At 33.4% G+C, this 72,089-nt stretch overlaps 2 protein-coding genes, 2 long non-coding RNA genes and 1 pseudogene across 7 annotated transcripts; 2 read left to right on the top strand and 3 right to left on the bottom strand.

Moving 5' to 3' along the window:
* The first annotated feature begins 25,841 nt into the window (after positions 1-25,841).
* LOC105764151 (nucleolin 2) lies at positions 25,842-28,704 on the top strand. The gene is made up of 9 exons (XM_052624836.1): positions 25,842-26,267; positions 26,361-26,489; positions 26,575-26,655; positions 26,760-26,851; positions 26,926-27,043; positions 27,614-27,702; positions 27,827-27,917; positions 28,014-28,105; positions 28,375-28,704. Exons 1-9 carry the CDS (start codon positions 26,145-26,147, stop codon positions 28,457-28,459), a joined length of 900 nt encoding a protein of 299 aa, XP_052480796.1. The 5' UTR covers positions 25,842-26,144; the 3' UTR covers positions 28,460-28,704.
* Positions 28,705-29,195: 491 nt separating this feature from the next.
* LOC128035351 (uncharacterized) lies at positions 29,196-29,616 on the bottom strand. Its single transcript, XR_008191756.1, has 2 exons — positions 29,550-29,616; positions 29,196-29,452 (listed from the first exon to the last, which is right to left on the bottom strand). It is a non-coding gene; the product is annotated as an uncharacterized LOC128035351 (long non-coding RNA).
* Positions 29,617-37,388: 7,772 nt separating this feature from the next.
* On the bottom strand, positions 37,389-38,886 carry LOC105762177 (zinc transporter 1-like; annotated as a pseudogene).
* Positions 38,887-41,380: 2,494 nt separating this feature from the next.
* LOC128035584 (uncharacterized) lies at positions 41,381-49,790 on the bottom strand. Of its 2 annotated transcripts, XR_008192062.1 has the most exons (4): positions 49,649-49,790; positions 49,096-49,176; positions 47,454-47,515; positions 41,381-41,500 (listed from the first exon to the last, which is right to left on the bottom strand). It is a non-coding gene; the product is annotated as an uncharacterized LOC128035584 (long non-coding RNA). The 2 variants fall into 2 exon arrangements; XR_008192061.1 differs by lacking the exon at positions 41,381-41,500 and having other exon boundaries at positions 47,270-47,515.
* A 1,651-nt stretch (positions 49,791-51,441) lies between these two features.
* Positions 51,442-70,713, top strand: LOC105764150 (uncharacterized). Of its 3 annotated transcripts, XM_012582643.2 has the most exons (13): positions 51,450-52,115; positions 52,216-52,945; positions 54,180-60,166; positions 60,409-61,976; positions 62,410-62,673; positions 63,033-63,253; positions 63,581-63,852; positions 64,124-67,163; positions 67,242-67,374; positions 67,630-68,153; positions 68,258-69,169; positions 69,763-69,939; positions 70,218-70,713. In XM_012582643.2, the coding sequence occupies exons 1-13, from the start codon at positions 51,772-51,774 to the stop codon at positions 70,413-70,415; spliced, it is 14,370 nt and encodes a 4,789-aa protein (XP_012438097.1). In that variant the 5' UTR covers positions 51,450-51,771; the 3' UTR covers positions 70,416-70,713. The 3 variants fall into 3 exon arrangements, with proteins under 3 accessions (XP_012438099.1, XP_012438097.1, XP_052480965.1); XM_052625005.1 differs by lacking the exon at positions 52,216-52,945 and having other exon boundaries at positions 51,985-52,115; XM_012582645.2 differs by lacking the exons at positions 68,258-69,169; positions 69,763-69,939; positions 70,218-70,713 and having other exon boundaries at positions 51,442-52,115; positions 67,577-67,707.
* The last annotated feature ends 1,376 nt before the right edge of the window (positions 70,714-72,089 follow it).

Below are 72,089 nucleotides of genomic sequence, written 5' to 3'. Positions count from 1 at the left end.
TTCGATGGATTTTCAGAGGTACACTTTAGTGTTCAAATTCGGGTCCGTCAATTCATATTCATGTGCGCACATTTCCATTTTAGAGAGCACACTCCTTGAACCTCATCCTTACAGCGGGATTACCGGTCCAAGCTAAATCCAGAATATAAACTCATAGAGTATTGTCGGGATTACCATCAGGCTAAATCCCGCAATGACAATTACTCTAATGAGCTTGGATCTGAATTACCAGTCGAGCTAAATTGAGACCCTAATTGGATTACCCGTCGAGCTAAATCCATTTTCCACATATTCTTCGGAGGGCTATATCGAGATAGGATCACTCGTCCGGCTAGATCCTTTTACCGTCAATTCCTTTTCGAGATCCATCGAATTTTCCTTTCATTCAACTGAGATTTATTTTCTCTTTTCATCAAGAATATCAATACTTCATAAATTATCATACAATAAACATCTAAATTATATTCACATCAAGAAAAATATATTTCAAGCATTTAAGAATATAATTCAAGTTACACGAACTTACCTCGACACTTGTTCGTAACCAAAAATCTACTAATCCTGAACTTTTTCTTTTCCTCGATCTTGCTTTGTATTTGAATTTTCTAGATCTAAATAAATAAATTTAATCATTAATCTAATACTTTTCATGTTCATATGTAACATTCTCTATAATTCCATTGTTATTTGTAGTGCATTCAAAGCTGTCTCACTGAGTCACAGTCACTAAATTATTTATATCTTGAGCTACGGAACTCCAAATTAATATCCGCTAATTTTTCCTGAAACTAGACTCACATATATTCTTACCATAAAATTTTTAGAATTTTTGGTTTAGCCAATAAGTACAGTTTATTCTTTAAAGTTTCCCCTATTTCACTGTTCGACAGTTCCGACCTCTCTTCACTAAAAATTAATTATCAGAATTCGGATGATGTTTCCATTTGTTTCTTCTGAAAATAGACTCATTAAGTATTATAACCATGTAAATTATAACTCATAATCATTTTTGTACAATTTTTAATGATTTTCCAAAGTCAGAACAGGGGAACCCGAATTCATTCTGACCTTGTCTCATAAAATCTATTATATCTCATGATTTACAATTCCATTGCTTACACCGTTTCTTTTATAAGAAATTAGACTCAATAAGTTTTAATTTCATATTTTATTCATCCTCTAATTCTATCTCTACAATTTTTGGTGATTTTTCAAAGTTAGACTACTGCTGCTGTTCAAAATTGTTTTAGTGCATAATGTTAATTACCATTCTTTCCCTAAGCTTTCAATAAATGATAATTCCATCCCTGCTCAATTAACCTCTCAATTGAGCTGATTTTTCTCAACCAAAACTTTATTCTATCACTTTAAAGTACTTTATAACCTTTGGAAATCAGAATTTTAGCACTAGACTTTAATTCCAACTTTTTCACAATTAAGTCCTACAAATCAATTTCTATTGAAATTACCTAATAAAATCATCTCATAAACAAATTAAAGCTTAAATTTCATCCTATTTCATCATAAACTTCCAGCACATATTCATAGAAACTTTCAAATTCATTCATAAAATCAAAAACTAATGAATTTAGTAATAGGACCTAGTTGTAAAAGTCTTAGAAACACAAAAATTACAAGAAAAAGGCAAGGATTAACTCACTTGGTGCAAAAATTATGAAAAACCAGCTTGAAGAAACCATTAGGACATTTTTTGGCTGATGGGAATGCAGTAAAATAAAGAGAATTCTAGATATTCCACTTTAGTCCTAACTTTTAAAGTAAATTTTGCAATATTCCAATTTTACCCTTAATTCTTCAATTCTCCTGATTTTTCTCAGCATATGCCGCCCAAAATATCTTCTTTTGGGCTTATTTGCAATTTATGTCCCTCCTCATTTAACAATTGAGCTATTTAATCCTTCTAGTAACTTTTACACCCTTTTGAATTTAGTCCTTTTCACTTAATTGACTACCCAAACATTAAAATTTTCTAACGAAATTTTAATACCATATTACTAACACTTCATAAATATTTATAAAAATATTTTTGACTTGAATTCTGAGATCGAGGTCTCGATACTTTGTTTTTATCCAATTTCTTCAATAATTTCTTTTTCTAACTAACCACTAAATCGGTAAAATTCTTCTATCTATATTTTCATACGATTTTCCTATCATATCAATATTCATGCAAAAACTATTAAAATAAATTTCTCTTTAAATCGGATTTGTGGTTACGAAACCACTATTCCGATAACCTTGAATTTGGGCCATTACAAATTATTTTGGAACTTTAACTTCAAAGTTAGCATGTCTTGAGAAACTACATGTGTCTCGAGGCAAGGTCCTTTTATGTCTCGAGACCAACCTCCCCTATTTTCCCATTTTTACTTTGATGTTTGAATGTCTCGAGAACTCGAACAAGGCAAAAATCAATTAAGCTTCAATGTTCTTCTGTCTCGAGACAAAGACCACTTGTCTCGAGACCTTAGGCCCTTGAATACAAAATTTAAATGAAATTTGTTCTAGCAATCTTGAGACATGTTCTTTCTGTCTCGAGACTTAGTGACTAAATGGTCAAAATCCTACACTTTTAGGTGTCCAAAGCCTTAACCAAATGAACCTAAACATACCTCAAATGTATCGCAAAACATATTCATACAATTAAACTATCTAAACATGTTCAAATATTGCCAAATTATAACCTTCAATACATCATTACTAAACCAACCAATTTGCACATTCAAACTCACACAATTAAGCATAATTATCTAGTAATCAAAAGATAAAAATTCAACTTATATAACTTTATAGGTCACTTACCAAAAGTGTCAAATTTAACTTAAGCTACAAGCTAACTAGTCTAGGTACATGTCATATGACTTTGAACATATATATACATACAAAATGAGATGTAATGGCTTCCAAGCTGAGCTAAAGAGTTGGGTGCTTGACCACGAATTTTATTTAGCTTTATCCGAGACCTGTGCACGGAAACAAACAAACCTGTATATTGAGTAATGGTTACTTAGTGATGGTAATATAACTAGAATTCAATTACAAACATAACAAGATTTAAACAACATAAGTAACATAATAATCCAAATTAACCAACAAACCCAATTCATGTTAATACCAAAGATATGTATATACCAATAAGTCGTTTATTATTTCAACTGAATCACATCAATGCCTTACTGAACTACTCGATATAGTTTTTAATGCACCCTTAAGGTATTTGTATCTAATTTAACATATCAAATAATGTAACAATTCAACATTTTTATCTCAATTAAGCTACACATGTATACAATAAGAAATATTACATTTTTAACCCCTATTAACAAATTCAGATACAAGAACGAATGCTCGGATCAATTCACCATCACACTAAATACGCATCGAAGTTCTAATTGGACATAAGTCCACCAACCCCACCAACCACACTAGAATGCACTTGTACCCCAGGGTGTTTGAGCTAGTGATACGTTCTTGACCGTCAAGGTATTAGAGAACTATTACGATATGTAACACTCCTAACCCTTATCCGTTGCCGGAACAAGGTTACAGAGCATTAGGACTTTAAGGATTAAATACAAACATTTCACAATATTTAATAAACATATTCGAAACCAATCATAAATTACTCATATTGTCCCTTTTATGAGCCTTTGAGGCCAAAAATATGCATTTGAAATAAATCAGGACTTAACCAGAAACTCAGAAAATTTTTCCCAAATTTTCAAAAATTTTCTTAGGAGCAAGGGACACACGCCCGTGTCGTAGGCTGTGAGGGCATTTAATGTGAAGCACACGACTGTGTCCCAGCCCGTGTCTATACCTATGTAACTCTCTGACTTGGGTCACACGGCCAACCACACCACCATGTGCTAAGCCGTGTGTAAGGTGCAGGGGTCACATGGCCAAGCCACACGCCCGTGTGCTAGACCGCATGCAAAAACCTGGGCATTCTGTTTCGAAATTTTAATATGCAAGGGACACACGGCTAGACCACATGCCTATGTGCTAGGCCGTGTGTCACACACGGCTGAGACAGACACCCGTGTCTCTACCCGTATGGACGAAAATATGTCATTTTATGGCCTCTTTTCTCACCCATTCTTGACTTCAACCTACACACCTCAAATTTCATACATATAGGCCATAACAAGATCTCTAAAACAACCAATTCCTATATGTAATATGATCATATTATCACATATATTCTAACATTCTAATTAGAATATAAAACAATTCACACATGCAACTACCTATATCAACATGTTTTACCAATTTATTCATCACTAAGCCTAGGAACTATCCATCCATTAACCACACTAATACTATACCAAACATGTTAGAACCATTCATATATGAGTTAATTTGAACATAAACAAAATGTAATTCTTGACATTTACATAACCATTTCAACCCCTATACATGCTATATAAACCATAATATGTATTGCAAAATCTACCAGAACAAGTTTGATAGCGTGATTCGATGTTTTGTTCTGGTCTCCCAACTTCTCGAAAATCTACAGAGAACATTAAACAACACAAGTAAGCTTATTGAAGCTTAGTAAGTTCGTTTTAAACATAAAGCTTACCAAACATACTATAACAATTCATTTAAATAAAACATTCAATATACATTTCCTACCAATCACAACTTCAATTGATGAATTCACTTATTTCATATCAATATCAATAATAACTTTAAGTCTTCAAACATTAATTTCATATGTCACTTAACAACCCTTGTCAAATCAGAGAACGTCTTACGGATATGAGTACATTGTATATAGAAGCCGAAGGCTACACAGAAGCACATAAGTGCTAAACGGAAACCTGTAAGGGTTGAACAGAAGCTCATAAGAGCTTAACTGAAAACCAATAGGGTTAAACAGAAACTCATATGAGTTAACTAAAGCTCATGAGAGCTAAACGGAGACTAAACACAAAAGTTCGCAACAAATGTTGAACCTCGGTTTACTTGGGTAATTTTCCGTCAATTCCTCCTTTGCACTAAACGATTGTACTCAATCCCGCATTCCGTTCACTTCAGACATTCAATTCAATTTCATAATTTAATAATAATTTAATTTTCAACAAATGATATGAATTAATACATAATATCATTCATAAACTTAACACATAACATTAAATTTTCACCATACGAACTTACCTAGGTTAAATTGTAGAATTTGTAGTAGTTCAGAGACTATTCTGCTAATTTCCCTTTTCACGATTATCTACAAGCTCTTGATCTAAAATATAAAATTATTCATTCATTAGCATATATTTCAATTCTCATTCACTTCACAATTAATACCCTTTAATTTTTGAAATTACACAATTACTCTAACTTTTACAATTTTTCAATTTAGTCCTTCACCATTTAGTCTATCAAATAAGTTAATTTTTCTTAATTGAAAATTTATCTAATTATTACAAGCTACCACACAGCCTTTGATCAATATAATTTTAGTATTAAACCCTAATATTTAATCTTTTCACAATTTGGTCCTAAAATCAATTTCTATTGAAATCACTTGATAAAATAATCATATAATAAAATTAAAGCTCTAAATCCATGTTAATTCATCATAAACATCCAGCACTCATCAATGGTAACTTTAAAATTACCCATAGAATCAAAAACTAATGAAATAGATAGTTGGACCTAATTGTAAAAGTCTTAAAAACACAAAATGTCAAGAAAAGAGCAAGAATTAGACTTACATGAAGTAAAAATAAATAAAACCATCTTAAAACCTTCTCCTATGGTGTTTTTGGCTGAGAAATTGAGGAATAATAGCCTAGAAATCTTTAGAATTCAATTTATTTAAGTTAATTTCATGAAATTTACAATTTTACCCTTATTTCACTTTATTTTATTAATTCTCTGCTTGTGCCGTTTCACTCTTTTAATTTAGGAATAATTGCTCCATAAGTCCTCCTTTGTTCATTAATTAAACCATTTAATCACTATTTCTTCAATTGTCAAGTTTTACACCTTTTTCAATTTAGTCATTTTTACTTAATTAACCATCAAAACGTTAAAATTTTCTAACGAAACTTTAATACTAACTTAATGACACTCCGTAAATATTTATAAAAATATTCATGGCTCAGTTTATGAAATCGAGGTCTCAATACCTCGTTTTCGAAACCAATTAACCTAATAAATCTTTTAAAACACAATTCACTAATTCAAATGTCTTCCTAAAATCACATTTGGCTCATAAACAATAAATAATAAAATATATGAGCTCACTTGTCGGATTTGGTGCTCTCGAACCACTATTTTTGACATCACTAGAAATCGGGCTATTACACGATATGTACGCATATAGTGTTAAATCTTCCACCTATCAAAATGAACTCTATGGCATGCCAACTATACCCATAACTCTATCCAACAACGTTAATAGGACAAATATCATTACAATTAATCATATTTCATCAATAAGCATATATTCATGTATTCAACCAACCAAATTATTACAACTCACATAATCAAGTAAAAGCATACCTTCTGAATATATCATATTGTTAGATTACTATTTTCGAACATTTAACAAATCAAACATATACATATATTTATTTAACGAACTCGAATCATGAGAGCTAGGGGTGTTCAATTGGTTAACCAACCTGAACTACCTTTAACCGAATTAACCGACCGATTAACCGTTAACCGAATCAAAAAATTTTCAAAAAAAATTAACCGAATCGAACTTTTTCGGTTAATTCGGTCGGTTAACCGAATTAACCGAAATTTATATATTTTTTTATTTTTTGTTAAAATAAGTATAAAACATATAAAAAATAACTTACTTAACTGACCGATTAATTTATATTTCCAAAAAATTAACCAAACCGACCGAATACTTATATATTATAATATTATTTATTAAATTCGGTTAATTCGATTAGCCGAACGATTTCGAATTGAATTAACCGTTAATCAAACTTTCAAAAAATTATTAATCGACCCTCGACCGAATTAATTCGGTTAACCGACCGATTAACTGAATTAATTCGATTTTACCCGAAATTTGCACACCCCTAATGAGAGCACAAACTGGATTAGCTATTTGTCAACAGCTTTGCCTTTCCCTTTGCTTTCTGACGTCCCGACGTCATCTTTAGCCACGTACAATAAATTTAGATATACAAAATTCATTAATCATACAATTCAAACACGATTCAACACATTGTATTCATGAAGGCAATTTATTCAATTTAGTCCCCAAAACTCTAATATCCAGAACACACATAACCCATAATTTACCTGGTCAAATTTAAACTCGACTTAATAAATATAGTACATGGACTTCTTATAACCATTATTTATTATCAAACTTCAAGTTTTCGTTTCTTACAACTAGGTCCTTACTTACGCATAACTTAATTATATAATCTTTACTAATTCTAACCTATTTCAATACTTTTCACCAAAATTTCAACGTAAATAATTATAATCTTAACTACTACTAACATGCATGAATATAAACTATTAACATGAAGAGTTCTTAAATTTTCCCAACAATAAAACTATACCAAAGCTTATTAATTCTTAATTTTATCACTTGGGCTTACATTATCCAATATCAATCATTAATAATTCAATTAAAATTAAAGTTAAAACTCATCTATCTACCCAATTGAAGTTACATCAATGAAGGAATGGAGGAAATGTTTTGTTTTTCTTTCTTTTCTAGTGGACGATGTGAGAAAAGAATATGGTGGAAATGATATTTTCTCTCCCCACTTACTTTATATATATAATAATTAACAAACTAATTAAGTTAATTAGCTACTAATCTAAAGTTTAACTATCTAAATTTTAATTAGTGGAATGTGATGGCTCAACTTTTCATTAATCATTTTCATAACATTAAAATGGCTAAAATTCTTTTATAGCCTCAGGTTAATTTCCTACCTCTTGGTTTTAAATTTAAATCTTAATAATGGTTATCTTTTACAATGCAATCTCTATACTATCTTTAATAACCAGTTTAATTCAATAACACTTATTAGCTCGACCTTTCCAATTTGCACTTAACTCATATTTATTCCATTTTAAATTATTAACTAACTTTACTCAATTAATTCAGTACAAAACTGAATTTTACAACACCGTTGATTGTTATGTAAATTGATTGACTGAAATTGGTCTACCTTTGGAATCTAACAAAAAGACGTATTCGACTTAAGAATGACTTGCAAGATGTATAGGATAACATAACTTCCCAAGACAATTAAGATATGCAACTTAGTATTCTAAAGGAATTATATGCTCTTTTAGAACAAGAACAATTATTCTAGTTCCAAAAATCTTGTTTTAATTGAATTGTTAAAGGGTAACTAAGTTTTTTCATATGACTACGTAAGGAGGCAAGCTTATAAGTCTAAATTATGGTTGAAAACTAAGTCAAGTCAGTAGAGAAGTAGTTGGAGATTTTAACATTAGTGGTTTGACACTTTAAACAAACTTGTAATGCTCCACTAATGAGTGTCGAATCCACCAAAAATAAATTCTTACTCCTAAAACCTTAATTAAATTTGCAGTAAAGGGAGTAGAGTCGATCTCATTAAGACTGGTTTATCCGAATCTGTATTTTTTTTATAATCAAAACATGTTGTTGACAATTTTTGTGCCCACAACTATCATTAACCAATACAAAAAACAAAGGGGCGATTAAATCTAAAAAATAAATAAATAACAAAAACTAAATAGGAATAAAGATGAAGCAGAAATAAATAAAACAAAATTAAAATTGAATAAACCAATAAAATGAAAACTCTAGCTCTAGACTCAATTTTCACTTCGGCTTCGAATTGATCCTGGACAATAAATTTTCTCCTCCAATCAATAAGTAGGTTATAAAGATTAAGCATGAACCTCAAATCTTTTAATTCTTCCATGGTGGTAAATTAATTGTGTGAACAACCCGACAGTTAACTCTTACCAAGTGAACAACCCTAAAATCAACTTCTACGATTTAGCTCATTAACAGCCTTGCTAACTAGAAGAGCTCGACTCAAATCAACGGCCTCAACTGCACATGTCATTTAGACTTGATCTTTAACTCCCTTGACGAATCCAACCCCTCACTCAATTGGCTACATCAATTTGTTCTTTAGTGAACCGAATACAACAATTATAGATCATATGCATTCACCAACTGTATGCTGTCCAACACTGAACGAGAGGCGCCCTTCTCGATTTGATGTTAAAACAACATTGTGAGACGATTGAGTCTATCTCTTAAACCAAATAATTAACGAATACTAAACTTAAGAATATATGTGAAATTTTGAAGCCTTATAGTTGAAACATCAGTTAAAATCGGCCTAAAGTTAGAATAAATCTAACTAATCATAAATTGAAGAACAATAAAATAAAAGAAAAATAATCAAAAGAGAAATTTTATTAAAAAAATAAAATAAAAACTAAACAAAACAATTTTGGTGGCTATTGTACGCTACCAACATTTTTGACTTAACAAATATTGTAGAATAATAAGAAACTTATTTAACATCACACAACAACCTAATTATGGAAAAATGATAATCAATATTTGATCGTATTTAAGATAAGATATTAAATCTTTAAATTAGTACTCCCACTAACTTTTTGTAATAATAGCCCTTACTATTATATGGGGGTCTATTCTAGGTACTTCTAATGGGCTAAGACCCCTTTCAACATGTTAAAACCTTAAGTGGATCAACAAATTGCAACAAGCCTATTTGGGTAGGTAACATAACTTACCTATTGCATCCAATACAACTCCCAAATTAGTTAGGAGGTAACTTCTTATCTAAGCACATCATATGTGCTTTGCCTAACTTTTGACTCTAAAATCACATGGTCAAGTCTTTAAGCATCCGAACAACACGACTTTAATTGAGTAAGACCCATTTTAGCATGACTCACGCCTTAAATAGAAGGGAAGTCTTGAGTGACTCAACAAATCGTGTAGCAATTCTTGCTGCAATTTACCTCGATTTTTCATGCCAATCTTGAACTACCATCTTGCCCATATCATATGTGAATAATTTAGGAATGATTCCTAATTTATTGGTACCAAGAACAACCCAAAACAACCCCAAAAGCGCACAAAACTGTTGCTTTTCAAATTTAGTAGTTTGACTTCAAAAGTTGATTTTGACCCCTAAATTGATCCAAATCGAGCGTCGTTTTTTTTCCATGGTTCAATTAGCGAGTTAAGATTGCAAAAAAATATTTTTTACATAAAAATATTGTATATAAATACATAAAAAAAATCAACTATTACGCAAAATTGAAAAATTGCTATTTTCCAAATTCTGTAGTCTAACTTCAAAATCGGGTTTTGGATGCTAAACGGATCCAAATTGAGCACTATTTTCCTTATTTAATTCAATTAAAGAGTTAAGATTGCAAAAAGAAAAAGAAAAGAAAATTTACTACACAGAAAAATATTGTAGATAAATACAGAAAAATTAGAAATCAACTTATACGCAAAACCAAAACATTTTCATTCCAATCAGTTTAGACAAAAAAATTTCCCAATTATGAAAAGATTTCAATTTCAACAATAAATCAAAAGCAAGACAAATAAAAATATGCCAAACGAAACTCTGATACTATTGTTGGAATCAGATTAGTATGGTTTGATTCTAATACGACTCTCAAATTTGAACATATGCAAAATATGAAAATTTGGCAATGTATTCAATCTTGGTTTGTGTTGAGAATCGACCCGATTAAGCAGCAAACAAGTAAATATAACGGAAGAAATTGAGAAATTGAACATATAAATTTAACGTGGAAAAACCCCTCCAAAGAGGATAAAAAACCACGGGTAAAGATAATTTTACTATAATGATAAAAGAATGAAGAGTACAAAATATGAAGATAAAAACTAAACCCCGAAAATAAAGAACCCTCAAAGCATAAACATAAAATTCTCTAAATGTGTTATGAGTTCTAATCTCTAATGAGTGTATTTTTTAAAGTTTTAAAAGAGCCTATTTATAGGCTAAATTCATAGGTCAAATAGTAACAAAATAATCTAGACTAATCAGAGTTGATTGAAACAAATAAACAGAGTTTAACTGAAAGATTATTTCTCAAATTTGACTGAAATAGGAGTCATACTCAACAAATCTCCACCTTGACTCATATTTCCACAATGCCATCTTTGCCAAAGTCCCGCTATGGGCCTATCTTGAACTATGCGGGGAAGTAATTGAGTCGAATTTGTGCTTAGAAATTGGAAGACTTCTAGCATTCGACTTGTACACTGCTAAATTAAAATTAACCTGAGTCTGATTTTCACGAACACAGTGCCCTAACTTTTCAAAACATGCATCCAAAAAAGAACCTCTCTTCAATGAAACGATCATACATTTTTCCCTCCTATGACCAAGTTGTCTCTGCTCCAAACGAGTTGACTTCGACTTCGACTCCGTAACGGACAAGGAACGTTCGATTTCACCGGTCACTGTAGAATCTTCTAGAATGTAAAGGCTGCCGGTTCTTTTATCTTTTAACAAAACAAGAGCTCCACGAGATACTTTAATGTCGCTCGACTCGATGTTGATTCTGCATCCTTTCAAGTCTAAAATACTCATGGAGATGAGATTCTTTCGTAAATCAGGTACATACCTGACATCTGAGAGTGTCCTAATTGTCCCATCATGTATCCTAATTTTAACAGTACCAATACCAATTACCTTACTAGATGAATCATTTCTCATGCGCACAACTCCACCTTCAACCGAATTGTATGTGGAGAACCATTCTCTATTGGGACACATGTGGAAAGAACATCCTGAATATAGAATCCACTCGGACGTAAGCTTAGAGTTATCGCTCGTTGACACTAATAAGAAATTATCACCGCTTTTATCGGCCAAATTAGCACCAGCTACATCTTCCTCGTTACTTTCAGCAACTCTTTTATTTCGTAATTTATAATAATCTGTTTTGACGTGACCTAACTTTTTTTACAATAGCGACACCTTTTGTCTCGTTTTTTTAATGCTACCAAAACAGAAGCTTGCTTATCTACCTTGCTATCCAAACCAAACTCATTGTCATGTTTGTCTCTACTCAACAAATGACCCTTCACATCTTCGAACGAGAGTTTGTCTCTGTCATAAATCAGAGTCCCCTGAAAGGCTTGCATGAAGGGGTAAAGAGCATAATAATAGCATAGCCTGATCTTCATCGTCAATATGAACCTCAATGTTCTTTAAATCATTTAAAAGAGTAATGAGTTGACTGATGTGATCTCTAAGAAACTCATATTCATTCATATGAAACGTAAATAAACGTTGTTTCAACACTAAACGGTTAGCTAGAGACTTAGTCGCATAAAGAGTTTCTAACCTTTTCCACAAGGCGGATGAGGTCTTCTCCATTAATACCTCCTGCAATACCGTATTTGCGAGGCACAACTGGATTGTAGACAAGGCCTTTTCATTAAGCTATTCCCATTCTGTTTGATTTAGATTCTCGGGTTTTTTCCCGGTAACAACCTTTTTCAAGCCGGTTTGAACTAGAATTGCCATCATATGAACTTGCCACAGATTGAAATTTGTCTCACCATCGAACTTCTCAATTTCAAACCTTGTTGCTGCCATTTCTGAATGGGTTGATCTATGGAAATTGAACTAGCTCTGATACCACTTGTTGGGAATCGACCCGATTAAGCAGCGAACAAGTAAATGAGAAATTGAACACACAAATTTATTGTAGAAAAACCCCTCCAAAGAGGATAAAAAACCACGAGCAATGATAATTTTACTATAATGGCAAAAGAATGAAGAGTACAAAAGATGGAGATAAAAACTAAACCCCAAAAACCCGAAAATAAAGAACCCTCAAAATGTAAACACAAAATTCTTTAAATGTGTTATGAGTTCTAATCTCTAATAGGTGTATTTTCTAAGGTTGTAAAAGAGTCTATTTATAGGTTAAATTCATAGGTCAAATAATAACAAAATAATCTAGACTAATTAGAGTTTGATTGAAACAAATAAACAGAGTTTAACTAAAAGATTATTTCTCAAATTTGACTAAAATAAGAGTCATACTCAACAGTTTGAAACTTTAGATAGCAAGAGTATATGTTTCTGCTAATGAGTTGTTGGTCCATTTGGAAAGCTAAGAATGATATGATCTTCAACAATATAATCCTTAACCTTAATCAAATCATCTGAAGAATAAATCAAATATCTATATCTATCCTGAATGCATTTAGAAGACATGAGAATGATGTAGTTCATGTTGCTAGACCCAGGTTGACCACTATTGAGTCTCACAGTGAGATATTTAGAATGGAATTTTGCTAGATTATTGTATTTGGATTGAAAAAGATGGTGGTGTTGAATTCTGTGGAGTGATACTGATAGCGTAGGACTATAATAGGAACTTGTTTATAGCTTGGTATAACATAGACTGCAACTCTAAACTTCGATGTCGGCTATTATTTTTATGTTCATTATTATTATGGCTTCAACAATTTGCTACAGTGAATTGTGTTTGCAGCGATAACACCAACAAGTGGATTAATGTTCTTATGAGGAAAGTTTTTGTTCACTGGGAATTTCAATCAATCATGTCAGATATTATTTGTATGATATAGGGGTGAAAATGCGTGTTAGAGGCAGCATGATCCAATATAAGGGCGAGTCAATAACTTGGCTAAAATAGTTGTTTCATATAAAATACATTATACTTGACATTCCATTATAAAAAACATAATTTTTTTATAAATTTTATATCGGAGAAAAAATTTCCCTTTAAATAAGGCAGATTGTTATATTCACATTCCTAATACATATATTTACTTTTAATTAAATTGATACTAATTAATTTATGACACAAAGTACTGACTAAATAAAAATATTAAATAAATATTAGATCATATCATATTCACATCAATAATAGTTAATACATATAGTTTATATAAATATTTGGTTTTAAAAGGATGATATTTTTAAAAAATTAGCATGTTCTGATTTTGATCTTTTGAGTAAATTTTTAAAAGATATTATATAACATTAAAAGATAAAATAATCTAAAATATATATTATTAAGATTTGAACTTTAGACTTTTAAAGTATAAAACCTCAACAATTTCTCTAATATAATGTTTGTTTTTGAAGTTATAACACCAATACATTCAATCATTATTAGCACTAAACTAAATATCTAACACACCACTTGAGTTGAATAACTTACTAGCATACAAACTAAGAGAAACCATACATTTTTCACAAGAGTATAAATATACCCATTTTTATTTATGTTTTTCAAAAAAAAAAAAAGTGTCACGATTGAGCATTAACTTAGTTGGCACTGTCGCTATTGCTTTAATTAGGATGACATGAGTTCAAGAGCAACCAAACATGTTTATCCTTCGATTCAAGGGTTGGGGGACTTATTACTAAAAGTAGGCATTCTATAAAAAAAAGATTGTTTTGAATTTGGTTAAAATGTGCTATTAGTCCCTTTACTTGTATAGAATTTGAGATTTGGTATTGTACTTTAAAAATTGAAAATTGAAAATTTCTATTTTTTCAATTTGAAAATATTAGAATAGTCATTAAAATAGTAAGTATTTTTTTGCCAAATTTATTTTTTGTCAATCATATGTCACGTCATACGAGAATAAACTAATAAAAAATTCAAGTTGAAAAATTTAACAAAAATGCTTTTGATTTTAACGACTAGACTAAATTTTTTATATAAAAAAGTAGGACTAAAAATTTAACTTTAAACACAGAGACTAAATATTAAATTTAGTCAAAGTATAACGATTAATAACATATTTTAACTATAGTATTTTATTGGGTATGGGTCCAAGTTTTTAAGGTGTAAACTGGGCCGAGCCTAACCCATGGAGTGGATCATAGGTGAGCTAGTTGAAAACCCCAAATATAATCCCACTAGGCAGTTGTTACACGCGACAAGTGTAATAGAATGTATTTTAGATAAGATTAATAGTAATAATAATGGTAAAATTAATTATTATAATTCACCACAACACAAACAAGGTCTATCTAAGCGTCGCAAAACCCTAAACCCACTGCCTCATTGGCAGCGGGTAAATATCTCTTATAATATTTAATTAATAGATCCAAATATCTCCCCAAAGCCCTACCCAAAAAATATCTAAACTGATATTAGGGTCTAGCAACTCTGGTCTGTTTTTATTTTCCCTATGACATAATCCGTAGATCCTAACTATGGGGACATCAAGCAAGAAATCTATCACTAAAGTACTCTTCTTTCACATCTGTTTTTACTCCTAATTATTCTCTCGGCTTTTTCTTTCGTTTTTTCAATCCATTTATTATTTTAGTCTTGGTTTGATTTTGTGTTTTCCAATTTATCTCTTATAGGTTGAAGCAACTCCTCCTCAGCCGGTATATATTTTATACTTACTGACATTATTAGTTTTGAATTTTTAGTCTTTTTCTTTCTTAAAGTGTGCGATAAAGGTTGAGTATTTTCAGGTTGGTCCACATTGTAGCGTAACTGTTTGTTTAAGGTTTTCACTGTACTTTGTGTGCCTTTTTCTTCAATTTTCTTTTTGTTACTGATTGTATAGGCAAGAGAGAAGCTGAAGAAACTCCTGAAAAACAAGTGGCTGCTAAAAAGCAGAAGCAAAACGATGGAGTAGCACAAGCTATTGTGAAGAAGAAGGTTGAAGAGAAGACCCAGAAGAAGACTAAGAAGAAAGAAGAAACTAGTTGTTCTTCTGATGACTCTTCGGATTCTGAGGATGTATGAACAATGCAACTGTCTCATTTACTTATTATTCTACGTTTGTTGTTGTTTGTATTGATTTATGCAGATAGTTCACTTGTCATTCATGTTCTATTTTGTATCAGTTCATTACATTATGTAACTGCTTTAACTTAGTTATATATGTTTTTTATTGTTTTCTCTTAATTGTCTAGGTAATACATTCATAGAAAAATAAAATGAAGCATATGAAATCATGTATCTGCTTTGCCTTTTTAATGCTATATATTTTTTATTTTTTTATGGTTCAGGAACCTGTGCCCCTGAAGAAACAGGCTGCCATTGCCAAAAATGGGTCTTTACCTGCAAAGAAAGAAAAACAAGCAAGCAGTTCAGTTTCTTCTGAGTCTAGTAGTGAGGAAGATTCATCCTCAGATGAAGTGAGTGTTACGCTCAAGCTTGTAAAAGTTGCATGGTTGCACATGTTCTTTGTATGATTGTTTATGTTGCAATTTTTTTCCCAGGAAGTCCCTGCCAAGAATAAAATACCTGTAGTTGCTAAAAAGGGCTCGGTTCCTGCTGCTAAGACAAAGAAAGCTGATAGCGGTTCTGATTCTTCTTCTGATGATGGCTCTGTTGAAGAAGAGGTAAGTACTGAGGCTAATGATGGACTGAACCAAAAATTTTCCATACCACCTGCTGATTTTTTATCTTCTATTTAATTTTGATATAGGAGCCTGCTGCCAAAACGAAGGTAGCAGTTGTTAAAAATGGCTCTGCACCTGTTAATAAAGGCAAATCTTCTAGCAGTTTGGATTCTTCAGATGAAGATAGCAGCTCAAATGAAGATGAAGTAAGTATTTGATTGTTGAACTGTTGAACGATCTTTGGTTTTGAATTTGTCAATTTGACAGCTCTTCTGATGAAGAGGATGTTGAGTGCCGGGATGCCACTAATGTTACAAAAGAAAAAAAAAATCCCTGGTATATTTATCAAAGCTTTCTAATTATGCGCTTTCAAAAAAAAAAAGAAGCTTTCTAGGCAAACATGTCTTGAAAGCCTGTAAAAATATGGGCTTATGATAGACCAAGATGTCCTTAAAAAACCTATAGTTTTACTGGTATTGAATATGTAACGACCCAAAATTCGTGGGCACCAAAAAAGTGTGTTATCGGGCCTCCGTCTTAGTAAGTCGAGTTAGTAAATAAGTATTAGGAGTAATTAAAATTATGAGTATGATAGTGTGTTTAATTAGATTTTTTTTTATTTAGTGAATTTAGTTTAATTAAAAGTAATTAGGAAAAAGGATCAAATTGAATAAAGAGTGAAAGTCTAATTATAGATTAAAAAAATAAAAGGGCTAAAATGGAAATTAAGCCATTTGGCATAGTTGAGGCGGAATAAAGGAATAAAATCTAAGATTTTATTTGTTTTAATTATATAATTAATGATAATTAAATTATAATGATATTATATTATTAAATAAATCAAAATATGTCAATTGTATGGATATGATAAAATATATGTGTAATATATGTATTTGTACATTTGTACTATAATTGTATATTTTCTTAAATTTTAAGTAAAAGATATTTATTAATTAAATATTATATTAAAAATTTTATTTATTTGATAAATTAGTTAGATTAAGACAAATGTAAGGTTATGATATAGCACAAATGTATTAATTATATTTGTTATTAAAATAGATATTTTATAATTATTAATTAACTTAAATATAAAATAAAGTAAATGAATAAAAAAAGAAAACATAAAAGAAAAGAAACAAAGCTAAAAGTAACAGAGCCATTTCAAAACAGAATAGGAAAGAAAAGGAAAGAAAGAAGAGAGGGAAAATTAGGGTTTTAAAGCTTGAAATTTAATTGGTAAGTTTAATCAAGTCCTTTTCTTATAAATTTGATGTTTTAGAATCCTAGAGAGAAATGCTTTTGGATTTAAGTTGAAATTTTAAAAGTTAATAGATTTTTAGTAAGGTTTATGTTGAAAAAATGATGGAATTGAAGGTTTATTTTATAGAAATTTTGATTGGAATTGAATAAATGATTGAATTATAAACTAAGCTATAAGTTTTGAGTTTTAGGATTAAATTGAAATAAATTCGAAATTATGAAAATATGATAAAAATTAGATAGTTAAATGTGAGTTTGGCAAGAAATTGAGTAGCAAAAGGGTATGAATTGAGAAAGAAAAATATATAGGTTTAGTTAGGATTCAAATTGAAATTAAAGTAAAAGTTAGATAAAAATTTCAACAATTAAATTGTGTTGTGCTAATGATTGTGAAATTATTTTAATTTTTCGTAGCTAATATCGAGCCTGAAGTATCGACCCAAAAAAGGAAAGAAAAGATTGTTAAAGATTAAATCCGAAGAGAATTCTGGTTTGTATCACTACAATTCAAACTTTATCATTATTATGTTTTTAATTTACTAATTATGTATGGCGAGTATTTTAAGGTAAGTGTTTAGTAAAATGAAAATTTATGTTTGGGTATTAAAACTGATACTGAACTGAATTATGAAGTTACTGAATATTGTTATATGTACTGCATTGAACTGTGAAATTACTGAAGTAATGAATTACAGCAATACTGTGAAACTGATTTAATTAAGGAATTATAATTGATACTGAACTAAGATGGAAATTGTACTGAAAAGTGAATTAAATATCCTATTAACTAGTCGGATATAGTTGGCATGCCATAGGATATAGAAGAGTATGGGTTTTTGTCGGTTTACTGATCAGGCATTTATATGTCGACTACTGTTACTGTTACTAATTCGACACTTTGTGAGTTGAGTATTGTTACTGTTACCGTTACTAATTAATGTTTAGGTGCTGTGTATCATTAAGGTACAATGTGTAGTATTGGTGTGTTGGTTGGAATTCGTGTATCCGCCGAGTTCGAGTCAAGTTAATAGGGGCAAATTAAATAAATTTACTGATAAAATTAAATTTGAATGATATGACATATGTTAAAGGTGAGAATTGAAATAAAGAAATAAGAATGATATATATAATCAAATGATAATATAAAAGATTGAATTGTTCATTAAGTAATGATAATTGTAATGTAAAAGTATGTGTATGTGATTTAATGTATTTAAATATAAATTGAATTATAGTGATACCACTGAGTATATGCAAACTCAGCGTACGGTTGTTTTCGTGCGCAGGTTGTAGAAGTCAAGTACTAAACAGGTTTTAATACATATAGGAATTTAATTATTAAATTATACTATGAATGTTATTTTAATTATGAATTATTCGTAAGTTGTCTGATAGGTCCGGTAATGCCTCGTAACTCTGTTCTGGCGACGGTTTGGGGTTAGGGGGTATTATAATTATTGGTATCAGAGCTAAGGTTTAGTCGATTCTCGGACTAAATCAAGCTCGTAAATGAGTTTAGAAGTACATGCCACATTTAAGTTGAAATTGAGTCGGGTTTTTGGATGCTAATATATTTATTTATTTTTGTTTTATAGATAAAATGTCAGATGAAAGAATGTATGAAGTTGAACAGGAAATGCATATTGGAAGTCGAGAACTTGAAGAAACTGAATTTGCTACACCTAGTGTGAATCCGTTAGATAATCAACCTCCTAACGTAGAAAGAGAAAGAGGTGACTCACAACTGTTAAGAACTATAGCCGATGCATTTAAGCGTGTAGCGGGAACTGTACCTGCTACTACACCAGTACCAACTGTTAGACGGGCCCCGATTAAAGAGCTATGAAAATATGGTGACACGGAGTTTTTGGGATTAAGAGGAATTGATCCGTCCGCTACTGAAAATTGGATGCAATCAACAAAAAGAGTTTTGCAACAATTAGATTGCACTCCTCGAGAGAATCTGATATGTGTTGTATCATTGTTACAAGGAGAAGTGTATCTCTGGTGGGAATTTGTGATTAGACATTTGCCGGAAGATCAGGTAACTTGGGACTTATTTCAAAAAGAATTTCAGAAGAAGTATATTGGGGAAATGTACATTGAAGAGAAAAAGCAAGAGTTTTTAGTGCTGAAACAGGGTAATATGTCAGTATTGGATTATGAGCGAGAGTTCTCTAGACTGAGCAGGTATGCTTCAGAATATATTCCAACCGAGGTTGATAGTTGTAAACGATTTCTACGGGGACTGCGAGATGAATTCAAGATTCAATTGGTAGGTCTAAGAATTACTGAACTTGTCGATCTGGTTGAGCGAGCAAAAATGATAGAACAAGTATTGGGCCTGGATAAAAAGTCAGAAATGGGTAAATCAGCTGGGAAACCTATGGAAATTACCAGTTCTAATCCATTACCAAATAGATCTAGAGAATCAATAAATAATTATATAATTAAAACAAATAAAATCTTAGATTTTATTCCCTTTATGCCGCATCAACTATGCTAAATGACTTAATTGTCATTTTAGCCCTTTTTACTTTCTTTTAATCTATAATTAGACTTTCACTCTTTATTCAATTTGATCATTTTTCCTAATTACTTTTAGTTAAACTAAATTCACTAAATAAAAAAATCTAATTAAACACATTATCAGACTAATAATTTTAAGTACTCCTAATACTTATTTACTAACTCGGTTTACTAAGACGGAGGCTCGATAACACACTTTTTTGGTGGCCAAGGATTTTGGGTCGTTACATTTCTTCCCCCTTAAAAAATTTCGTTCTCAAAGTTTTACCTGAAAATAAGTGAGGATACTGTGATCTCATAGTTTCCTCCGGTTCCCATGTTGCTTCTTCCACACTATGGCTTCTCCACAATACTTTTACTAGAGGAACCCGTTTGTTTATTAATTCTTTCACTTCTCGAGCTAGTATTTGAACTGGTTCTTCTTCATATGACAAATCCGGTTTAATCTTAATATTTTCAGTAGAATTAATATGATATGGATCCGATCAATACTTTTGTAACATAGAAACATGAAAAAAATCATAAATTTTCTATAATTTCGGAGGTAAATTCAATCGGTAAGCAACTGGTCCAACTCTCTCCACAATTTCATACGGCCTAACAAAATGTAGACTTAATTTACCCTTTCGGTCAAATCTTAAAACTTTCTTCAAAGGCGATACTTTAAGGAATATTTTATCACCAACAGAATATTTAATGTCTCGCTGTTTCAAGTCTACATATGATTTCTGCCTATCAAAGGCTGCTTTCAATCTGTCTTTAATCTTCTTAATTGTTTTTTTCTGTTTCTTGAATCAGTTCTGGCCGAATCACTTTTCTTTCATTCAATTCTATCCAACATACTGGTGATCGACACCTTCGACCATATAATGCTTCATACGGAGCCATCTGAATACTAGATTGGAAACTATTGTTATAAACAAATTCTGCTAGTGGCAAATATCGTTCCCAACCTGATTCAAAATCGATAATACAAGCCCGAAGCATATCTTCCAGAATTTGAATTACCTGCTCTGATTGTCCATCCGTTTGTGGATGAAAAGTCGTACTAAAATTGAGCCGAGTTCTCAAAAGATTATGTAGTTGCCTCCAAAATCTCAAAATAAACCGCGAATCCCGATCTGAGATTATCGATGTAGGAATGTCATGCAATCTTACAACTTCCCGGATATAAACCTTGGCAAGCTTCTGTAATGACCAATCAGTTTTGACTGCTATGAAATGAGCTGACTTTGTAAGCCGATCAACAATTACCCAAATAACATTCTTTTTGCTTGTTGATAACGGTTGTCCTGTAACGAAATCCATAGTGACACAATCTTATTTCCACTCAGGAATACTAATAGGCTGAAGTAGACTTGTCGGTACCTGATGCTCTGCTTTTACTCGCTGACATGTCAAGCATTTACCAACATATTTGACTATATCTTTCTTCATTCCTGGCCACCAATACAGTTCTCGTAGATCATGATACATATTCGTTCCACCAAGGTGCAAAGCAAAAGTACTATCATGTGCTTATCGGAGAATCAACTCTTTAATCTCAGAAGTAGCTGGGATACAAATCCAATTCCGAAACCTTAAATAATCATGCTCGTCAATACCAAAATTTTCCACTGTACCATGCTGTACCATTTCTCTTTTCTTCATTATCTTCTCATCTCCCATCTTAGCTGCTCTAATTTGAATAAACATCATTGGCTTAACTTTTAATTCAACTAACAAACTTCCATCATCATTGATACTAAGCCGAGCAAACATTGCCCGTAATTCAATCGCTGTCTTTTTGCTCAATGCATCTACTGCCACATTTGCCTTTTCTGGATGATAATCTATAATATAATCATAATCTTTCAGAAGTTCTATCTATCGTCTCTGTCTCAGATTCAACTCCTTTTGTGACAGAAAATATTTAAGACTTTTATGATCACTGTAAATATAACATTTCTCAACATACATGTAATGTCTTTTAATCTTTAATGCAAATATTACAGCAGCTAACTCCAAATCGTGTGTCGGGTAGTTGCGTTCATGTGGCTTCAACTGTTGAGATGCATAAGCTATTACTTTTTCGTCTTGCATTAATACACAGCTCAAACCATTCAGAGAAGCATCACTGTACAATATGAAATCTTTCCTCGATTCTGGTAAAGTTAGAACTGGTTTCCTTGTCAACATTTGTTTCAATGTCTCAAAACTCCTTTGGCACTGCTCATCCCAGACAAAAGGAATATTCTTTTGTAGTAACTTAGTCATCGACAAAGCTATTTTCGAAAATCTATTTACAAATCTTCTATAATATCTAGTCAGACCAAGAAAACTGCGTACTTCAAATACATTTTCGGTGCTTTCCACTGAATAATTGCTTCAATCTTCTTCGGATCAACTCTGATTCCATCTGTCGATACCATATGTCCCAAAAATATAATTTTTGATAACCAGAACTCGCATTTGCTGAGCTTTCCCTACAACTGTTTCTCCCGTAATATCTGTAGCACTATTTTAAGATATTGTTCATGTTCTGCCTCTGTCTTTGAATAGACCAGTATATCATGAAGACTACCACGAACTGATCTAAATACGGTTGGAAGATACGATTCATAAGATCCATGAAAGCAGCTGAAGCATTAGTTAATCCAAATGACATTACCAAGAATTCATAACGACCATACCTTGCAAAGCTGTCTTCGGTATATCACTTTCCTTTACTTTCAACTGATAGTACCCGAACCTTAAATCAATCTTCGAAAATACTGAAGCTCTTTTCAGTTGGTCAAATAAATCGTCAATCCGAGGTAATGGATATTTATTCTTGATTGTTACCTTGTTCAACTGTCGATAATCAATATATAGCCGCATTGAACCGTCTTTCTTCTTAACAAATAATACCGGAGCTTCCCAAGGTGAAATACTCGGTCTAATAAACCCACGATCTAGTAAATCCTGTAACTGCACCTTCAACTCTTTCAATTTAGTGGGCGACATTCGATACAGAGGTATAGAGATTGGTGCTGTACCCGGATACACTTCTATAGCAAATTCAACCTCTCTGTTAGGTGGTAAGTCTGAAGCAGTTCTTGAGGAATACATCTGAAATTCACATACGATCTAATCGACTACACCGACTTACATGAATCGAATTAATAACATATGCCAGATATGCTGTACAACCCTGATGAAGCAACTTATTAACTTTAATTGCTGATATGATTTGAGCTAACCTACTAGTACGAATTCCATTTACTTCAACACAATCACCATCTTCAGTCTGAACACTGAATTTCTTTTTATAACAGTCGAAAATTACCCCATGTTCAACTAACCAGTCCATACCCAATATAACATCAAAATTTTCAAAAGGCATTATTAATAAATCCACCGGAAAATTTTTATTATAAATTATTAGCGGGCATTTCGGGCACACCTGATTAACTAATATTGTTTGCCCCAATGGACTTGATACTTATATTGAGACTTTAGACATTTCTATTTTTAATTTCCCCGACTCTACTAATTTTGAATTAATATATGAGTGTGAAGATCCAGAATCAATCAAAGTATAAACAGGCTCAGAATACAGTAAAAATATACCTGTCACCAAATCGTGAGCATTAAGTTCTTCTCGGGTTCTGACTACATAAGCTCTAACTGGAGCTTTGGCTTCAGATTGCTGTGTAGCTATATCACTGCCTCTACCAGCTCCTCCTCTCCTCAAAACAGAACCTCCTCTGGACATTCTTCTACCTCTGGCAGTCGATACCGATCTCTGAGATGTGGCAGGTGTACTACTCTGAGTTTTCGAACAATCTTTAACAAAGTGTTCAGTAGAGCCACAGCAGAACATCCTCCAATTTTCTTTCAGCATTCACCAAAATGTCTTTTCCCACAATAATTACAATCATGATTTTCACTTTTTTGGGGCGGAGCTTTTACACTACCGGTGGAAACAGTAATCTGTTTTTCTCTACTTCTGTCACCTCTATCAGACCGAAAGTTTGATCTCCAACCACTTCTTGATTCTCTGGATCTCTTCGGTAATGGATTAGAACTGGTAATTCCCATACGTTTCCCAGCTGATTTACCCATTTCTGACTTTTTATCCGGGCCCAATACTTGTTCTATCATTTTTGCTCGCTCAACCAGATCGACAAGTTCAGTAATTCTGAGACTTACCAATTGAATCTTGAATTCATCTCGCAGTCCTCGTAGAAATCGTTTACAACTATCAGCCTTGGTTGGAATATATTCTGAAGCATACCTGTTCAGTCTAGAAAACTCTCGCTCATAATCCAGTAGTGACATATTACCCTATTTCAACACTAAAAACTCTTGTTTTTTCTCTTCAATGTACATTTCCCAATATACTTCTTCTGAAATGTAGCTCTTTAATCGGGGCCCGTCTGACAGTTGGTACTGGTGTAGTAGCAGGTATAGTTCCTGCTACACGCTGTAATGCATCGGCTATAGTTCTTAACAGTTGTGAGTCATCTCTTTCTCATCCTACATTAGGAGGTTGATTATCTAATGGATTCACACTAGGTGTAGCAGATTCAGTTTCTTCAAGTTCTCGACTTCCAGTATGCATTTCCTGTTCAACTTCATACATTCTTTCATCTGACATTTTATCTATAAAACAAAATCAAATAAATATATTAGCATCCAAAAACCTGACTTAGTTTCGACTTAAATGTGGCATGTACTTCTAAACTCGGTTTCGACTTAAATGAATTATTCATAAGTTGTCTGATAGATCCGGTAATACCTCGTAACCCTATTCCGGCGATGGTTTGGGGTTAGGGGGTGTTACAGAATATTATTATGTTTGATAATTCCAGTAATTTAATATATTCTTGTATAGGAACCTCAAAAGGCTGCTTTGCCCAATTCTGCTGCGAAAAGTGTACCATCTGTTACTGCTTCTAGTGATAGCAGCTCTGAGGAGGATTCTGATGAAGAGGTCTGGTGTCTCATTCATGAAGTTCTCTTTTCTTCTTTTATTTCATTTATGTACATATTTTATTGATTATGTTACACTGCTCTAGGATGTGAAGAAAGCAATCACTGTGAACAAGGCTTCTGCTCCTACCCCCAAGAAAAATGAGGATTCCAGTAGTAGCTCCTCTGATGATAGTGATTCTGAGGAAGAAATGGTCTGCTTTAGCATTTTAGTTTTATTAATATCAGTTTCATTTTGGTTATGAAAGTTTTGTTATTCATGTAATGCCGATGATTAAATTTTATCAGAAAGTTGAAGCAAAGAAACCTGTAATGGGAAAACATCAAAGAAAGAATATTCATCTGGAAGTTCCTCAGAAACTGATTCCTCTGAGGATGAGGTAATCCTATAGTTTTAAGTCTGGTGAAAAATTCTGTTACCAAGATCCTTAGAACGAGGAATGAACAATTCTTCTAGATATGGGACATTTTCTGTTACTTCTTTTTTCTCATTGAACTTGTAGTAATTTGGCACTGCATTAATATCACACTGCAGGCTCCTTCAAACAAAGTTCTTGTTGCTTCAAAAAAGCCATTCCCCACTGCTGGGTCAAAACAACCAAAAGAGGTTTCTCCTCCTTACTTTTTACTCTTATAATTGCATTCCTGGTCATTGGCATTATTTTCTAGGAGTACGACAACTTGTGATATTATTTGTTGCTGCTCATGATTTTTTTTCAAAAACCTTCTTCTAATGAATGGTTATCAAAAAAAAAGTAGTTTGATGGGTTTGTGTTCTTTTGTGTGACCCTCTGACAGTCTACCTTTGCATTTTGCTAATTATTGATGTGGGGAGGAAAATGCACTTCTGCATTCATTGAATTTTTTGGATTGATCCAATTTATTTTGGCATATTTTTTCTTACCTGCGACGATTTTCTGAGATTGCTTGCCAACTGTAACTTGTCTTAGGGTTTAATTGCTTCAGTTCTTTAAATCTTTAACATTGTCTATGTTCTGTGAACAAAGCATGACTCTTTTTCTTGCTAACTTCCCTTTCACATTGCAGGAAAGCGATGATAGTGAGGATGATAGCTCTGATGAAAGTGAGGATGAACAACCAGCTGCTAAAAAGGTCAAATTTTCTTGATCACCCACATTTTTCTAGATCTTTTTTATTGTTGTTCTAGCATCAATTCACTAAGTTGTCCAATTCTATAAGCTGCAGTCCAAGGTTGCTCCGGATAGTGGTAAAGCTGCTAAAGTTAAAAAGGTAAGCAGTAGTGAAGAGGAGGAATCTGAAGAATCATCCGATGATGATGAGGAAAGTGATGATGAAAAAACTCCAAAGAAAAAAGTACATGTATTTCCCTCTTCTTTTCACTTTTTCCAGGTTATTATGACGATTGCCTAATGTAGTGGTGTACGATATATTTGGATAGGACACAGATGTAGAAATGTTGGATGCTACGACCCCACAGAAAAATGCCAAGCAGCAGGAAGTAAGATCTGGGAAGAAAGCTGTAAGTGCCAACTTTCCTTTCAGTTTCTTTTAAATTGGATAACTACTGCTTTTTTTGGTTCATTAGTCAAACAGGTTTGAATCTGATTAGAGGTTTTTCTGCAGCCCCAAACTCCTGCAACTCCTCAAGTTCAATCTACTGGATCAAAGACTTCATTTGTTGGAAACTTATCTTTCCAAATTGAACAAGATGAAATGTACGTTTAGGTTCTTTAATTCCCTCTGAAATTGATTTTTTTTTTAAATATCTTCTGATCAATGTGTTCTGCAGAAAGAATTTCTTTAAGGATGCTGGTGAGCTTGTGGATATACGTCTTGCCACTGATGCTGAAGGGAACTTTAAGGGGTATGGACATGTTGAATTTGCTACTGCAGAGGCTGCACAGAAGGTAAATTCTTCATCTTACTATTTTGGATTGGACATTTGATGTATAAAATAATTTAGTTTTCTTTTCTTTCTGCAAGTAATCAAATAATATCTTTTTGTTGACTATTTATGTGATAATAGATTTGGCAAGCATATGACTATTGTTTGCTTGTTAGTATGAGACAGAATAACTGTAGGCAACGTATCAATCTTTATTTTTCTAATTTTTTGGTTAATGAAATAATAACTTCAATTATGAGAAATGAAGTGCTGAAATATCGAATTGAATCTGTAAACTCTGTTTTCCTACTGTGAACTGATTTTTGCTGATGAAAATTAAATACAGAATAGGTTTTGATTTGGATTTTCATAGAAGTGGTATGTGTGACTTACCCAAATTGTATCTCTAGTAAATGTTGATTAATATTAAAATATTCTATGAACATTTCTGTAAAATTTGTAATCAAGTATCTTCATTTTAACACATTATTAAACAGCCTTCAAGTGAACTGCACATGTGTTTGCTTCACACTTCTTTGTTCTTAGGTCAAGAAGTTAGAAAGTTATCAGCTAACGTATTACTTTACTACAGGCCTTAGAATTGAATGGTGAATATTTGATGAACCGTGCTGTTAGACTTGATCTGGCGCGTGAAAGGGGTGCATATACACCACATAGCAGGTCCTTTTTTCCCTTCACTATGTCAATGTATGAATGGATATTTAACTTTTGAGCCTTCGATCTAGATGTTGCCTGTTTATTGGACTATTTTATTGAACTTAATTTCCTGAATGATTTTTTGCAGCAATGGGAACAATTCGTTCCAAAAAGGTGGAAGAGGTAACGTTCGAACAATATATGTCAGAGGATTTGATCAGTCTCTTGGTCAGGATGAGGTGAGTTGTTTATTTGAAATTTTGCATTTGTTGATCTCTCCTCTTCTCCACTGTGTTTGGAATTTATATTATCTGCTCTGTTGAAAACATTCACAGATTAAGAATTCGTTGAAAGAGCACTTTGGTCCTTGCGGAGAGATTTCTAGGGTTGCAATACCAGTAGATTGGGAAACTGGTGGTGTGAAAGGGTATGATCTCCTGTTGCAGTGATTTTTGTTGTTCCCTTTTTTAGCCTCTTCTTAACTGATTGACTTGTTTGAAGATGAAGCCTCCCTAAGATTGTGGATAAGCTTAGACATATTATTTTAAGGGCTAAGTAGAACTTAGTTGATTGCTGCTTGGTATCTACAGTTTAACCTTGGTTGAAGTCTTGAATATTGGAATGTCTTTTTTAATAGTGTAATTTTTATTATTTTTGGGTGTATGCCTTATTCTTACAGTGTACAATCAATTGCAGTTATGCTTATTTGGATTTCAACGACGGAGATAGTTTCAACAAAGCTCTAGTGCCATGGGTTGCGCATGGGATCTCGCAATCATGACGAACTCGTGCGATCCATCACATTCGAGGGAGGTCATTTGGCCCAATTGGACTGGTCTATTGCCTGGAGAAATTAAAAGCCCATCTCCGGAGCTTGGCAAATAAGGAAAGTGATTTTCTAAAGATATGCTTGGCAAATATGGAAGGTGATCTTTGGAGATATGTGATCCTAGATATTAAATGTAATCTTTAGAATATACGATTATGTAATTTTAGAGATTTGATATTTTGATAGCTTTTAATTGTAGCCATCACTATACCAAAACAGGCTTTTAGCGGCGCTTTTTAACGCCCAAATACTTTTAGCGGCGCTTTCGGAAGCGCCGCTAATGACAGCGTCGCTAACTTTAGCGGCGTTTATTTCTAAAAACGCAGCTAAAGACCAAGACCTTTAGCGGCGCTTTAACCACAAACGCTGCTATAGAACATGAGCTTTAGTGGCGCTTTTCCTAAAAACGCCGTTAAAGACCAAGACCTTTAGCAGCGCTTTTTCCCACGCCGCTAAAGAACATGATCTTTAGCGACGCTTTATCACAAACGCCGCTAAAAGTACAATTTTTTAGCGGCGTTTATATAAAAACGCCACTAATTTTAACAAATTTGTAACATCCGATTTTCATCCATATACATAAAATCCAACCAAAAACAACAAATTTAAATGATACTTCAAATTCAATGAAAGATATATTATATAAATTGATAACTGAATTATAATTCAAAATATTCTTACAATAATATTAAAATTAACAATGTTAAAAATATTCTTACAATAACTAAAGTACACTAAAATGTTTACACAATCACCTCCCAAAAACAGGGGCAGCAATAACCACAAGAACAAAAAAAAAAGAAAAGGAAAATACACAAATCAGAAACAGCAGTTTTTGGCAATCACTTTTTCAGGAGTAATACCGAAAAAATAATCCCTTGGTTTCAACAAAAATGACACATTACTTAGAAGTCTCCATGCTTTGTCTTCAGTTTCAAATCTTAACTGCAAATTGAAGAATAAAAATGCACTTTAGATTCATCATATTTGTTCACATGACAAATCAAAACCCAATGTTCACAACTTAAACTACACAAAATACCTGCAAATGCTGCAAGCAACAGATTAGATCAGCCTAAATGTCCTTCTCTTGCAACAGGTTTCCAAATTATCTGTCAAATGAATGTCTTTGTCAAGGCGGAGAAGAGAAAAGCGCTAGCATTGAATAGATTCAACCTTTTAAAAGTTAAAGGCTAAACGCCACTTTTACCGAATATTTTTCTCTCTTTTCTTTTCTTTTTCAAACCAAATTCACAAAAGAAATCATTCAATGTTAAAATAAACTCAATTTATGTCATTAATCCTGTACTATGCATAAATTGCAAATTTAATTTAACTACTTTTAAAATTTTGAATTCCAAAAACATATGTTAAATTCTATTCTTTTCAAGATCTTATACAACAAACATATTATTATCATTAAAACGCCTAGCTATTAGCGTACTTACCTTCTTTAAGTGCTTCAATGGTTGATAGAAAATCCTGACGCTCTTTCTCTAGGCTAGACATTTTCTTTCTGCAAAATTCAGAATGAATAAGATGTCCTATAACTATTAGAAGAATCAACATGAAACTATATCCAAATGAAAGTCTAAACATGATAATATATAGCAAACGGAAGGAAACAACATTAAACATTTCACACAGGAAACCTACTTAATAAGCAAATAACTAACAATTAAATATCTCCCACCCCACACGCACACATATTCTTTTGCTTCCTTTATGGTTCTTTAGTTGTAATATGTAACAATAATAAATGTTTCTCTACTAATATCAACAAAAGTAACCTTCAATTCTGCACCAAGGAGTTATGTATGAGCATTATAATCCAGCATTACTTTTGAACACATATGGCAAAAGGCATATATAATTGAAGAAACAAGTAATCAACTCATCCACGAAAATGTAGATCACAAGCCCTTTGGTAAAGAAAATTTACAAGATACTTGAAAGAAGAAATTTCACCTCTGTGTTCTCCAATTGCCTCTCCAATTTTAGCTCATTCGATCTTAATCTAAGTGCCTAAAAGAAAAAGGCGATGCCAAGATAAATAACTTTATACAAAAAAAACATTCAATGGAAGATAATCCAAATGCTAGTCATATGGTCTAAACAAGCAAATTAACAAGATCAAAACCAAATACATATAAGAGAGAGAGAGAGTTAAATCAACACTTTAAAATCCTTTCGGTTACATGCAAGTAAGGATGGCAAACTATTTAATCTAATGGTAGAAATTTATAACAAAGATATTTGTAATCATTAAATTAATACTTTTTTGTCTTTCCACTTTTCATCCTTGCTACCAAAAAGTGCTAGCCTTTTATCACATGCCTAAAGGAGAGGCCTTCAAGCAAGACATACACATAATAAGTAATTGGAAAATTAAGCCAATACTAACTTTCAAGGTAACACTTTGGAATAAAACTATATAAGTAAAGGTCTAATTATGAATTTTATCCCTTAATTTATAAAACACGATAAGTTAGTCCAATTGGATAACATTAGTAAACCTCATCGTTAAATTACTAGCTTGAACATCAACACTTCAATATTTAATATGTAAGGAATTATCAAAATCAACATTTCAATAATTTATATGCAAGAAATTAACACAAATCAATCTTACAACAGTTTATGTGAAACAAATTAGCAAAAATCAATTATTCATAGTTCATATATTTACCGGCATTAGGGCTAAATCTTCAATTTCTATAATGATTTATATGCAACAAATTAACAAAAATCAATGGTTCAAGTTCATGTATTTACCAAAAATCAGACTAATTTGTCAATATTTATAAAACTTACATGCAACAAATTAGCAAAAATAAATGGATCAAGTTCATGCATTTACCAACAAGCAGACTAAATTTTCAATTTTCAATTTTAAAACCCTAAACCCATTTTGGGTAACATTAGTAGAACATTTCAATATTTAATATGTAAGGAGATATAAAAATCATCATTTCAACAATTTACATGCAAAAATTAGCAAAATTAACAGTTCATGTATAATGTATCTACCAAAACCGGACCAACTTGTCAATTTTATAACATTTTAAATGCAACAAATTAACACAAATTAACAATACAAGTTCATATATTCACCAAAAACCAGACTAAATTTTCAATTTTTATAAAATAAGAGGATGGAAGTCTAACAAATTAAAGTTTCCAATGAAATTCAGACTTACACCATTAAGTAAATAAGAGTTTTAAACTATCGGAGATCAAAACAAATTAGCAAAAACCAACTGTTCAAGAGCATGTATACACCAAAAACAGATCAAATTTCCAATTTTTGCAAATTAAGAGGATCAAATTCTAACAAATTAAAGTTTCCAATGAAATTCAAAATTACACCATTAAGTAAATAAGAGTATTAAATTACCTGAGATCAAAAACCCATTTTTGGTATAAACTTTTGTAACTATTTATTAAATCTGCAACGTTGTTTTGATGCTTTGGTTCAATATTAGCTGAAGCTTCTCTAAGTTCCTTCCATGGATTTGTAGCATTAGTAAGCTCATCTAAAGTTAAAGCTAGCTTCTCTTTTAAAAGAACCCAGTACACCTTAAACAGATACTCCCATCTAGTTTAATCATCAAAATCCACTTGAACCTGCACAGCATAAAGTAAAAGGCCTTTAAGGTAGAAAAATCCTTACTCTTCAGTAATCTAAAAAGTGCCAATTATAGAAGTTATATAAAAAAAACAGAACTAATGAGGAGAAAAAGCTATGAGACATTCAAAAAGAAATCATCCATTGCATGAAGATAAAAATATCAAAGATAAGATAAGAATATCAACCGCCCTTTATGTGACAAAAATGAATGATAAGAATATCAAAGATACTCACCAACAAATTCAACAGGAAAGACAGAACATTTCTTAGCAATTGTAACATTTTTATCTGGTACTGACAAAACTGCATTTGGAATCATGTGCCGAGTCCGCCCTTTATGTGACAAAAATGAATGATAAGAATATCAAAGATACTCACCAACAAATTCAACAGGAAAGACAGAACATTTCTTAGCAATTGTAACATTTTTATCTGGTACTGACAAAACTGCATTTGGAATCATGTGCCGAGTTCTATGTTTTATCACAAAACGCACAATCGATTCCAAAAAATAAATAATGAAAGAAAGATCGAAGAACAGTGAAAGGGTATTAAAAGCAACAAAGAAATAACAATTAAATTCAATTAAATTTCATAGACTATAAATAAGGGGAAAAAAACACAGTGAAGATAATTCATATAACCCCCCCAAAAAAATAGAAACCCGCTCAAGGTTCAGCATTAAGCGAAAACTATCAAATTCCCAACTTATTTCAAACCCAATTTTGTTATGAAATTAAGATCAACTTCCATACAGCAAAAATGAAAGCAATTTCGTAATCATCTTGTTTTGTAGGGAAAAAAATAAGAATAAAACCCTAGAAAATCAAACAAAATGAAACAATATAAGTGAACAGGAGAGAAAAATTAGGGTTTAGTGAAGGGACTAACATCTCGGGGACCAGGTAGCCGTCGATCTTAAAGAACTCAAGTCGCGGAGGCGAGGCGGAGTGGCGGTCAAGATCGCCCTCACGGAAGCCATGACCCTTGGTCTTCTTATGAGCAGAAAGAGAGGTGGAAGCGGCGCCAGTGATGGTGGACTTGAGCATAGGCAAGGGAGCTTGAGGAGAGGCATCGCCGACGGCATTTGAAGTGAGGGAAAGCGAAATTTTGAAGTGAAGGATTTGATTTCAGAACTTGGGGGGGGTTGGCGGCATTTGGTAATAAAACCCACCGCTCAATTTTAAGTTTTTTTAAGTCAAATCTGATTTGGGGAAGAAAACGACCTCGTTTTGGTATTGTAAAATTTGCGGCGCTTACAAAAAACGCCACTAATTGTATAACTTTTGCGGCGTTTTTATTAAAAACGCCACTAAAAATTAAATTCTTGTATCAAACGACGCCGTTTTGAAAAATAAAATTCTCATAATTATGGCGTTTTTGGTTCAAACGCTATTACTTACCTTTAGCGTTTTTTTCTCATAAACGCCGCTAATGATTGAATTTTTTGTAATTTTATATTTAATTATTATATAATTCATATTAATTTTAAATAAATAATTTTGAAAAATTAAGTAATATTTTAAAGAATTAGATAAATTTTAAAATTTTATATAATTTTGAGGTAAGAAAATAAAAAATTTAAAATATGAAGGAAAAAAAGCTTTAAAAACTATCCATATCAATATCTTTATAAATTTTAAAAGCTTTATATAATTAATATTATGATTTATATTGAATTAATTCAATATTGATTAATTATCATTATGATTTAAATTATGGGTTAAAGGTTAGGGGTTTCAGGAGAAAGTTGGGTCTTTTCTTTAAAAGTATATAAATATTATAAAATAAAAGTTTAAAATCTTTTTAAATTTTTAAAAAATTTAAAATCTTCTAAAATTCATTTTAAAATTTTAAATCACGTAAAATATAAAACCTTTCAAATTTTAGAAAAATATATGTTATTTACTCTTTAAATGATAATTAGAAATGTTCATTACCCATACAACTCACCTAGTCCAAAATATGGTTAGGCTTAGATTTATATTTTTTTATTGTTTTTAAACAATGAAATGGGTGATTTGGATAAAACGAGCTTGAAGTTGGAAAGTATTTAAAATTGGGCATTGGCAAAATTTAATAAGTATTTGCGGCGTTTTCTTACAAAACGCCACTAAAATATTTCAATCCAGGACATAAACGGCGCCGCATTGATAAAATGTCAAAAATACTTGAGGCGCTTTCAGTAAAACGCCACAAAAATATTTCATTCTTTACATAAACGACATCGTTTTGACATATTTAAAATCATATTTCCGGCATTTTTCCGAAAAACGCCGGTATAAAATTTTTATTCCTCAAATTAAACGACGCCATATAGAAAATTTAGAATATAAATTTGAGGCGTTTTTTGGCTTAAACGCCACTATAAAATTCAATTATTCTAATGAAACGGCACCGTTTAGAAAAATTTGAATGTATATTAGTGGCGTTTTTTGCTATAATCGCCACCAAATCTCAATTTTTTATATTCAATTAGCATAAAAACTTATATAAAAACTAATAATGTTTACAATTTTTTTATATCTTTCACACTTATATAAAAACTTATTTAATATATAAATTAAAAAATCCTAATTATCCTAAACCTTAAACCCTAACTCGACCCTAAATCTCTAAACCCTAAATCTCTAACTCTAAACCTCTAATCCCAAACTCATAACCCTAATTACCCCAATTAACCACTAACCACTAACTACTAATCCTTATTATTTAATATATATAATTTAAAAAACGGAAATTAAATCAAATACCATACTCTAACCCGACCCTTAACCCCTAAACCCTAAATCGTTAACCCTAAACCTTAAAACCCTAAACTCATAACCCTCAGCACCTAACCTCTAACCCCTAAACCTTATTTAATATATAAATTAAAACACACTAATTAATCTAGACCCTAAACCCTAACCTAACACCAAACCATAAACCGTTTAAATCCCTAACTAGCTCTTAACCTCTAACCCATAATCCCTATACCCCATTACCCTTAAATCACAACCCTTAAACTAGAATCTCTAATCCATATATAATCCCTAAATATTCCGTAATCTATAAACCTTAAAATTGTGACTCCTAAACCGGCCTTAACTACTAAATTAACCATATACCCTAAACCATGTATATATTAAACTATATATAATGATAATTATACAAAATAAATATTTTAAAATTATTACTATTGTATCCTTTACAATTATATATGAAATTATTTAATATATAAATTAAAAAGAAATCAGTCATGTACCCAAAAAATTTAGAATATTTTTAATTAATAGTATTTTAATTTTTTTCATTTTTAACAAATATTTTGCTATGTTTTTTAATTCAAATTATTTCAATGTCCCATTATTTCAAATTTATCCATTTTTAACAAATATTCAATTAAAAATATATTCAATTTTAATTAATATAAACAAACAAATTAAAAAGTAAAAAAATACATAATATTTTTTTGCGGCGCTTTACAAAAAACGCCGCTAAAGGTCTGCGCATTAGCGGCGCTTCATGAAAAAACGCGCTAAAGGTTTGCACATTAGCGGCGATTCCTTACAAACGCCGCTAAAGGTCAGTGCATTAGCGGCGCTTCCTGAAAAACGCCGCTAAAGGTCTGCGCATTAGCGGCGCTTCTTAAAAAACGCCGCTAAAGGTCTGCGCATTAGCGGCGCTTCTTGAAAAACGCTGCTAAAGGTCCACGCATTAGCGACGCTTCTTGAAAAATGCCGCTAAAGACCCACAAGGTTTGAAAACGACGTCGTTGGGCTTAGGTTTTTTGTGGCGTTTTTTAGAAAAACGCCGCTAATACTCGATCTTTAGCGGCGTTTTTTGGGAAGCGCCGCTAATGCTCGATTTTTAGCGGCATTTTTTGTACAAACGCCGCTAAAAGCGCCGCTAAAAGCCTGTTTTGGTGTAGTGCATTGATGTATTTTGATTTAGACCATTGATTTTGGAGAGCCTCAGCTATAAATAGAGGACTCTCTGCTCATTGTAAATTGTTCAGTTGTGAATAGAATTTTGAAAGTATTCACTTAAACTTTTCTCTCAAGCGTTCTTACTTTTCTGTTGCTTTTGTTCATCTTTCAAGTTCGTTCTTACTTCGTTCTTCTACTGTTCTTCGTGGTTGCCTTAAAGGAAATTCTGCTGAATCCATAATTGTGGTGAATTAAGCTGACTTAGGCGTTTTTGAGCAAAGTAACTGCCTAAGGCCGCACGGATCGCGTGGGAAAACTCTAAGCCCGTAACACTAGGACTTGATGGGTCAGAACTTAATAAATTTTCCTTGACCGTGAATGAGGCAAAACCGAAAGGTGAATCCCGTGATGGACCTGACAATGGAAGAGGTGGTGGTGGCCGTGGTGGTAGGCGTGGGGGTGGTCAATTTGGTGGTGGTAGAGATGGTAGAGGACGGGGAACACCTAATAAGCCAAATCTTGGTGCTGCTGGCACAGATATTTTATTCAACATCTCAATTGGAGATAAAAGGAATGGGTGATTGCTCATGGTTTTTTTCTTTAATCATATTATTTTGTGTTATAATCTTAATGCAGGAAAGAAGACTACTTTCAATGATGAGGATTAAGGAAGTGGGACTCGACTACTCGAGGGTTCCTTTTACCCTTGCTTGTCTACATGCTTACGTTGAAGTAGAAGTAAATGTTTTGGTAGGTTGCAATTGTTGTTATTTATTTACAATTTTGGCTTTCCTCCTCCATTTTGTCGTCTTAATTATTATTAATATTATTATTTTGCCATTTTTCTCTTTAGTCTCCAAGTGTTAATTTATCAGAACTGCCATATGGCCTATAAATTTCATAATATAATACAAATTAACGTATCTTTCTCTTGGATTTTTTCTTTTTCTTGCAAATGGACAGGCACGATAATAAAATGAGTTGTAAGCAATTAAATTTGTTGATTGTTATTTTATACGTTTAATATTTAATTAGTTTTTAAATATTGTATTTTTATTTACAGTAAATTTAACTTATTCAATATATTAATTTTAATTTGTCACCTAAGTTTAAAACTTACATGGATGTCACAATGTTATCATATTATTGCAAAAATACCATTTAATTGTTTATTGTTGTTATTTGATAACATGTGTTTGATGTGGAATGTTATGTTAAATATGCCACGGGTTAAAATTTTTGTTTGTTAATATTTCAATAATTTTTTACCTTTTTTCTTTTTTTTTTCTTTTCATCTTATTTCTCTTCCCAGCAAATCTTAGCAGCCATCGATTCCAAGCTATCCCTTGATTCCGATAAGTCCAGCCCCAATCTTTAATCCCATGATTGCAACAGCTCAACCTTGAAATTTAGCTTTTATAAAACCATTCAAAGCTAAGTCATGACAAAGAATAATATATTGAATAGAAAATAAAGAGTTAAACCTAAAACGCGTGCGTGTATTACTTGGGAAATGCATCCACTCAAGTCTCATGCCTTCAAAGAATCGATGAAAGGTGAGTGCATCCACCAAAGGTTTTATAGTATTGGGACCTTCGGAAGCACCCAATGATATCCCTATGATTACAAAGTGTACCACTATTCCCAATTCCAATATCTTAAAAGAAATCACATATACAATTTTCATATTATAATTTGAACTCATATTACAATTGAGTCAACTATAAAAAATATTGAAAAAAAATCACAATATATATAAATACTTCATAAAACAACAATATATATGATTCATAAAAAAAAAATTAGTTTCTAAGAAGTTGAGCTGAATCAGAATACTCAAGCATAGGATCAAAACCATGAGCATGGGCATGAGTAGCATGAGTATGAACATGGAGGTGAATTTCGTGTTCCCATGTTTTCTTTTCATCAACATAGTTGCTCTCATGGGTTTTGTGAAGGTGAGACTTGGTGTAATGAGATGTAGCAAACACATCAACCATCAATGTACCAATCTTAGTAGCCATAGCCAATAGTCTGGCAAACTGAAACTTATCCCAAGGGCTTTCACTAAGGCAAGGAGATGTTAAGTTTCCAATGACGTTGGGAAGGACATCGATGAAGCTGGTGGACAATATCACACTAGTGGAAATGCTTTGATGATGAAAATAGGGTTTCGGGGGGGAGGGGAAGCTTTGGTGTTGAACTGGTTTGAAAATGGTTTCTTGCACAACGAAAATTTAAACTTTTGAAAATCGACCTGGTTTGTGATTTTTATAGCAATAAACATTAGACCAAAATCGTACATGTGTTTTTGGATAGACAGGCCATTGTCGTTCTCGGCTTTCAACCAAATGATCTTTTTTGTTATTCTCGTACCACAAATTGTTTCGAGTGTGGGCTTGAACAAAATAAATCAAACACAGAAGCTAGAAATAATCTTTCTTTTCTTTGGGGTGAAAACGAAAATTCTCTTCTCAAATAGAAACCGACATAATCATTATTCCAAAAAATATATTTAATTTTTAGAAAATAAAAGTCTCTCTATTTTTGGGCACAATAATAATATCTGAAAGTTGCGCTAATAGCCCCATCGGTGCCACTTATTTATAGGGAGAGAAAGTAAAACCCTTGTTGAATTAGAGAAGTGTATTTCAACTAGAAAAAACAAAATCCTAATTCAACTAGGATATAGGGGGCGACAATCCTAGTTAATTATACTAGGGTTTGTCATCCCCCCTTATTACATAAGGGGCTTTTGGGTCTCTTCTATATCAAGTCCAATTATAAGTGTTTCCCGAACTTTTAATCCAATACTTTACAATTTGATCCAACCCCATATTTGTTTTCTATTTCCCAAAAATAAACTTCAATATATTTTCAATTAAATAATTTTCTCAACCAAATTATAATTCCGTTAAAATCATGATAACTTCACCATAAAAGAATCTATGAGAATATATATTTGATATTTTTGCATTCAACGGTTCACTATGACCAAATGATTTATTTCCATTTTCGAACTTCATTTATTTGAAAAAAATAAATTCATTTTTTAGGTCATTTTCCTTTTGGATAAAACAACATTCATTTCCAAATGATTTTATTTCTCCATTTTCATTTTCATTTTGGAGAAAATCTTAATCATTTTCAAATGTTTCCTATTTCTCCATTTTTGTTCATTTTTTTGTTCATTTGAGTCAACATGCAATTCATTTTTTATTTCAACGAGCTAGAGGAGGGACCAGATGGACATATGCAATTGGGGCTAAAATGATTTATAATTAAGTTCTAGCTTTTCACTTATTAATTATAAACTCATTTAGTCACGAAACCATTCCACTATAGTATCGTGATTGAGTTCTCCCCAACGACATACCATTACGAAAGCAACTTGATTAGTGCTCGTCCAATGACCTTGTCATAAATGTGTTACCCTCGTAGGATATCATTAATCTATTTGAGATAATATCCGTTCTCCAAATATGATCCTATTTTATCTTATGATAACCATTACATCTTCCTTCATGAAAAGTCAATCACTATCACATAGTGCTCAAGTCATTCATCACAAAGACAAACGACTCGTGGCCACGTTTACTTTTCATCAACCATGTAATGACAATGAGAGAATATCATTTACCCATGTCTCGTGCTATGAATTCCACTGTTGTGAATGACACTACATGCTACAAAAGTCGTACTCCCAACGCACCAACTTTCAATTCCTTATCTATTCGAACTCAGACTTTTACTTACATCAAAGTGTACGAGTCACACATACATAGTTCGTCATCCACCCAGGATTTAGGTATGTCACAATATGAACGTCACAAGTGAATAAATCCATAAACAAATTCAGGATCTATTCTTATAGGGTTTAGCCTGATGTACTGTCAGTCCAGTTAGTCACATCTAAGTCTCTATCTTTTGGGAGTCATTCGCTTCAATACCCAAGACAAAGTATCTCCCTAATTGGACTTGATAGTCGACGTATTAGTCTTTCAATTAGTTTGCTCATTTCCGATTAGACAGTTTGCTCATTTCCGATTAGACTAAGGACATGTTTAGGTTCGTTTACTAATATAAGTTGTCTTTCTATATTACGATCCAACTACATAATACCGCTTAGTATTAGTTTAGACGTTAGACAACCAATGAGCAACAATTGATATATGTAATCAATGAATTTGTTTTATTAACCAGTCTGTTCGAAAAACTACAAGTTTACAAACGAATATACTACACTCAGGGTTTGGTGTCTGGGGAAGCCATCGGCAATGGTGGAATCAATGGTTGTTAGGTTTGTTAGGAAGGGAAAAAAGATGAAACGAAAAGAAGAAGAAAGGGGAAAAAAAGAGAAAAATAAGAATAAATAAATATTTTAATACTAATTTTTTTTAAACTCATGGTGTAACACCCCTTATCGAAGACTGTTGCCGGAATCAAGCACGAAGCGTTACCTAACTTAACTTACTAATTCGGAGCATAAAAATTTGCTTTTAAAATTAATTCACTCGCATTCAATCAATATGTCCCCAAAAAGGATCTTCGAGACCCTAAAACATGCAATGAAAACGGTTCGGGTCCAAACCGGGAACATTAAAAATTTTCCAAATACTTAAACAAATTAAAATAATTTATTTCACTGTTCACTATAAAACTGCCCAACTGCATAGCAATTGCTAAATTAATTATAACTCAAGTTACAAAACTCAAAATTTAAATCTGTAAATTTTCTCTAAAACTAGACTCATATATATTATTATCATAAAATTTTTAGAATTTTTGGGCTAGCCAATTAGTACAATTTATTAGTTAAAGTCTCCCCAGTTTCGTTACCTGACAATTCCGACCACTCTTCACTAAAAATGAATTATCTCATTGTACAGAATTCGGATGAATTTCCGTTTGTTTCCTTTGAAAATAGACTAATTAAGGATTCTAAGAATATAAATTATAACTCATAATTATTTTTGTACAAATTTTAATGATTTTCTAAATTCAGAACAGGGGACTTCAGAAACCATTCTGACCCTATCACACTAAATTTCAAATATCTCATAATATAAAATTTATTTGCCTGAACTATTTCTTTCATATGAAATTAGACTCAATATGATTTAATTCTATATCTCATTCACTCTCTAATTCCATTTCTACTAATATTGGTGATTTTTCAAAATCACGTCATTGTTGCTGTCTAAAAAGCTGTACCACTGCAAATTTTTACTTTTTTATTATTTCTTTGTATTAACTATCATTTAGGCATACATAACATCAAACATACTCCTAATTAGCCATTTCATAAAGACATACACACAAAATGACTAAGTCCCCATACATGTCATAACTTAAAACGTTTGTCAATAAAAATACCCAATTGGTAAATTGATAGTTGATAGTGTGAAGCAATCTTCCACGACCTCCAACCCAAGCTTGCTTGATAAGGCTCTGGAACAAAGGAAAGGAAAGAGGTAAGCTTATAAAGCTTAGTAAGTTCACATGTAAAATAACAATCATTAGTAATGAATTTAGCTTATTACTAAGCTTTCATAATTTGCATAAATAATGCTAAGTTCATACTTTCCCATCTTACTCATCGGTAACCTTACCAAAAGCTCAGAATAAAAAAAATAAAGCACCTTACTTAATAGCTTGCTTACGTACCTGCAACATCTCATTTAACACATTAATACTCTTTCATAATATAGACATATTGCCAATCATGTCACAATGCGTCATAAGTATAACTGAAAACTTATCACTTACTTAATACTTGAATATACTCATTAAAATACTTTTAATATCATCAACTTATAACCTCAATATTATTAAGCCTTATGTACATAACTGTGCCTAGTTATAATACTCACATATCCTACTCTTACTTATCTTGAGCATACTCCTTGAATTTCCCGTTGAACTACTTGTAATATTAGGGATGTTTGGGATATTTCGTACACTTGGTAGGACGCCAATGCCATATCCCAGATATGGTCTTACATGGGATCACATATCGGTGTCGATGCCATGTAACACCCCTTACCCGTATCCAACACCGGAATAGGGTACGAGGCATTACCAGAACACATACACTTGTAAATGTATTTAACCGAGTTATAAAATTTCATCTAAATTAAAAACTTCAAAATTACTAACATACTTTTATAACTTTCCACAATATATCCTCAAAATATTATAATCTTAATAAATATGGCCTATGAGACCCGATACATACTCATGCAAGTCAATATTTCATTTTCATTTCATTCAATTTGCAATTTCTCATGCTCACAATTTAAATCATATCACTAGCAATTTTCATTTAATTCACGTACAATTCAATGCCACTAAGTTTAACACTAATACGTAATTACCATTTAATTCAATGTTTATTGACTATACCATTCATTAACACATTTATGAAATTCTCAATTCAATAACTTATTCTATTTCATATCTAAACCTTACAACATTAGTTTTTTAGTAATTATTTCACATTCATTTCAATTTCCCATTCCATTTTAATAATTTATCCATCATCAATTTCCTTTGTCAATTCGTTTTTTTATAATCAATTTACAATTAGAGTCTTTAAATACTCACTTCATACACTAAATCCATAAATATTTTTCAATAACTTGTATTCAATTAAATTCAAATATTATTTCACTATTTCAAATTATTTCATTTTCACTTCTCATTTTACATCATTTTATATTATCAAAATCTATTTCATAAAATTTATCATTATCGACATTAAATCACACACATACTTTTCATTACAATTATCACTACTAATAAAAATTCAATCTTTTAATATTATCAACTAATTATATATAACTATCATTCTTATTTCTTTATTTCAAATTTCACTTTTCACATATGTCTTATCATTCGATTTAGTTTTATCAAGAACTTTATTTCATTTGCCCCATTAACTTGACTCGGACTCGACGGATACACGGATTCCAACCAAACACACCAAGATACGATGTCGATGCAGATAGCGATAAGATTCAACACACAAAGTGCTGAATCATAATAAGATACGATAACGATATTCGACACACAAAGTGCCGAATCGATAATGAAGAACAATATTCGACACACAAAGTGCCGAGTGCATAAAGATAAGATAACGATTCGACACACAAAGTGCCGAATCGATAATGATAACGATGAGTCGGCACATAAGTGCCTAATCGATGTTTCAAATACCCGTACTCTTCTATATCCTATGGCATGCCAACTATATCCGACTAGTTAATAGGGTATTTAATTCACTTTCCAGTATAAATTTCCATCTTAATTCATTATCAATTATAATTTCTTATTTCAATCAGTTTCACAGTATTGCAGTAATTCATTATTTCAGTATTTTCACAGTTCAATGCAGTATACATAACAATATTCAGTATTCCGTAATTCAGTTCAGTATCGCGTATCAGTCTCACATATCAATTTCCACTTTCTCAGTTTCAATTCTAATAAAATCCATATCAATCTCCAATTTCAATATTCCAGTTTAATTCAATAATTCAATTCAAACCATTTCAATTTCTATTCAATAATCACATTGCAATGCATAACTTATAAATTTAACGTGACATAATTTAGCCATTACTTGGCCAAAGCCTAAGCATGTATACCAAATATGTTAGCCAAATACACATATAACATAAGCATTATAAGCATGGATGAGCACAACATTTATTAATGTATCACATTTACCAACATATGTTAATTCATAAACCATTCATGACATTACTTCATGCCCAATCATATACCAAATATACTATTCACACGTACTATGAAACTTTATTTTCACACATGAGCTTAAACCATGTCCAATAATGCACAAATATAAGCATCATTTCTATTTTATCGTTTATCAATTATAATCAAGCATATGACCAATTATACACAAATCATTCATACATTTCCCAATTTTCCTCCTCCTCCTCTCCATTCCACATCCTTAATGTGTATAATACACTTAAACAACATTAACTATAATTTCACTATTCACTCACATGTATATTCAAAGCTGTTTATCTGAGTCAGAGTCACTAAATTATTTTTATCCGGAACTACAGAGCTCCAAATTAAGATCCGTAAATTTTCCCCGAAACTAGATTCACATATCTTCTTACCATAAAAATTTCAGAATTTTTGGTTTAGCCAAATAGTACAGTTTATTCTTTAAAATTTCCCCTGTTTCGCTGTCTGACAGTTCCGACCACTCTTCACTAAAAATTAATTATCTCATTGTACAAAATTCAGATAATATTTTAGTTTGTTTTGTTTGAAATTAGACTCATTAAGGATTCTAAGAATATAAATTATGACTCATAATTATTTTTTTACAATTTTAACAATTTTCCAAAGTCAGAACAAGGGAACTCGAAATCATTCTGACCTTGTCTCACAAAATTAATTATATCTCATGATTTTCAATTCCATTGCTTACACCATTTCTTCTATGATAAACTAGACTCAATAAGATTTAATTTCATATTTTATTCACCCTATAATTCAATTCCTACAATTTTTGGTGATTTTTCAAAGTTATACTACTGCTGCTGTCCAAAACTGCTTTAGTGCAAAATGTTGATTTCTATTTTGCCCCAAATTTCACAGTTTATACAATTCAGTCCTTTCTCAATTAACCCCTCAATTGATCTAATTCTCTCAATTAATATTTTACCTAGACATTGTAAGTTATTTCACAACTATTGAAATTCAGAATTTCCACATATAGCTCTAACTTCAAACTCTTTTACTATTAGGTCCCAAACATTCACTTTCTATTCAATTCTTTCAATAAAATCAGTATATGAACAATTTAAAGCTCTAATTTCATGCTAAATCATCATATACTTCCAGCACATATTCATATCAACTTTCAAATTCTTTCATAAAATAAAAAACTAATGAATTCAACAAGTGGGCCTAGTTGTAAAAGTCATAAAAATACAAAAATTTCAAGAAATAATCAAGAATTGAACTTACTTGCAGTAAAAATATGAAGAACCAAACCCTTCCATGGTGTTTTAGCTGATGAGAATGCAGAAAAATGAAGAGAAATCTAGATAATTCCACTTTGGTCCTAACTTTATTAGGTAAATTTTGCAATATTCCAATTTTGCCCTTAATTCTCCTGATTTTCTGCCTTTGCCGTCCAGCCCAAATAGACCTTGGGTCTATTTTCCTTTTAAGCCCTCTTCCTTTTATCATTTAAGCTATTTAATCATTTACTATAATTTTGCATTTGTTACAATTTAGTCCTTTTGTTCAATTAATTATCTAACTTTAAAATTTCTTGACGAAACTTTAATACTAACTTTTAACACTCCATAAATATTTATAAAAATATTTATGGCTCGGTTTAAAATCTCGAGGTCTCAATACCTCGTTTTTGATTCTAATTATTTTAATATTTATTTCTAGTGCACTATTCAGTATTTCAAAATTTTTCCTAACTTCACATTTAACTTATACTCACTAAATTAATAATATTTTCTACTCATTTGTGGAATTTAGTGATCTCAAATCACCATTCCGACACCTTTGAAAATTCAGGCCATTACATTTTTTTTCCTCGTCGGATTTGTGGTCCCGAAACCACTGTTCCGACTAGACCCAAAATCGGGCTGTTACATGCCATGTCCTATACATGGACTTACACTGACTCTTCTCTATCCGTGCCGATGCCATGTCCCAGATATGGTCTTACACTAGCACTTCTCGGTCTATGCCAATGCCATGTCCCAGACATGGTCTTACACTGGCACTCCTCGGTCTGTGCCGATGCCATGTCCCAGACATGGTCTTACACTGGCACACTTACTGCCATGGTCCAACCATGGTCTTTTCCGTCAATTCTTTCTTAATTGCCATGTTATAAACATGGACTTTTTTGTCAAATCTTCCTTAATTGCTTTGTTATCAACATGGACCTTGAGATATCAATGCTTTGACAAATCATAGCTGAAACATACTTGCTCAAATTCTTAAGGTCAGTCACATAACTCAATAATAATAGCAACAATTGCATACTAATAAAATGCTACTCAACTTACATACTTACATTCTCAATCTCATCATATCCTCAATTTATCTTACTCTCCTCAAGTTATGCTATTCAATACTTTCTTGATCTTATACAAAGCCACATTACAACTATGGTCTTATATGTAAACTTATTCGAATTCTCATTTTTAATGTCGAATCACTATCGAACATTTCTCAACTATTATCATTATATTCAAAAATCAATACTAAAGCATTTATAACTAATATATCAATTTAGCATTCAAACATGCTTAATTAAATGCATATTAAACACATGAACTTACCTCGATACCAAAACGACCATTTGATCAACTTTCCCAATTTTTGGTTTTTCTCCTGTTCTAGGTCCAAATCTCATTTTTCGGGTTCTAAAACATCATATTTCACTTATTTAATCAATTTACTAATCATTTCAGACCTAAAACATATTTTGACAAAATTTACATTTTTACCCCTAAACTTTTGCATAATTACGATTTTCCCCTGGACTCGGAAATTAAACTTTATCCCTTTTTCTTATGTTTTATGACATGATGAACATTTTTCCCTTCTATGGCAACATCAAATTCTTTCTTTAACATGCACTTATGAACAATAATAATTTTTACCGATTATGCCGTTTCACTCGTTTTCATTGAAAATCGCTTAGCAAAAATCGTTTAACATAATTGTAAGCTTCATATTCTACCATGAAACATCAAAATACACACTTTTCATCTATGAGTAATTTTCCAATATAAATCCTAGCTCGAATTAATGGTAAAATTAGCTTAAGCGAGTTACCAGGATTCTAAAAATGTAAAGAACATGAAAAACGAGGCTAGAACGGACTTACTATGAAGCTTGGAAGATTAACAAACCCTAGCCATGGTGTTCCCTTGATACATTCGGCCATGGAGAAAAGAAATGATGAAAATGATAGCTTATTTCATGTTATTTTGTCTTTATTCATTAATTAGGTGAAATGCCCTTAAATACCTTACTTACTAACCATGTCTATTTTTGTTGTAACACTCCTAACCCGTATATGTCGATAAATTAGGGTTACGAAGCGTTACCAGATAAAACGCAACTTAACACAGACATTCAATAGAATTCAAGAATTTTACATTTATATTAAATTAGTCAAATATGAAGTAAGTATAATTATAAATTTTACTTTAACATTTTATAACAAAACATAACATTTCAGTTCAGTTAAACCGTAAGAAAAATAAGCTAGTTTCATATGGCTATTAATTATATATATACAGTACATTAAAGTACGACTCCCAAAATTTTATTTAGCCTATACATGCCATAAACTAAAATTTAAACGTTTTAATACCGAGATAGTAGATAGAGTGATGATCTTCGTAACGATCCCCGAGTCTGCAGCTTGGTTTTTAACTATAAAACAAATGGACAAAAACAATCAAAGTAAGCTTTTATAGCTTAGTAAGTTTATAGCATATCTAAAATACATATAAACGAACATATGTATAAACATTATATGCTTATAATCAAGTTACAGACATAATCATTAATTGCATATACTAATTTCTAATATACTTATCATTTTCATTTCATCGAATGCATATCTATGATTTTTCAAATACATAAGTCAAAAGCTTATATTTTTACTTATCAACTACATGAACCAAATGCACATTTATACTTCTAATCCACATGTGCCGAATGCATACATGTATATTCAACAATTTTCATAACAATCAATATATGTGCCTATTCACTAAACACATATATCCAAACATTTATATGCTCATCAAATACATATAAATAAATGTTCATATACTTATCCATTACATATAACCAAAATCATATATATATATATCAAATGCATATAATCACTTAATTTAACAGATTCACCGGCACTTAGCCTGCTAGGCTTATAGCCTGATTCAGATCACCGGCACTTAGCCTGCTAGGTTTATAACCTGATTCAGATCACCGGCACTTAGCCTGCTAGGTTTATAACCTGATTCAGATCACCGGCACTTAGCCTGCTAGGTTTATAACCTGATTCAGATCACCGGCACTTAGCCTGCTAGACGTATAGTCTGAATAATTTCACTGGCAATAAATCCGATTGGTACTGAGCTTTAACAAAAGAATCTCAATTCACAGGAGTTGTATCTCATATTTGTATATAAAATCCACATAAAATTCAACTCAATATTCATAACTTATATCTTTAAAACACATGGATATATATAAATCCCAATCATCAAATCTAACTTAAATAATTCAATAATTCAACCGAAACACATTTATATATATATATATAACCTCATACTTTAGATTCCACTACTAATATCATAAGATTTAACTTATAATATACTATGCACTTTTAACATTTGAATTCCATATATACCTATATAATTTCATATACCTTTTCAATACAAGATCTTATACATGTACATATATACATATTCGAATCTAACAAATATATATTACTCTATGCTTATATTCAAACAAGAACTTGTACTTTTATACATTATACACATACATATTCGAAATTAACACACATATATATAAATATAATTTCATACCTATACTCAATATAATTATTTATTCATATATATATACATGCTTATTCAATCCAACTTATACAAATATTTGATACATATATATATATATATATATATATCTTTATATATATCTATTCGAACATCATGTAAACATATAAAACAATTAACATTAACTAAATTAAAACTTTATTGACATATATACATACCTATGTTCGAATACATCACATGCCTATAGTTCCATACCTAAATTATTTACAAAGACATTGATGTATATATTTGTATATTCATACTCATTCGAACCTAACACATATATATACATAATTTTCATACTTCTCATTCGATTTATATACTTTTAATTTTAACTCAACATAAATACATTTGATATTCATACATGTAATATAAACTGATTTAATAAAATTAAATAGCTAATAAACTTACCTCGGATATCAACGGACACGATCGACTATTCAACTACTTTCGTTTTTCCCCAATCCAAATCCGTTTTCTTCGTTTCTCGATCTAAAAATATTCAAATTTAACCTTTTTATTCATCAAAACATTCAATTAAATCCAAAAATACATAAATGGGCAAATTACCATTTTGCCCCTAACATTTTACACTTTTTGCAATTTAGTCCTTTTTGCTCAAAACACAAAATACACAAAATTTGACTACACTCCTTTAGGGCTGAATATTCCTAGTATCTTTACAAGCCCACACATTTCATTTATTTCACATTTTAACCCCTCAAAAATTTATTTTTACAATTTAACCCTAATTACTCAAATTCATCAAAAATTCAAAGACAAAACATATTAATCTTTCACATATCTTTCATATTTCATCATCAACTATCACAAAGCTCAAGCATTCATCAACGATACATTTCAAAATCATCAACAATTCATAAAATTATGGCATGGGTTTTAAAGTATTCAAAGCAACGATCTCAAAAACGTAAAAATTATCGAAAACCGAACAAAAACGAACCTTGAATTTAAGCTTGAATATGGCCGAAACTTGACTAAGCTTTAATGGCTTTCTTCCTTCTTGGTTTCGGCTAATAAAGATGATAATAATCTAATGTTTTTATGCTTTTAACTATCTTATATTATAATATTTGTTAATTACTAATTTAGCCTTATTTAAATAAATATAACTTATATATAAAATAAGGTTAGTTTTGTCCTTAGCCATCCACTAACTATTTAGTGGTCTAATTGCATGTTTAAACCTTCCAACTAAAAAGACAACAATAAATAGATACTTTTAGCTTTAACCCCTAAATTTTTATTTTTATTCGATTAAGTCCTTTTTATTTAATCAGTTACTCAAACAACAAAATTGAAACACGAATATCTCACACAATCAAATTCACACATAGTAAACTCCCAAAGTAATATTAAAATATTTTTTGACTCAGATTTGTGGTCTCGAAACCACTATGTCCGATTAGGGTCGAAATCGGGTTGTCACATTTGTCCATCAAACTTTAATGATCTAATTTCTATTTAAGGACCTCTACTTTAAACCCCCATTTCAGTTAAGTACTTTATGAACTAGAACACATATTTTGCAACTTTTGCAAATAAGCCCTAATAGACAAATTAAACATGCAATCTATAAAATTCTTATCGTTAGTCTAACACATGCATCCAATCAATCGGTAAATCATGATAATTCATCGTAATAAACTTTTCTATTTCGGATTTGTGGTTTCACAACCACTGTTTCATTTAGGCCCTATTTCGAGATGTTACACGTGGCGCATTTAACTGCCATGTTAAACACATGTTATCAAATAACGATATTAAATAATTAAGTGGTATTTTTGCAATAATACAATAATGTTAGTGGCATCTTTGTAAGTTTTTAAAGTTCAATGGCAAAAAATAAAAATTAATCAAAGTTTGGTGGCATTTGGTGTAGTTTACCCTATAGTTTTATAATATAGTTTTATTTTATGTAATTAATGTAAAATAACATTATTCAAAATAATAACTACTGGTGCTGTGGTAAGATATATTGTACTCCTAAGTGGAGATGTATGTTTGAACCTTGAAAACAATATTGTTAGGAGGGTAGTTATGAATCCTAGACATGGATCATAAAACGAATATGAAGAATACAATTTTCATTTCATTGAAACTAAATTTTCAACATATAATATTTTAAATAATATAAGTAGGTAGGTGGTTTACTTGTCACTTAAATTAGAAATTATTAAGTCGATTTTATTTTATCAAAAGTAAAAATAAATTATTATTTTTGTAAAAATAAATATTTAAATTACAATATTTATCATTCATCTAAAACTATCCAAAATAATATAAAATATTATATTAATTAAAATAAATTAAAATAAATAATCTTTTATAAAATTAATATTTAATTTTATCAAAGAACGTAATTATATTCCATATGTATATTTACTAATATATCAAGTAATTTTAAGTAAAAATTCAGTACTTGATTACTTAATTTTGGAGTACTTTGATTTTTAATTCATCGAACATTCTAATATTGATTATTTTAAATATCAATTTTTAATTATCATAAATTTTTTATATTTAATATTTAGAGTTCTATTTGAGTAATAATTTGTATTTAATTATAATTTCTTTTAAATGTATAATAATTATTATAAAATTTAATTTATATTTATTTTTAAATGTGAATTTAGTTATATGTTAGAAATAAATAGGGTTGTTTGTTGGTAAAAGTTGATGGAAGTTTTGATTTTTTGTTGGTCATATAATGAATTTTCTGGCCGAGCCCCCCGTTTTTGCAATTCATACAGTAAAGAATTGAAGTCTAAAGTCTGGTTGGTTGACCGTACAATTTACGCTCACCGACGGCAAAACAATAATATATTAGTATTTTGGTTTACATCAACCAGAACTCGCACCGCCTTCGCGAACTTTTCTCTTATGCACAAATAAATTCCTTGCTTTTCCTTTCCCACCCCCAATTTCCATAAAACTCACCAAAAAGAATCTTTCTGGTTTACACGTAAATAAATCCATCTGCATGGCTTAATTCCGAATTCCTCTCATACAATTAAGACAAAGAAAACAAAAAACATCGCCGGCGGAACAGAAAAAAAATAAAGAATGGAATTGCCGGCAAGGGACTCGATTCTTCTAGAAGACTTCGGGCAGAAAGTGGACTTGACCCGGCGGATTAGGGAGGTCCTACTGAACTACCCGGAGGGCACCACCGTGTTAAAGGAACTTATTCAGAATGCCGACGATGCCGGCGCCACCAAAGTTCGTCTATGCCTTGATCGCCGCTCTCACGGGACGGATTCATTGCTGTCGGATTCTTTGGGGCAGTGGCAAGGACCATCTCTACTTGCTTACAACGACGCGGTTTTTACAGAAGAAGATTTCGTTAGTATTTCTAGAATTGGCGGGAGTAGTAAACATGGCCAGGCCTGGAAAACTGGCCGATTCGGGTAACCTCTCGCTCAGATTGCTTTATACTGATCTTCAGCTTCTTACCTCTTTCTGCATTCTATATATTTATTTGCTTTTTTTTTTGGGAATATTTTCTAGGGTTGGGTTTAATTCGGTTTATCACTTGACCGATTTGCCTTCGTTCGTGAGCGGCAATTACGTAGTATTATTTGATCCTCAGGGTTTTTATCTTCCCAATGTGTCAACAGCTAATCCTGGAAAAAGAATCGACTTTGTTTCCTCTTCAGCTCTTTCAATATACAATGATCAATTCCTTCCTTATCGTGTATTTGGTTGTGATATGAAAACTTCTTTCGCTGGAACTTTATTCCGTTTCCCCTTGAGGAATTCTGATCAAGCTGTCCGAAGTAAGCTTTCGCGACAAGCTTATTCGGAAGACGATATTTCCTCCTTGTTTTTCCAGCTTTTTGAGGAAGGGGTTTTCTCGTTACTTTTTCTTAAAAGTGTGTTGTGTATAGAAATGTATACATGGGATGCAGGAGAATCTGAGCCGAAAAAGCTTTTCTCATGCTCTGTTAATGCTCCCAATGATGAAATTATTTGGCACCGGCAGGCGCTTCTAAGATTGTCAAAATCAGTTGTTAACATTACAGGTAATGAGGTGGATGCTTATTCGGTTGAATTCTTGAGTGAAGCGATGGCGGGGACTGAATGTAGAAAAAGAATTGATACTTTTTATATAGTGCAATCAATGGCTTCTGCTTCTAGCAGGATTGGTTCTTTTGCTGCTACTGCATCCAAAGAATATGATATTCATCTGCTACCTTGGGCATCTGTTGCTGCATGTATATCAGATAGTTCATCAGATGTAATTTGCCGCTCTTAATATGTCCTACCCTTGTTGGTGTATTATTTTTGTTTTAAAGTATTATTGAATTTTTTTCTTTTTTGTTCTTCAAGATCATATGCCCTGAGTTGTCAATTTCATAATGTGTCCGCTATGTTTTGTAGTTTTATGCTGGTTTGGTTAATGGTAATAAATCTTTGCTTGTGTAGGGCACTGAACATGCTTGATATCACGGCCTTATAAGTTAGGGAGCCTGACATGCTTTTTATCCTGTTTGAACTAATTTTCTCTTGTATGGTACCATCGCAACATGGACTGAATTTCAAGGTTTTTGGTGATCTATGCACAAAACATCTAGCAATGAGCTTATGTCTTACAATAGGTTACCTTGTTTCTGATTCAGCGTAGGAGCATAATAGGCATTTGGTTTTACTAGAAACCAATTTGTAAAGAGTAGTGGCTTACATGGCCAGGCCAGCCTATAGTATGTTTTATAACTCTTGCGGAAATATGAGAGGAACTGTATTTTTCCTTTGTTATAATCCTAGATAGGTTACCTAAAAGCACATGTTTTAGTTGTTTTACGTTAACCTTATAAGCATTTGTATTTCATGTTTATAAAATAGTGAAGAAACCAGTATGTTGCATAATTTTTTTTAAAAGAACTTCTATAGAATGGGTTTCTATTCACAGGGTTTTGCTTTAAATATTGCACTGCCTATACTGTTGTAGACCTGAAGCAGCAAACTTTAATAGAACATATTTAAAAATCTATGGATGCCAGTGCCTTGGTGTGGAAGTGTTTATAAAATTTTGGTTGCTGTTGGAGAGTGGCTGAATACCTGAGTCAGCAAGTTAAAGCATCTGATGTTTGTTTAAAATAGCTGTGACTAATATATCAGCGTGAGTCTATCATGGTATATAAGTTTTTGTGCACACCTGCCTTTCTTACTTTTTATTGAGTTTTTTGGTTCCCTAGCGGTTATCCTTTCAAGTGAATTTGAATTCTATTCCTAACTACTGTTTATTTGGGCTTCTGAAATCATTTTTCTATCTTTGAAGATAGTTTGGTTTTAACTGAGAAGATTTGTTTATTATATTAATTGCTTAGTCTTGCATGTTCTATATAAGTATGTCTAAGTTCTAAAGCAGCAAGCAAAGTGCCCTTTTTGGTTTGACTGGTTTAGTACCTCTTACTTCAAACTTCATACCTGTCTTACTAAAATCTTATATTAATTTGATGCATTTTAAACAGAATGTTGCTCTGAAGCTTGGTCAAGCATTTTGCTTTCTTCCGTTGCCAGTGAGAACCGGGTTGACAGTTCAAGTTAATGCGTACTTTGAGGTCTCCTCAAACCGTCGTGGCATTTGGTATGGAGAAGATATGGACAGAAGTGGAAAAGTCCGTTCTATCTGGAATAGACTTCTTTTGGAAGATGTTATAGCTCCTATTTTTATGCAAATGCTGTTGGGTGTGCGAGAACTGCTTGGTCCAACAAACTCATATTATTCTTTGTGGCCCAAGGGTTCTTTTGAAGAGCCATGGAGCATTTTGGTTGAGAACATATATAAAAATATTAGTAATTCTGCTGTTCTGTATTCTGATCTTGGAGGAGGAAAGTGGGTGTCACCAGTAGAAGCTTTTCTTCATGATGGGGAGTTTGGAAAGAGTAAGGAACTTGCTGAGGCTCTGTTGCAGCTAGGAATGCCTATTGTCCATTTGCCAAGTTGCTTGTTTGATATGTTTCTGAAATATGCTACTTATTTTCAGCAAAAAGTGGTTACTCCTGATACAGTACGCCATTTTCTTAGGTCATGCAAAACTCTTATGAGCTTGAGCAAATCCTTTAAACTTGTATTATTGGAATATTGTCTTGAGGACTTGATTGATTCTGATGTAGGTGCATATGCCAATAACCTGTCATTGATTCCTTTGGCAAATGGTGACTTCGGTATATTTTCTGAGGGCACAAAAGGGGTTTCTTATTTTGTTTGTAATGAGTTAGAATACATGCTGCTTCAACAAATTTCTGATATAATAGTTGATCGGGACATTCCCCTTAATTTACTGAGCAGGCTCTCTGGTATTGCAAAGTCATCAAAAGCAAATCTTGCTGTTTTCAGTGTTCAGCATTTTGTTAAATTGTTTCCTAGATTTGTACCTGCTGAATGGAGATATAAAAGTAAGGTTCTCTGGGAACCAGAATCATGTTGTACTTTCCCAACTAAATCCTGGTTTGTGCTATTCTGGCAATATCTCCAGAATCAGGGTGAGGGGTTGTTGTTATTTGGAGATTGGCCCATTTTGCCTTCAACCTCGGGGCATCTGTATAGACCTTCTAGACAGTCGAAACTTATCAAGGCAGAGAAACTTTCTGATAGAATGCAAGGCATCCTTGTGAAGATTGGATGCAAGATACTGGACCCTGATTATGGAGTTGCACATCCTGATTTGTTTCATTATGTATCTGATTCCACTTTTTCAGGTGTTTTGGATTCCATTTTTGATATTGCCTCTTCAAATGGCAGCATAATACAAACATTTAACTGTAACTTGACAGCTGAAGAGAAGAATGAGTTACGGGAATTTCTTCTTTATCCAAAATGGTATGTGGGAGAACTTGTTAACAGTTCTAGAATAAAAAATTGCAAGAAACTGCCCATTTATAGAGTCCACACTGCAGAATCTGCTCAGAATTTTTGTTTTTCCGACTTAGAGAATCCTCAAAAGTACTTACCACCCTTTGGCATCCCTGAGTATCCTTTGGGAGGTGAATTCATTCTTTGCTCTTCAAATAGTGAAGAAGAGATTTTGTTAAGATTTTATGAAGTTGAGAGAATGGGGAAAGCTCGTTTTTACAGGCAGCAAGTGTTAAATAGAATAAAAGAAATGCATAATGAAGTTCGTGACAATGTTATGCTTTCTATTCTGGAAAACCTGCCGCAGTTATCTATTGAAGATGCATCTCTTCGAGATTACTTGAGAAATTTGGAATTTGTGCCTACCTTTACTGGTGCACTTAAATGTCCTTCAGTGCTTTACGATCCTCGTAATGAAGAATTATATGCTTTGCTAGAAGACTCTGATAGTTTCCCATCTGGCCCTTTTCAAGAATCTGGCATCTTGGACATGCTGCAGGGTTTGGGCCTTAGGACATCTGTAACTCCTGAAACAGTCATAGGAAGTGCTCAACAAATTGAGCAAATGATGCATGAAGATCAGCACAAGGCGCATTCAAGAGGTAAAATACTTCTTTCTTATTTAGAAGTAAATGCAATGAAATGGCTTCCCAATCAAGTAAGTGATGATCAAGGAGCTGTAAACAGAATATTCTCACGAGCTGCAACTGCATTTAGGCCTCGCAACATGAGATCTGACCTGGAAAAGTTTTGGAATGATCTCCGTATGATTTGCTGGTGTCCAGTGTTAGTGTCTTCTCCATTTCAAGCTTTACCATGGCCTGTTGTATCATCCAAGGTTGCTCCCCCAAAGCTTGTGAGGTTGCAAACAGACTTGTGGCTTATTTCTGCAAGCATGCGAATACTCGATGGTGAATGTTCTTCAACAGCGTTGTCCTATAACCTTGGATGGCTAACTCCACCCGGGGGGAGTGCAATTGCTGCCCAGTTACTTGAGCTTGGAAAAAACAATGAGATTGTGAATGAACAGGTGCTCCGTCAAGAGTTGGCTCTAGCAATGCCAAGGATATACTCTATATTAATGAACATGATTGGTTCTGATGAGATGGATATTGTAAAGGCTGTTTTGGAAGGGTGCCGCTGGATTTGGGTTGGAGATGGATTTGCAACTTCTGATGAGGTAGTTCTTGATGGTCCACTTCATTTGACTCCTTATATACGCGTTATACCAATGGATTTAGCAGTTTTCAAGGAGTTATTCTTGGAGCTTGGTATTCGAGAATTTTTGAAGCCTTCTGATTATGCTAATATTTTAGGTAGAATGGCTGCCAGAAAAGGTTCCTCTCCACTTGATGCTGACGAAATCAGGGCAGCAATACTGATTGTTCAGCATCTTTCAGGAGTTCAGTTTCATGAAGAAGTTAAGATCTATTTACCAGATGCATCAGCGAGGCTACACCCTGCTAGTAATTTAGTTTATAATGATGCCCCCTGGTTTCTCGGATCTGATGACTCCGATACCTTATTTAGTGGCAGATCTGCTGCAGTCTTGAATGCAAGGAGTACTCAGAGATTTGTTCATGGAAACATATCAAATGAGGTAGCAGAGAAGCTTGGTGTCTGCTCGCTTCGTCGAATCTTGCTTGCTGAGAGTGCTGACTCTATGAATTTGAGTTTATCTGGAGCTGCTGAAGCCTTCGGTCAGCATGAAGCCTTGACAACAAGGCTCAAACATATACTTGAAATGTATGCTGATGGACCTGGAATTCTCTTTGAGCTGGTTCAAAACGCTGAGGATTCAGGAGCTTCTGAAGTGACCTTCCTTTTGGATAAAACTCAATATGGAACATCTTCTATTCTGTCTCCTGAAATGGCCGACTGGCAAGGCCCTGCCCTTTATTGTTTTAATAATTCTGTATTTAGTCCACAAGATTTATATGCAATATCTCGTATTGGTCAGGAAAGCAAACTTGAAAAGCCTTTTGCAATTGGAAGATTTGGACTGGGCTTTAATTGTGTTTATCATTTCACAGACATTCCCATATTTGTTTCTGGGGAAAACATCGTAATGTTTGATCCTCATGCTAGTAATTTGCCAGGGATCTCTCCATCCCATCCTGGACTGAGAATAAAATTTGTAGGGAGAAAGGTTTTAGAACAGTTCCCTGATCAATTTTCTCCATTTTTATATTTTGGCTGTGACTTACAGCAATTTTTTCCTGGCACTCTTTTCCGTTTCCCTCTTAGGAGTGCTAGTGTTGCATCACGAAGCCAGATTAAAAAAGAAGGATATTCCCCTGACGATGTCATGTCTCTATTTTCTTCTTTCTCTGCTGTTGTTTCAGATGCTCTACTTTTTCTTCGTAATGTGAAGTCTATCTCCATTTTTGTGAAGGAAGGAGCTGGTCATGAAATGCAACTTATGCATCGTGTGCAGAGAAACTGCATTAGTGAGCCACAAACGCATTCTGATGCTTTGCATCAAATGTTTGGCCTTATTGATGCAAAACGACACGGTGGAATGGATAAAGACCAACTGTTGAAGAAATTGAGCAAGTCTATAGATAGAGAGTTGCCACATAAATGTCAGAAGATTGTGGTGACCGAACAGAATTCGTCTGGTGTTGTGTCACATTGTTGGATAACTGGTGAATGTTTAGGCAGTGGACGAGCTAAAACCAACCGTTCAGTAGCTGATGACAAGATTCATAAATCAATCCCCTGGGCTTGTGTTGCTGCACATATACAGTCTGTCAAGGTGGATGGAGAAATTTGTGATGTCTTTAGCCAGGAAAACACTTGTGCTGGTGATATTTTTCAACTTTCTATGGCTTCCATTCAGGATAGGAAGAACATTGAGGGGCGTGCCTTTTGCTTTTTGCCATTGCCAATCAGCACTGGTCTTCCAGCTCACATTAATGCATATTTTGAGTTGTCATCGAATCGTAGGGATATCTGGTTTGGTAATGACATGGCTGGTGGTGGGAAAAAACGGTCAGACTGGAATATTTACCTGCTTGAAGATGTTGTTGCTCCTGCATATGGGCACTTGCTTGAGAAAATTGCTTCACTGGTTGGTCTGTCTGAGTTGTTCTTTTCATTTTGGCCAACAACAACAGGATTGGAGCCATGGGCATCTGTGGTACGGAAACTTTATTGTTTTATTGCCGAGTTCGGTCTTCGTGTATTGTATACAAAAGCTAGAGGGGGACAGTGGATTTCAACAAAACAAACTATTTTTCCTGATTTTACCTTCCATAAAGCTCACGAGCTGGTTGAAGCATTATGTGACGCAGGTCTACCTCTTGCAAATGTTCCCAAACCAGTAGTAGAGCGATTCATGGATGTCTGTCCATCATTACATTATCTAACACCTCAGTTTTTAAGATCTCTGTTATCTAGGCGAAAACGTGGTTTGAAGGACAGGAATGCAGTGATCTTGACCCTTGAATATTGCTTGCTTGACTTAAAAATTCCTGTTCAAGCTGATTGTTTGTTTGGTTTACCGTTGTTACCTCTCGCAGATGGGTCTGTTACAACATTTGAGAAGAATGGAGCTGGTGAAAGAATCTATATAGCAAGGGGGGATGAGTATGGTCTTCTCAAGGATTTACTTCCGCAACAATTGGTTTATTGTGAACTTTTGGAAGTGGTTCATAGCAAACTATGTGATATGGCCCAAAGTGAGCAATCAAATCTTTCTTTTCTATCATGCCATCTGCTTGAGAAGCTGTTTTTGAAATTACTTCCAGCTGATTGGCAACTTGCAAAAAAGGTAAGCTGGGTTCCTGGTCATGAAGGACAGCCAAGTTTGGAATGGATAAAGTTGCTGTGGAGCTATTTGAATTCATGTTGTGATGATCTCTCCATATTTTTCAAGTGGCCTATATTGCCAGTTGAAGATAATTATCTCTTGCAACTAGTTAAAAGTTCCAATGTGATTAAAAATGATGGATGGAGTGAGAACATGTCTACTTTGTTGCTAAAAGTTGGTTGTTTATTTTTAAGGCAAGACATGGGAATACAACATCCACAGCTAGAACTTTTTGTCCAGTCTCCAACAGCAAGTGGAATACTAAATGCATTTCTAGCAGTGGCCGGAAATGGAAAAATGGAGAGCATTGAAGGGCTTTTTGCTGATGCATCAGAAGGGGAGCTGCATGAACTTCGTAGTTATATTCTGCAGTCAAAGTGGTTCCATGAAGAGCAGATGACAGACCTGCATATTGACATCATTAAGCATATTCCTATGTTTGAGTCATATAGAAGTAGAAAACTAGTCAGCCTAAATAAGCCTGTTAAATGGCTCAAACCCAATGGCATCCGCGAGGATATGCTAAATGATGATTTTGTGCGTGCAGAATCTGAAAGAGAAAGAATCATCCTTACAAGGTATTTTGATGTTACAGAGCCATCAAAGGTGGAATTCTATAAAAGTTATGTTCTTAATCACATGTCAGAATTCCTTTCACAGCAGGGAGCTTTTCCTGCCATTTTACATGATGTGAAGATGCTAGTTGAGGAAGACATCTCCATCAGATCTGCGCTCTCTACAACACCTTTTGTTCTAGCAGCAAATGGTTCTTGGCAACCTCCATCCAGGTTGATACATTTAAATATCTTATTTGTTTCCAATCAATATCTTTAATTTTCTTATCTGCTGCAAGTTTGCAAGGTTAGCTTTAGGCCAATTAATTTGCAATGTTACCGAAGTTTACTTCCACCTAGTCACTTAAAAAGGCTTTTGTTTCTGCAAGAAACCCATATGTGCAATGATTTGTTTTTTTTTAGCATCACTTGAAGAATTCCCTGTTATCAATTTCTCTCTGTGATGTTCTTTGCAGGCTTTATGATCCCCGAGTCCCTGAGCTACAAAAGTTGCTCTGTAAAGAAGTTTTCTTTCCTTCTGAGAAGTTCTCGGGTCCTGAAACTTTAGACACTTTAGTCAGCCTTGGACTTAGAAGGACTTTGGGTTTTATTGGTTTTCTTGATTGTGCTAGATCTATTTCCACGCTGCATGAATCTGGGGACCCCGAAGCAGCAACTTATGGTAGGAAGTTGCTTCTCTATTTAGATGCTCTTGCATGTAAGCTTTCATCTGTGAGAGAAGGTGATGTACAGAGGGCCATCTCGAACAAGCTTCCGGAAAATTATCCAGCATCAGAAGGCAATGGCAGTGAGATGCCAGGGGACCTAATTGATCTGAATAGTGATCTTGTATGTGGTGATGCAGTTGCTGTTGACTTCCCTAAAAGGGAGGAAACCATTTGTAAGGATGATATAGACATTGACAATGTTATAGGCAACTCGATGGATGATATGCCTGAAGAAGATTTTTGGTCTGAAATGAAAACCATTGCTTGGTGCCCAGTTTGTGTTAATCCCCCTTTTCAAGGACTCCCATGGTTGAAACCTACTAGCCATCTAGTATCCTCGAGCACTGTGAGACCTAAATCACAGATGTGGATGGTGTCCTCAACCATGCATATTCTTGATGGTCAGTGTGACTCATTATACATACAACAAAGACTTGGTTGGATGGATCAGCTGAACATAAATGTTCTTTCCACACAATTAATAGAGCTGTCTAAGTCCTACTGCAATCTGAAGTCACATTCTTTGGTGGAGCCTGATTTTGATGCTGCACTGCAGCAAGGCATCCCAATGCTTTACTCTAAATTGCAAGAACATATTGGTACTGATGATTTTATGGTGCTGAAATATTCTTTGGATGGTGTTTCCTGGGTTTGGATCGGAGATGATTTTGTTTCTCCAAATGCACTTGCATTTGATTCTCCTGTGAAATTTACCCCTTATTTGTATGTTGTCCCATCTGAGTTAGCAGAATTTAGAGACTTACTCTTGGAATTAGGTGTCAGGCTCAGTTTTGATATTTGGGACTACTTCCATGTTCTACAACGCCTACAGAATGATTTGAAGGGGATTCCTTTGTCTGCTGATCAATTTGGTTTTGTCAACTGTGTCCTTGAAGCCATTGCTGACTGTTCATCAGACAAACCCTTTTCTGAGGCTTCTAATTCTCCTTTGCTAATTCCAGACTCATGTGGTGTTTTGGTGCCTGCTGGGGAGCTGGTGTATAATGATGCACCATGGATTGAAAATAGTGCCCTGGTTGGCAAACGTTTTATACATCCAAGTATCAACAATGACTTAGCAAATAGGTTGGGCGTAAAATCGCTCCGCTGTCTCTCTTTGGTAAGCGAAGATATGACTAAAGATCTCCCGTGCATGGAGTTTGCAAGAATAAGTGAACTTCTGTCTCTTTATGGCAACAATGAATTTTTGTTGTTTGACCTACTTGAGTTGGCAGATTGCTGTAAAGCTAAGAAGCTGCACCTAATATTTGACAAGAGGGAGCATCCTCGCCAGTCTTTGCTGCAGCACAACTTAGGTAATGAATCTACCTCTTAATTTTTCTAAGTTTGTTGTTGAATATGTGATATGGGACTTTTTTCCTCAATACGATGGAATTTGCCTTTAGATGTTTCTTTTGTCACACTTCTCAGAATTGGTCCATTAGGCTATGGTAGATTTTTTTGTGGTTGCAAGTGTTGCATAGATCATTGAACCCACAGGTTAAAATGAAAATTAATTTATAACATGCTTGGAAGGAGCTATAGCGCTGCAAACTTGTCTCTACAAAGTCATTTACTTCTGAAATGGTAGGTGCAACTTTTTGTACTGGAAGTAATGAGTATCTTCTCCTTCAGTGAGTTTTTCGTATTCTGTATTTTGTAGTTCATTTTTTGTAACAACTTGCCCAGCTTTGTCTTTGCTTGTCAACTGAATGGTATTCTGAATATTGTATTACTTTACGAGTGTAGTTGAATTTCAAGGGCCTGCCTTGGTAGCTATTCTGGAAGGGGCCAGCTTGAACAGAGAGGAGATAAGTGGTCTTCAGCTGATTCCTCCATGGAGACTTCGTGCTAATACTCTAAACTATGGTTTGGGATTGCTAAGCTGTTACTTCATTTGTGATCTCCTGTCTATCATCTCTGGTGGCTATTTCTATATGTTCGATCCTCGTGGTGTAGCACTTTCTGTATCGTCAAACCAGGCTCCGGCAGCAAAAATGTTTTCTTTGATTGGTAACTTTGTTCTTCCTTTCCTATTCATTTTCTCCTTTGTCACGCTTATACTTGATTTGGTATGTCTTTGCTATCAGAAAATAGAAATCATTTGATTTATGTTTTGACTACCATATGTCATTCATTATCGAGATAGAACAATTTAGTTGTAAGCCCAGTATGTTATTTGGATGAAGTTTTGTGGGCTAATTATTTCATAATGATGGGTTTAGCCTTAATGATGGCCCTTGCCTTATTCCATTTTCCCTCCTTTCTTAGACCACATTCTCTCCCCGAGATTTAGATGCTGTCTGAGATTTTACCATTTTATCTTTGTCCACCTATGCAAGCAGTTTGAAATGCAAACTTCTGATTTGCAGGTACCAGTTTGACTGAAAGATTTCGTGATCAGTTTATTCCGATGCTAATTGATCAAAAGATGCCATGGTCATCATCGGACTCTACAATCATTCGCATGCCTCTATCACCAGAATGCTTGAAAGATGGACTTGAATTGGGATTGAATAGAGTAAATAAAATAATTGACAGATTTTTGGAGCAGGCATCAAGGATTCTTATTTCCTTAAAGTCAGTTTTGCAGGTAAAGTTTCTTTGTCTTTGTATTCCATTTTTCAACTAAAGCAATGGACATTTCTATCCAAGGATTGTACTTTCCTTGTTCATTTTGTTTATTCATGGAGTTGATGGCCTGAGAAGCCCAATCAGGAGTTTCAAAGCACTCGAGCTGTTCTTTGCTTGGGACAGTAATTACTTGGCCAAGTGCCACTGCATCATTCCAGTCTATCTATTTAGTATGATTTTTTTATTTATTTTATGTTAGGGAAGAAATAAGGAATTATGTGATAATTTACCTGCTTGTACCATTTTCTTCTAAAGCATTAATTATCATCTAAATTCAAACATCCAGGTGTCAGTTTCAACATGGGAGGAAGGAAGTACACAGCTTTGTCAGGATTTTTCTGTTTTTATTGATCCACCATCAGCTATATTGAGGAATCCATTTTCTGAAAAAAAGTGGAGGAAATTTCAAATATCCAGGTTATTTAGCAGCTCAAATGCTGCTGTTAAATTGCATGTGATTGATGTGAACTTATTCCAAAAAGGAACAAGATTTGTGGATAGATGGCTCGTTGTGCTCAGCCTGGGATCCGGGCAGACCAGAAACATGGCCCTTGATAGGTATGCTGAAGGGTTTTATTCTCTGATTAGTGAATGGCATGCAACACCCTGCTTCCCCTTCTTCCCCAAACTTTGTTGACTACTTTAAATCCATATAAATATGTTGTGCTCTATTTGTTGGTTTGCAATAGTTCAAAATGTTTTCTCTTGATTCAGAATAAGAGAAGTTGGCATTTTCTCTACATGCATCCTCTTTTTCTTTGCCTCTTCTACCTAAGAAATATCAGCAGTGTTCTTGATGTTCTTTAACAGTCATCATTTTTGTTCTTAGGCGCTATTTGGCCTACAATTTGACACCAGTTGCTGGAGTTGCTGCTCATATATCCCGCAATGGCCATCCAACTAATGGTCATCATACAAGCTCCATAATGACTCCTCTTCCTCTGTCTGGTGTTGTAACGTTGCCAGTCACTGTTCTTGGATGTTTCCTTGTGCGCCACAACGGTGGTCGCTATCTCTTTAAATACCAAAATAGTGAAGGATTTTATGAGGTGCAGCCTGATGCTGGAGACCAGTTGATTGAAGCTTGGAACAGAGAACTTATGTCCTGTGTTCGTGATTCCTACATAGAACTGGTAGTGGAAATGCAGAAATTAAGGAGAGATCTTTCAACTTCTAGTATTGATTCAAGTTCCGGTCAGGCGGTTGCTTTGTCTTTGAAGGCTTATGGAGATCAGATTTATTCCTTTTGGCCAAGGTCTAATGGTTATGTACCGAGTGATGTAGCTGATGATGATAGTAAAGTATCGTCAGCTGAAGTGCTTAAAGCTGATTGGGAATGCCTGGTGGAACAGGTTATAAGGCCTTTCTACACCCGCCTGGTTGACCTACCGGTTTGGCAGCTGTACTCAGGAAATTTAGTCAAGGCTGATGAAGGTATGTTTCTCTCCCAGCCTGGCAATGGGGTGGGTGGTAATTTGCTTCCTGCTACTGTTTGTAGCTTTGTGAAGGAACATTATCAGGTGTTTTCAGTTCCGTGGGAGTTGGTGAATGAAATCCATTCTGTGGGAATTACAGTTCGAGAAATTAAACCTAAAATGGTCCGTGATCTTTTGAAGGCGCCATCAACTTCTATTGTTCTTCGATCTGTTGATACTTTTGTAGATGTTCTCGAGTACTGCTTGTCTGACATTAAGTTCCCAGCATCATCAAATTCTCATGGAGATGATATGTTAGTAGATCCCTTTAACCCAAATGCTTTTATTAGAGTCACCAATGAAGTGGGTATTGGATCTGACTCCGTATCAGTGTCTAATGTGCGGACTTATCAAGGTTCCTCTCAGAATGCAGCCATTTCAGGTGATGCACTTGAAATGGTAACAAATTTGGGGAAGGCTTTATTTGATTTTGGCCGGGGTGTTGTTGAGGATATTGGTAGGGCTGGAACCTTGGGTGAGAGGGATGATGGAGCTGGTAGCAGTAACAGCAGGAATGGTAATGGAGACCTGAGACTTTTATCGATAGCCACTGAGGTCAAGCGCTTACCATGTCCAACTGCTACAAATCATTTAGCACGCTTGGGGGTGACTGAACTTTGGTTAGGAAACAAGGAGCATCAGATGTTGATGAGGCCATTAGCAGCTAAATTTGTCCACTCAAAAGTGTTGGATAGGTCCATTTTAGAAGATATTTTTTCAAAACAAGCCATTCAAACAACACTTAAACTGAAGAGTTTCTCATTTCACTTAATGGCTACTCATATGAGATTGCTTTTTCATGATAACTGGGTCAATCATGTTATGGAATCAAATTTGGCTCCCTGGTTTTCCTGGGAGAATACGTCAGGTTCTGGTGGTGAAGGTGGTCCTTCCCCTGAATGGGTAAGAACCTTTTGGAAAAGCTTTGGTCAATCATCAGACGACCTTTCTCTCTTTTCTGATTGGCCTTTAATTCCTGCATATCTTGGTAGGCCAATTTTATGTCGTGTAAGGGATTGCCATCTGGTCTTCATTCCACCTCCAACAGATCCAATATCTGGGAATGGTGTCATGGATGCAGCTGCAACACAACATGATCTAACTGGAGTTTCTGTCAATCAAACTTCTGAATCTGATTCAATTCGACAGTACATTTCAGCTTTTGAAATATCTAAAAGTCGTTACCCCTGGTTGGTATCATTGTTGAATCAATGCCATATCCCTGTTTTTGATTTTGCTTTCATGGATTGTGCTATCTCTTGCAACTTGCTTCCTGCATCCAGCCAATCATTAGGGCAAGTTATTGCCTCCAAGCTTGTCGCGGCTAAACGTGCTGGCTTTTTACCTGAACTCACATTGTTTTCTGCTGCTGATCGAGATGAACTTCTTAATCTTTTTGCTCTTGATTTCTCTAATAATGGGCCCAGATATGGAAGAGATGAACTTGAAGTGTTGTGCTCATTGCCCATCTACAGAACAGTTTTGGGTTCTTTCACAGGTTTAAACAACCAAGAACATTGTATGATCTCATCAAATTCATTCCTTAAACCATGCAATGAGCACTGTCTGTCGTATTCAACAGATTCAATTGAATGTTCTCTACTTCATGCTCTTGGGATCCCTCAGTTGCATGATCAGCAAATTCTGGTGAGGTTTGGTCTGCCTCGTTTTGAAGAAAAACATAAGAATGAACGAGAAGATATACTGATTTATCTTTATACGAATTGGCAAGATCTCCAAGCTGATTCTTCTGTAGTTGAAGCTCTAAGGGAAACTAGTTTTGTTAGGAATGCTGATGAATTTTCTTCTGATGTATACAAGCCTAAGGACTTGTTTGATCCTGGGGATGCTTTACTAGCATCAGTATTTTCAGGTGAGAGGAAGAAATTTCCAGGTGAAAGGTTTAGTACAGAAGGGTGGCTCCGTATTCTACGGAAAGTAGGCCTTCGAACTGCTACAGAAGCTGATGTGATACTTGAATGTGCTAAAAGGGTTGAGTTTCTTGGAAGTGAGTGCATGAAGTCTACTGGGGATTTTGATGATTTTGAGACAGATATGACCCGCTGTCGTGGTGAAGTCTCTATGGAAGTGTGGACTTTGGCTGGGTCTGTTATTGAAGCTGTGCTCACAAACTTCGCTGTCCTTTATGGAAATAACTTCTGTAATCTACTAGGGGATATTTCTTGTGTACCGGCAGAACTAGGCCTGCCAAATGTGGGTGTGAAAAGAGTTCTTGCTTCCTATGGTGAAGCTATTCTATTGAAGGACTGGCCTCTGGCTTGGAGCTGTGCTCCTATTCTCTCTAGGCAAAATGTTATTCCTCCTGAATATTCGTGGGGAGCACTGCACTTGAGGAGTCCTCCGTCCTTCGCTACAGTACTAAAACATCTACAGGTATGAAACTTCACCTTTGCCTTCTTTTTATTCCACAGAGCTTCATGTCTAAACACACAACTAACAAGAATTTGACAGATTATCGGGAAAAATGGTGGTGAAGACACTCTTGCTCACTGGCCTACTGCATCAGGCATGATGACCATAGATGATGCTTCTTATGAAGTTTTGAAACATTTGGATAAAATATGGGGCTCCCTCTCTTCTTCAGGTTGCTATGTTCCTCTGCTGTCAACTATCTCTAGAATGGAATGGGTTTATAGCAACTCTTCAAATTTCTTTAGTTTCTTTGAGAGCATCACTATATTTATATTTTCCTATAGCTATTTGGTTTGTATTTTCATACTAGTTCAATTATACTGATAAGTTCATTGAATCTTGGTTTATGTAAGTTTACCTTTTGCACATCACAGTGGTGGAATTATATGGTTAGAAGACTAAAGCAATGGAAGTTTGGCTTATGCAGATATAGCAAAGCTGCAAGGAGTGGCATTTCTGCCTGCTGCAAATGGAACACGCCTGGTGCCAGCTAACTCTCTTTTTGCACGTTTGACCATTAATTTGGCCCCATTTTCTTTTGAGCTTCCTTCTCTCTATCTTCCTTTCATGAAGATTCTTAAGGATTTGGGACTTCAGGACATGCTATCAGTTGCTTCTGCAAAAGAGCTTCTGTTAAATCTACAGAAAGCATGTGGATATCAGCGTTTAAATCCAAATGAACTCCGTGCTGTGATGGAAATTCTATATTTTGTCTGTGATGGAACTGTTGAGGCAAATATGCTTGATAGGCTTGACTGGAAATCAGATGCTGTACTACCTGATGATGGTTGCAGACTCGTTCATGCAAAGACTTGCATATACATTGATTCATATGGCTCTAGGTTTGTTAAGCATATTGACACTTCTAGGTTAAGATTTGTTCACCCGAATATTCCTGAGAGAATATGCAGAGTCTTAGGCATCAAAAAGCTATCTGAAGTTGTCACAGAGGTATTTTGGTCTTGTTCTGTTGAACTTTTTAGTGATTTTTTCGTAGTCTCGTACAATGAAAAATATTAGAGCATCTGTGTTAATTCATATGCTTGTGTTTGCAGAAACTCGATAATGAAGGCAATTTAGAGACTTTGGATGGTATTGGCTCCATCCCATTAGATATTATCAGAGAGAAGCTGTTAAGCAGATCCTTTCAGGGTGCTGTGTGGACTCTTGTAAATAGTATAGCTGGTTATCTTCCAGGAATTAACAATATGGATTTGGGAACTACACATAGTTCTCTGGAATCTATTGCAGACAAGTTGCAGTTTGTTAAGTGCCTTCATACCCGTTTCTGGCTCCTATCAAGATCTCAAGATATTACCTTTGTATCTAAGGATTCTGTAATTCCAGAGTGGGAGAATGAATCTAGACATCGGACTCTTTACTTCGTTGACAAGTCTAAAGGCTGTATTTTGGTTGCTGAGCCTCCCACTTATATCTCTGTTCTTGATGTTGTTGCAACTGTTGTAAGCCAGGTTTTAGGATCCCCCATTCCATTGCCTATAGGATCTTTGTTTTCATGTCCTGAAGGATCTGAGGCTGCGATTATTGATATTCTGAAACTTCATTCTGACAAGAGAGAAGAAATTGAAACCACTAGTAACAATTTGATCGGCAAAGAGATAATGCCTCAAGATGCTCTTCAAGTGCAGCTTCACCCATTGAGGCCATTTTATAGGGGAGAAATAGTGGCTTGGCGGACTCAAGATGGAGAGAAGTTGAAATATGGTAGAGTTCCAGAGGATGTCAGACCTTCAGCAGGCCAAGCCCTCTATAGATTCAAGGTAGAAACAGTACCAGGAAAGACTGAGTCTCTTCTTTCCTCTCAGGTTTTCTCATTTAGAAGTGTATCGATGGAAAACAGTGCCTCCTCAGCAGTCTTGCCTGAGGATAATCCTGTTATAACTGACAACAGGGCTCACAATGAGATGCCAGAAAGTTCTGAACGAGGCAGAACTAAATTTTCTCAGGTTTGGATCTCTGTCTTGCTACCTTCTATGCTTTTATTAGTTTGCTCTTGTGATGCTTGAAATATGATAATAACTGTTGCTTAATCTAATTACATAAAGCCATTTGGATTCTGTATTCGTATTGTCTCTTGCGTCACTTTGGTAATATCCCAACTCCTTCAGAATACTGAACTTGAGCACTCCTGCCCAAGGAGTTGCCAGGTAGTTTATAAACTTTTCGATGGAGTGGTTCAGGTGGCTAATAGTTTATATACATGTGTTTGAAAGGGGGGGGGGTGCATTTGAGTTGTTGTGGCAACTTAGCAGCAGCCTCTTTGCTTCTTGTAACCAATTTTTTTATTCTTTTAAATCCATCTAGGGAAAGAAAAGGAGAGTAATTTAGATAAAAAGCTACAATTTGGAACTTAAATTTATTTAGATATCTCAGTGCTATATCCGAATTTATTCAAATAAGTCTGGCATCATATGGGATTTAAGCAACTAAGCAATTTATTGTATCCTTGTTCCATGGCAATCATTAGTGGTAATGGACTTTACTGTTCTCTTTTATTGTATAGCAGCAACTAATCAGATTGTGTTTATCTTCAATGCAGCCTATTAAAGAGCTCCAGTATGGTCGAGTGTCGGCTGCAGAACTGGTTCAGGCGGTTAATGAGATGCTGTCTGCAGCTGGAATCAACATGGATGTGGAGAAGCAGTCACTACTGCAGCAAACTATAACCCTTCAAGAACAATTAAAAGAATCCCGAACAGCACTTCTGCTTGAACAGGTTCAATTTTTGCTATGTTAAAATGGTTTTGCAAATTCCAGCACCATAATTTGTATTTTAAAACCCCATGTATCTCATCACATCCACACCTTGTAAGGTATTGCTTGTTTTGGTCCGTTCAGTCTCATGGTTGTCAGTCTGAACATTTCAGAGTTGAACTTTAGAACACAGTCGATGTAGGGCTTTATGGTTCCTGTTTAGGATCATGATCCATAGCTAATGGTGCTTGAGTGGTGGTATTAGAAGATAAGTATTTAATGTTGCCGCCAAATTTGCAGGAAAAGCTTGATGTAGCTGTAAAGGAAGCCGATACAGCAAAAGCAGCATGGCTTTGCCGGGTTTGTTTGAGCAATGAAGTTGATATGACGATAGCTCCTTGTGGCCATGTGCTTTGTCATAGATGCTCATCTGCAGTTTCACGATGTCCATTCTGTCGGATCGAGGTCAAAAAAACGATCAGAATTTACCGGCCATGACGATCTCAAAGTGCTTTAAGAAGTTATATGGGATTTATGTCCTCAAGTCCTATAAATATAAAAATGCCTGGTATAGTTTCTCACCCATGTTTGATCTGATAAGGCAATAATGAGGTTGGACACAGCTGCAAAATCTCAGTTGTGACATTTATTAGGGGATTTGATCCATTGAATATGTTGTATGATTTGTGTATGCTTCTGGTGTAAATATTAACACAAATACAAACTATTCAAGTTGAAATTTTAAATGTGAATACTTGCGTAAATGTATATCAATCATCTTAATTCTTTGGTCAAACCTGATTCACTGCACTGTTTATATATGTTAATAAAATATTAATAAAATATATTTTTATGTTAATATTTATTTTTTTTATAATTAAACTTGAATTTAAATAATATTTATTATTCAAAATTGAATTTGAGTTGGTCAATCTTTTATCCAAGCTAAAGTCAATCCCAAAAACTCTTTCAGCTACTGAAGTTCATGTACCGTAAAATAGTTTTTCGCAGCAGAGCTCACGCAAATTCATCTTTTAGCATTTATTTGTCTATAATTCTATATCTGTGATAGGTAATGTTAAAATGACTATCTGAGTCTAAAGAAATGTAAAAATAATAATAATAAATAAATAAATTTAATAGTATTAAAATAAACTTAAGAGATTTATTTTTCCTCTCGTTTTCCTAATGTTCATTTTTCATTTTAAAAAACAAAATAACAACTCATTTTTATCTTAAAAACATTTTCACCCAGTTTTATGGTTTTTCTTCTTTCTAATGATATTAAATCATTGTTTCTCTAGAGCTGGTAAAATAGGCTTGGGCTGAAAAGTTCGTCTGTGTTGATTCGAGCCGTAACGGTTTGTGTTGGTGACAGGTCCGAGTTTGAGAAAATTTGGACTTGACAGAACTTGAGCCTGAGAAAGCTCGAGCTTGTAATAGACTCGAGCTCGAAATCGATCTAGCCTAAGCCTTAGAAAAATCTGACTTAAAATTTAAAAAATTCGACTTTATAACTAAATAACCAAATAAACTTTAATAAATAATATAATTTTACGATGTTACTTAACAATAGAAAAAATAATTAATAATAATTTTTATGTTGAATTATAGTGAAATGAATTTAAGATAAAATATTTTAGTATCATAATTATATATGTATAATAAATATATAAGATTAATAATTATTAAAATTTTGAACTTCAAAGCCAATATAATAACATATTATATAACTATTACTGAAATCGAAATTGGTTACCAACCCAACCTTAAATGATATATTAAATTATTATATTATTAAATGATATACACTAGTAGTGTATTTTTTTTATTTCTTAAGTAAACTTAAAAAATTGACATGTGTCTCTTTTTTTAAATTTTTTACTATACCCTATGAGATACTTGTCAATCCCTTGACCCTGTTTGTGGAGTCTAAAAACTTCATTGGTAGTTTACCAAATAATTTCCCAATTACAAATACACAATATAATAATATATTATAATTTATTGGTTTAATTATGTAAACATGTCGATTTTAAAACGAAATGAGGGTTTTAGGTTATTTTTTCCAAAATTTAAGGAAATAAGTTATTTTTGGATAGAAAAACCGAAGATGCGTCCTAGGAAAAACACTTTCTAAAGAACACTTTACAAAATACGTTTTCTTTTAAT

Source organism: Gossypium raimondii, chromosome 12 (assembly GCF_025698545.1).
Source record: "Gossypium raimondii isolate GPD5lz chromosome 12, ASM2569854v1, whole genome shotgun sequence".
Classification (NCBI taxonomy): Eukaryota; Viridiplantae; Streptophyta; class Magnoliopsida; order Malvales; family Malvaceae; genus Gossypium; species Gossypium raimondii.
The sequence above is the reverse complement of the archived record's forward strand: the minus strand, read 5'-3'. Positions and strand labels throughout refer to the sequence as shown.

What these genes read in the sequence shown, in the direction of transcription:
- LOC105764150 (XM_012582643.2), top strand. Translation starts at nt 51,772, where the DNA reads ATGGAATTGCCGGCAAGGGACTCGATTCTTCTAGAAGACTTCGGGCAG. An exon ending in CAGTACTAAAACATCTACAG is followed by an intron (nt 67,164 to 67,241) that starts GTATGAAACTTC and finishes AGAATTTGACAG; the next exon opens with ATTATCGGGAAAAATGGTGG. An exon ending in GGGCTCCCTCTCTTCTTCAG is followed by an intron (nt 67,375 to 67,629) that starts GTTGCTATGTTC and finishes TGGCTTATGCAG; the next exon opens with ATATAGCAAAGCTGCAAGGA.
- LOC105764151 (XM_052624836.1), top strand. Translation starts at nt 26,145, where the DNA reads ATGTTCTGTGAACAAAGCATGACTCTTTTTCTTGCTAACTTCCCTTTC. An exon ending in GCATATACACCACATAGCAG is followed by an intron (nt 27,703 to 27,826) that starts GTCCTTTTTTCC and finishes GATTTTTTGCAG; the next exon opens with CAATGGGAACAATTCGTTCC. An exon ending in AGTCTCTTGGTCAGGATGAG is followed by an intron (nt 27,918 to 28,013) that starts GTGAGTTGTTTA and finishes AAACATTCACAG; the next exon opens with ATTAAGAATTCGTTGAAAGA.